The 72,089-nt window shown below is 37.6% G+C and overlaps 2 pseudogenes; one reads left to right on the top strand and one right to left on the bottom strand.

Moving 5' to 3' along the window:
• The first annotated feature begins 36,732 nt into the window (after positions 1 to 36,732).
• Positions 36,733 to 38,824, top strand: LOC149139028 (THO complex subunit 1 pseudogene; annotated as a pseudogene).
• A 4,860-nt stretch (positions 38,825 to 43,684) lies between these two features.
• LOC149139027 (THO complex subunit 1 pseudogene) lies at positions 43,685 to 45,552 on the bottom strand (annotated as a pseudogene).
• Positions 45,553 to 72,089: the final 26,537 nt, after the last annotated feature.

The following is a 72,089-nucleotide window of genomic DNA, read 5'->3' as shown; positions in this document are numbered from 1 at the left end:
ATGACTCTTCTATGATTGAGTTACAAGATCCACCTTCTACATCGCTTATTGAATTGGTTTTGGAGCTTTCATTATCTGATACATTGCTAGCTTCAAAGTAATATTTGTTAGTAAGTGATTTTTTGACATGAACTTTAGAGTCTTCACTATCTACATAATGATTTCCTCAACATCATATTGGAGGCAACATTACCCTCTTTTCTGATATCCGTAAACATTTTCTAGTTCCTCTTTATTCATCATGAAGAGGCCTATATGAAAGCATCTTGGCAACGCACTTATTTTGAAGTTTTTTTGTGGTTGGTTTGATGAATGGTTTCAGTAGCATTTGAATAGTTGTTTGATAAATTCTTGTCAATGTGTTTCTTTCATGATACATACAAACCATTCTCAGTGCTCACCTTGATTGATTTGACATCAATAGTGGTCTCATAAACTATTGTTTCATGATGATTATGGTATTTTCTTCTATGTTTTTGAAACTCTCACTATCCCAACCATTTTGGTGTAGGTTGGAACCTTAGTTGCTTGTAAATGATTGTTGTGAACATAAGTTATATTATTCATCTTCAACATACTCACTGGAGCACTTTATTGATATACCATCATTATATTACACTTGATTCTGTTGTGAGGAAAACCCCTCTTGCAAAAAAGTGAGCTCCCCGATAGATTTGTTCATGATAGGTGACAAAACAATGGATATATCATCCACTATGCTCCCCTAGATCTAATATCTCAAACTACTTGACATTTAAGAAATGATGTGATGGAGGAATGAGTGTATATCTTTTTCCCTTAAGGTTGTGTGTGAGATTGATTGGTATGATTGTGGAAGACCCTACTTCAGCACCTAAAGATATTGGTTACACTTCTAAGACATGTATCCTACACACAATAGACACATCACAACCCAAATCTACCTAGATGCTAACAATGATTATGTTAAATATATCACAAATCTATATGAAATTATTCAAGTAAAACTAGATCCAAACATAAAATGTGCAAAACAACATAAATTGGAGGGGAAATAGTGAAACCTATAATAAGAGATGATATGTTACAATGGTTTATACGTTGAATACAATTGCAATCCATAATAGCTCCTTAGCTCCACACTCTGCCTCTGTATCCACAAGCAAGACAACCTCTTAATGTAGTTCTAAACTCAAGAAGGTATTTCTCTCTAAGATTTTGGCAGCATGTAGTTACATGTATTTTCTCTCTTTTGTACTCTCCCATAGGAATGGTTTCCTTAAGAGACTTGGTGAGGATGTGAGAGGATGAATCCGAACCCCTAGGTTCCGGTGAATTTCTAGTCCAATACTAATTCCCAAGTTCATTAGATGAGGTAATCCAACTCTCTCAAATCGGTCTCCTTAGAAAGATCAAATCTAGAAGCCTAGGATGGTCATCACTCTTTGCTAAGGTGTAGTAAGCAATCATTGCTTCTTACAAGATTGGAACAAGCAATGATTCACTCCTAGTGAGTGGACAGGGAATGATGACCTACTCAATGTCATATTTCTAGGGATAAACAACAATGTTTCAATATGGTGTCATTAAGATGTCTCTCAACAATCTCTTAAGGTGATAAATAAGTTTAGGAAAAATGGCCTAAGTATCATTAGTATTGGATATTAGACACTATTAACCAACCACATTGTGGACTTCAAGTGGTTTCCAACTAGGTTTTCCCTTTCTTTGTTTTGAGTGGAATGTTTGTACGAGTACCTAATATGCCTATACATTTGTCAAGACCCATTTCTATCACTAGATACTCACCTAGGTTGTGATTATGAAGAGGGTATTGGTTATGCATGTATTTTTCTTATGTCTCCCCACTTGCATGTGTTGCTTTACTTAAGCACCCTTGTTGGTTGCTTTTAGCTTTAGTGCCTACATGCACATGGAAGTTAAGCCTAGGTGGTTATATTTTTTGTTGTTTCTTCTTCCTTGCTTTGAGGAGAGATTTGTGGCATGACATTACATGGCTTTCTTTTCTCAAATCTCCCTCTAGCAAGTCATTGTTTTTATATTTCTTAATTGATCATTAATCATGGAGCAAGTTAATAATAAGTTATTGCACATAGCACATCATTACAACAAATTGGTTTAACTTCTTAATTTGTGTTCTCTCATTCAAACATTACATCTTGAGTGGCTCCATTGCCAAGATATAGATCTTGGACCAAGAGTCAAATCTTACAATTTTCTATAAACCAAATTGGAAAATCGATCCCCTTATTCTACCCCACCATAATTAAATCTTCCCTATTCACATCATAATCAAACTTTCCCAAGTCATATAAACATTTTACATTTTGTCTCTCTACAATAGTAAATCCATTGAAGAGTTGAACAATGTGGTGGGGATACGGAGAATTGTGTGCTATTAAACCACCCATAAATTTCAAGCCCATCTATTTCTTCAATCAACTTTATTTTGTATCACCTTAGTTTCTCGATCCTAGAGTCCTCAAAGAGGACTCATGTGTAAATTAGTAAACCTAAACAAAATAATAAAAATAAATATTTACTTTTACACAGTGGGAAAATCTATTAGAACTCAGATGTCCAACTAGTAGTGAGGACAATGATCACTAGCTGCTATCAACAAATGCAAGCTGACTCATCACCATTATTCAAGGAACAGTAGTGAGGATAGTGATCACTAGCGGCTATCAGCAAATGGTGGCTGACTCGTCACCATTATTCAAGGATTGGTAGTGAGGAAAGTGATCACTAGCTGTGATCATCTAATGTAGGCTGACTCATCACCATTATTTAAGGAAAACCACTCCACTTGGAATTACCACATGGTGATCCATAAAAGGCTTTCACTCCTACCAAATGCCTTGTTTCCTTAGATCCGAAAAAACCCAGCTCTTAGCCAAGGAGAAGCAATTTTAGGGCATACTCTAGGACCAAAAAATAAATAATTACTATTTTGTAAAATACTAAAGAGAATAAAAATATTTTTTTTACTTCAATCCACCCAAACATTGGAAAACCAAACCATGGAAAGAAATTCCAAAAACACCCACCCGAATTTCCAAACCATTGAAAGAAACTCCAAGAACACCCACCGGAACTTTAATCATCATTGGTAAACTAAACCATCGAAAGAAATTCCAAGAACAAAATCTAGAGTGCCAGGACTATCTAGGAATGCCAATGTATAATCGGTCTTCCTGCATAAGAACTTGCGATCGCAGAGATGTTTCTTTTGAATGCTCTATCTTCCACATTCACAGTTTCTCCAAACAAGCTGCAAGGATTCAACCATCTCCATAAGTCGAAATGGATAGAAGGTTATGAATTCTAAGTTGATCCATTTTCACGCAGAAGGTAATGAAGCCAATCCAATGAAGAATATATTTGTCAACTTTGCTTCCCACAACTTCATGTTTCCTATTGTTTCAAGGTTTTCAATTGTTTTTGTTTCAAGGTTTTCAATTGTTTTTAGGTCAGTGAGGGTAGCCTTTAGTGCTTCAACAAACATCAAACTTAATAAAAATGGGGTTTGTACCTTTTTGAACTCTGATTTCCCAGAGACGTTTTGACCCACAAGATGACAGCCTTTGCATGTCAGGATTTTAAAGTGGCTAGCGGACCAGTAAAATGGGAAGAATATTTCTTAGGGGGCGAAATAGATCCTTGTGCAAGTAGCTAAATATTTGAGAGCTAAGAATTACTTAAGAGAGTTTAAGTTGGAGTCCTTGGGATTTTGTCCCTGACCTTGACTTCCCTAATGTATAGGGCTAACAGGACAACCTTAAACCCGGTGGCGGATCTTTCACTTCAGAGGCCTCCGTATTGCTTCCCTAGACCTTGACTTCACTAATATACAGAGGGCCAACCGGAGAAGCTTCAATCCTGTGAGCAGATCATTGAGGATGTCGGTGTTGGTGACGATTTATAAAAGTTCAAAATTACCAGGAAGATAGGGATGTACTGTGGGAAGACCAATTGCAGTGAAAATTATGGTAAAGCAGAGCCATTGATATAAGATGCTTCCAATCCAATCATAACCAGAAAGCTAATTCATAAATTAGTTAAAAACTGCATTGGATCTTTAAATTCCTCAAATCAAACCTCTGGTAGCTGAGGGTTCTGGATTGCAGTGACACTCCTCAAGTTTGGATCATGAAACCCTCATTTCATCACTATGAGTCGAATTAGCACCAAATATAGCGCCAATTGCGAGGAAAGACGACGGCCAAAGCACAGGAATACCGTGTCGATCCTCTTGACAGTGAACTGGATGATCTCTGGTGGAAAACCAGCGATCGATGGGCGGATTTACATTGTAATAATAGCTTACGAAGGACCGTACACGTACATAATCCGTGGATCCCAGCTTTGAATCCTCGCTGCCGGAATCGCCTTCAGCAAATGCAAAATCTAGCCAGCCGAGAGCACGGACAAACCCTTCACCAACACTGAACCCGCGAGAATCATCAAGCTATAAGCAGGGTAGGTGGCTACTCCGTGGAAGCTCTCATCTGTACAAGAAACTCAATAAGCAGACGAAAATTCTTGAGGCTACGCCCATCACCATAAAACGAGTTGATACGAAAATTCTTGAGGATACGAAAATTCATGAAGTTACATTCCCCATGAAAAAACGTCTTCACATAAACACTTAAATTCTAAGAATTTCAAAAGTATTGCTTCAAGATTTGAGATGCTGTGCTTTTATTGATAATATATGCATTTAACAAGTTTCGTCAATGTTTTTTAGGGCTGGGGTCTGAGACATGCACTGTCATTTTACTTTCACAGGTGAAGGATAGGCCATTTAGTTTCCTGTTACAGAAAAATCGTACTTTAAAGACTTTTATAAGAAAGAAATTCGAGTTTCTTTTTTCGGCATTCCGATTTCTAGCGCCACACGTACACAAAGCTCTCAGAACTGTAATTCTTTACTTCAAAAAATTGAAGAACCGCCGAGGTTTTCTTCATCGTCGGAAGAGGAAGAAGCAGAATCCAAGAAGATACCGCTACACATCTCTGCATAAAACTGGCTCAGCAAATCCCTGTAAACGGGACACGTGATACTTTCGTAACAATATTCTGGGAAGATCGTTCACATTCTTGTCCTCCGCAACCATCTCGATGACATAGTTTCGAAACTGCTTGCACGCATCCTCGACCGCCGCAACGGACTTCGATCTCGCGACCTTAAGCGGCCCCTCACCTTCGATTTCTGGCCTCTCGAATTCCATGCCGGAGATCGCTTGCTTCAGAGACGATGCGGACCTAAGCGAAGTATTATTGTCAATTGCGCCATGTTGCTCATGAATTTTACCGCCATGAACAAGAGCTTCCATATCCGAGCAGTAGGATTTCTTGATTTGAAACTGAGAATTCGGCACTACAACATTGGACTGGCATCAAAGATATGTGCAATCTTAAGGTCTAAACCTTCTCGACTGTTCTTATAATCTTGAGCCTTAAACCTTCTCGACTGCTCTTATAGCCACTTCAACTTGCCTCTGATTAATTCCATGAGATAAGAGGTTTAGGCTGAAGTCGTTTTACTTGTAGTAATCGCCCTAATTCTTTGGTTGCATTGTAGGACTTTCTTGACACGAGAATGATATTTCTAAAATATATAATAACGTCTAATTTTTATTATTTAAAAGAGAAAATCTGATTGAGATTTTTTCAGTGAGAGGGAAATTATTGAGCATTATCTGTAAATGTTGATTAATTTTTTTATTATTAACAATATTATTTTAATTTATTATTATTAATTAAAAATATAAATATTTTTAAATTTAAATTATTTGGGAAAAATAATTTAATATTAAATTTTATCAAAGAGTTTTCTTATTATTATATATTTTGAAAATTTTATATTTACTTAAATAATTTTTATCGTCATGATTTTACAATCATTTTTTTACTTAAAATGTATTTTTAATTATGCATTTTATTAAACTCTCTTTAATGAAGTTTACCCAACAATGTGCCATGTCAAAGAATACAGCGACGTTCTCTTGTCGCGCGGGCCGGACCTCGAATTTGACGGAAAATCTTTTTAATTTTTAGACGTATGTGAAAGGTCGTCAAAAGTCAAGGTATAAATTTAAAAATATTTCAATTATAATCAAATTCAAGCTTCTGATTCATATTTTGATTTGAAAATAATTTTGGAAGAAATCTTATTGGTAGATGATGCGTTTCGAACCAGTGAGTGTGGTTCATCATGAGGGCCAGATGAAAAATCAGATCAAAGCAGAAAGTTAAATATAGCAAAAAGATTTTATTTTAGCCAAGTCGTCTTAATTTTTAAGAGTTATTATTAATAAACTATATAATTTGATTGGGAATTTTGTTTGTTGTTTTTTTTTAAATCACTTTTAAGTATTAATATTATTTTAATACTTCCTTTGATTGGGATGTGGGTTTATGTCAGAAAGACCACGCTGGGAGACGATATGTGTAATACAAGGGTCATAATAACCGCCACCTCCCACATGCTCAAGGCAAGGGGTGCGGTGTCCTTCAGAATGAATGCATGGATGGTAAGTGGGCAAGGTGACAGGGAAGGGAATAAGGTATGGTGGCGGAGAAGGCAAGGCCATTCGACATGCAGGGCAGGTGAGAATAGCTGTGGAGAAGGGTGGCGATACAGAGTCAGGGAAGGTTGATGACAAGAGGGGAACCTTGGTCACATAATCCGAGTACGTAATTTGGTCATGTCTTTGTGTTGATTCTATGATCTGGTTGGGATTCTGCTAGGGGGAAGGGAGGGGAAAACGCCCAACGCAATGGGATTATAATTTTATGGGCGGCAATGGCAGTGGCAAGGACTTGCCATGGCCTGGTTTTGCATTTTTTATTCTCTCCCAAATGAGTCAAAACCATGGATACAGAGTCGGCAAAAGTGCATTGCAAAGCTATGCGTGTCAATGCTTAGTTTTTAAGGCCAGGGGGACAAGGGATAGCGCCATTACAATTCCAGGGAGGCTGGGAGCTGAAGAGAGAGGCTAGAAAGAGCTGAGAGTAGGGGGATGGCGCTACAACCATGGTAATAAGATGCAAAGAAACCATTGGGAGAGCTGGAACTTGTATGGCACTAAAGGCAAAGCTAGGAACCCTGTGTGGAAAACTTGACAGAGGGGCAAGCGAAGCAAAGACATTCATCTGCTGGCTGAGGGTGTAAGAAGATGAAATCAGTGCAGATGTCCTGCCAGGCTCTGGAAGGGCCTGCAGGCTCGGCTTCAGATGTAACGGGACAACCGACATATAATCCATAGCAAGGGTGAGGGGCACTATGATGGACCTTGGGAGAAGAGTATGAAACACACCCCCCTCTGGCACCTGCAGGCTCTGGGAAATATGGAGGAGAGGAAATTCATGAATGGCAAAGGTGGGGTGTTGAGAAAGTTTGACGAATCTAACATCATTTGGATGTCAGTTGGGCGCGGCTGAACAGGTCATGACCCGAGCAGCGAGAGGACGTGGGCATGGCAGGAGAGGCCTGGCCCCCCAGACAGACAAGGGATCAAGCACATTGGAAACCTGCAAGGGTCATAAACCTTTAGAGCACCTCATTGCAGAGGCAGTCGCGGCATACCGAGACGAGACAGATATTAGGCCCCTATACTACTAGGGTAAACCATTATTGTTATTAATACAATCCCCTTATTATATTGATGTACCCATGTAGTGCCCATATTGTTACTATTGTGCCCCATAGAAGCCCACTATTGTTATTATTGTGCCCTTACATTATTATTGTTATGTCGGCTCTGATTATATTATGACCCCTTAGACTCCTATATATAGAAAGGAGGTCTTTTCATCTGTATCATCAAAGAATCATTCATTTTTGTAATGTAAAGAAAGTTTCCCCCTCGAAGAGGCTGAATTCTAAGGCATTGATCTATCTTTTCTATCTTTTTGTGAGCTGGTTCCATAACATTTGGTATCAGAGCTTTGGATTCTAGGGTTTCACTGCTCCAAATAGGTCATCGTGGAATTTTAGCTATAACTTTTTTCTGCGATGTTTCAGAAGTGAAAAAAAGAACCCATTTGAGACGAAAACGCACTGAACCTTGGGTCCAAATTTCAGAGATTTTCGTGCTATATTTGCAAAGATATGATCTAAGGAAGTTGGTCTTTTTGCAGACTCCTGAATTACATTCCAAATAGGTGACTTGGGGAAAATCGTCATAACTTTCTTCTGAGCATCAGATTGAAATTTCGTAAGAAGGTACAGAAAGAAGATGGACTATAGTTTCTTGTATATATTTTTTAGAGCCAAAGGTCCAAACAGTGACACATGGCACGTCATACAAGTTCACTCTACTAAACTAGTCTATAATCAGGTCACTGTGGGAGATTTGGCATAACTCTTCCTTGGAGAATCCAATTTGGATCAGACTAGTGGCATTGGAAAGGGGACACATAGGGCTACTGCAGGTCACAATTTTAAAACTAGAAGAACCAAAATTACAGAGTTATAGTCATTTCAAGATCGAGCTCCTAAAATCAAGAAAAGGCGATATGAGGAAGTTTAATGGCAAGGATCCGGTAAATTGGATACTTCAGATGGAGAAATATTTTGATCTACATGGTGTACCACTGTTACAAAAGGTATGTATTGCATCTTCATATTTAGAAACAGATCAATTTTTATGGTATAAACGACTTTGTTCTCGTAAACAACTTGTTACGTGGTCAATTTTCACGAAGGAAATGATAGCACACTATGAGGATACAAAGAGCAACACCTTCTTTATAGCAACACCACAACAATTGGAAAGAGTAAAAGGGCTTTGTTACATAGTGGAAAGTAAAATCATGAAAACAAGGAAGTCTACCCCTCACAACTATAAAGATGGAAGTGTTGTTTCTCCTAGCCTTCCACAACCTACAAGGGTTACACCACAACAATTGGAAGAAAAAAGAGAAAAGGAGCTTTGTTACAATTGTGATAGCAAATGCACTAAAGGTCATAAGTGTGCTGAGAAAAAATTATTTTACATAGAGTATGAAGAGGAGGAAGAAAAGGATCAAGAAACATCAAAAGAAGAGGATATACGCCAGGACCCAACCCCTGAGAAAGAAGAAATGAATCAGACCATATCTTGTAAAGCATTGGCAAGAATTACCACTTCTCAAACTCTCAAGATAGAAGGACATATCAAGAAGAAAAAGGTGCAAGAAGTGAAAGATCACATCGAGAAAGAATAAATGAATCCAACCATATCTTGTAATTCATTGGTCGGAATTACCACTCCTCAAACGATCAAGATAGAAGGACATATCAAGAAGAAAAAGGTTCAAGCAGTGAAAGATCACATCGAGCATCAACAACAAGTTCTCCAACTTTTAAAGGATAATGCCACTTTGGTTCAAAATCCAATGAAACAACAAGTAGATCAAAATCGTAGTGAAAAATGTTTTGATGTAGGTGATTGGGTATTTTCACTACTACATCTCAAGCAAGCTATTTATGAGAAGGAAATGTTGGCAATACTACATGCACTTAAGAAATGGCGACCTTACCGAATGTGAAGACACTTCAAGGTAAAAATGGATCATGATAGTCTTAAATACTTTTCAGAAAAACTATTATCTTTAGAAGAACAGAAAAAATGTGTCACAAATATGATGGGTTATGACTTTGACATCATCTATAGAAAATGGAAGCAAAATTTTGTTTCAGATGCACTCTCAAGAAAGGATGAGGATGTGGAAGCATTGCTTTGTGCTATTTCTATTATCCAACCAGATTGGATAAATGAAGCATGAATGGAAGAAGGATGAAGAAGTATGGCCACTTATTCAAAAGTTGCAAAAGATCCCAATTCAAACAATATTGCTAGAAATTGAAGAGGAAGGAAAAATCATATTGGAACCTGGAGCAGTCACAGAAACAAGAACCCGAAAGCTACGAAATCAATCAATTTCAGAGTATCTCATCAAGTGGAAGAACTTACCCACTGAAGATTCCACATGGAAGGACAAGAATTTTATACAGAAGCATCAAGAAGTACTCCAACGTTGAGGACAACACTTTTTGAAGGAGAGGGGCATGTTAGGCCCCTATACCATTATTGTTATTAGTACAACCCCCTTATTATATTGATGTACCCATGTAGTGCCCATATTGTTACTATTGTGCCCCATAGAAGCCCACTATTGTTATTATTGTGCCCTTACATTATTATTGTTATGTCAGCTATGATTATATTATGACCCCTTAGACTCCTATATATAGAAAGGAGGTCTTTTCATTTGTATCATCAAAGAATCATTCATTTGTATAATGTAAAGGAGGTTTCCCCCTCGAAGTGGCTGAATTCTAAGGCGTTGATCTATCTTTTCTATCTTTTTGTGAGCTGGTTTCGTAACAATAGATGTTGGAATTTGGAAGATGATGGAAGACTGCAAAGAGGAGATTAAGCAAGAAAGCGAGACTGAGGATGAGTTGTACAATTGGAGGACATTGGTCCCAGATCTAGGGAATACTCGAGGGAGAATTACACAGTTTAAGCAAACGCTCTACCTGTATTACTTAATGAAGAGCCTACTTGGTAATGCGATGGAACAAATCTTTGTGGGGATGGCAGTTACAGTGCAAGGACTGTCGGATTACAAAAAATATATGGAGAAAATTCTTTTCCAGCTGCGCAAACATGACATCAGGATGGAAAGGATTGACTGCCACATCCGTTGCCGTTGAGTTATAGAGATCAATTTCATGAAATGGCAACCTTCAGTAATCAAAAATGATTTGAGTAGCCCCTAGAGCCCACTCTTGTGACCCCCTAAAGAAGAGATTTCTCTAAATGGAAAATCCAAATGAGAAGTTTTTGTGTCTGTTCCGATGAAACTTGGTGTCTGCGCCGAACCCGAGGCAATAAAGAAATCAATTGTTCTTCCCTTCTCTTCAGCCTAACTGAAAGATGTAGATTTCTCAATTTGTCTTTCCCGAAGACGACCTCCCGCATTCATCTGGCCGCTCAGTACCGTCCCCATTCAGCTAAATGGTGGAACGATGGGTTCTTCGCTATTGAGAGTCACTGTGGTGGGTTTAATGGGTGCTTGAGATGAAAGGTGAACTTCTTTTTCAATACGACTTGGTCGTCTTTCCAGACTAACTATGCGATGTTGGCCACAGCGGGTATGACGGCTTTAGGTTCAAAGCGGGCTGTCATTTGCCTGACTAAAAATACGTATATCATTAGGCTAGCTTATGAGCTTGCTATCGAGTCTTGTAAGCCCGAAGCAAGGATGCATAAGCAGGCTCGACTATTAAGTGCATTCTGGAGCTGTATGGAATGTCAGGGGCTATTGCTGAAGATCTTGCTCTTGTCTCATCTACCTCTGAGCAGAAATACTAGATTCCCCCATGCATAATTTTGGTTTATGTGGCTATCTTTTAATTTCCCTGTTGCATTTGTTAGTTTTTACAGTTATGTAGTATCTGGACATGAGATCGAGACTTATCTAGCCTAGCTAGAAAGACTAAAACAATTTTATTTTTGGATGGCTTATAACGTTGATTGGTGGCCAACAGACTTGGTTTTCCCTCAGGGCAAGTTGAGGCCACCCAGTTAATCTGTGTGGTGTAAATTTGCCTATTATATAATAGAAAATGGAATGGACCTACCGAGCTTGACAATATATATATATATATTAATTTAATACTTATTGTTAATAGTTAGTTGTGAGGGTTAGTTTAATGGAAGTCTAAGTTGTTAAAGCATTTTTCTTATTAAAGGTTACTGGTTTAATTTTCTAGACATTTTGCGGCAAGGCTCTATTGTTATGGGTCACTAATTTCTTATCCATAAACTACATAGGAAAAAAATATTATTAAATTATATAGTTTGATCGATATTTGGTATCTTTTGAGTTTTTCAATTAAATTTAGTCCAAACTAACTAGAAAATATTTGTTAAAATCACAACTTTGAAGTGTAAATTGTACACATTTGCTTCAAAGTTTTTTGAGAGTGATAAATCCAATTATGCATTCAAAAATGTATTTTAAATAACAATAAACATTACGATTTATCCATATATATATATATATATATATATATAACTAATCAAAAATAGTTTCACACAATTCTCATAAATTTTTTTTTAAAATAATTAAACACCTTATTAATTTGTAAATAAAAACTATAATAAAAATAATACTCCAATCATATTAATAATTAAATAAATTTAAACAATTATAATAAAAATATACTCCATTCAAATTAATAATTAAATAATTTAAAATTAAAATTTTCCTTAATAATGCTCATTTTTTTAAATTCAAAAAAATATTGTTTTTAAAAATTTAAATAAAATGAAAAAAAAAAAAACAAAAACAAAAACAAATTCATCACATTGTCGTTAAAGTTTCATTCAAGTCGCAAAGAGGACTCAAATTCCAACCCTAGAAAACTGATTATTTTGATCAGAAGCCATGCTTTAACTATGGCCATAAATTGCAACTAATTTGACTTTATTCTCTTTCCTATAATCTGACCTTTAATGGCCACCGATCCTTGACATTTCTGTTCGGAGCAAGTGGCTTTACAATTGTAGATGCCTAAGTGTTTGTTGTGCCTAGCAGGACTTCTTCCATGAAAATAAATACGAAACATGTGTCGTGCGTAGACCCCAGCAAAATGGTAGGCAGTGGGCACCATGAAACTGGAGCATTGTGCACGCTACTCCAATCCTAAATGTTGAAACTCCCGTCAAATGATACCTAAATGATAAATCGTATTCACAAGGGTCTGGAATTTGTTTCTATTAAAAATAAGCACTACTTTAGATCTTGGAGTGTCTACTTTAGATCTTGGAGGAATGAGTGTATACCTTTTTCCCTTAAGGTTGTGTGTGTGATTGATTGGTGTGAGGGGAAGACCCTACTTCACCTCCTAAAGATATTGGTTCCACTTCTAAGACCTGTATCCTACACACAATAGACACATCACAACCCAAATCTACCTATGTTAATAATGATTACGTTAAATATATCACAAATCTATCTGAAATTATTTAAGTAAAACTAGATATCCAAACATAATGTGTGCAAAACAACATAAATTGGAGGGGAAATAATGACACCTATAATAAGAAATGATAAATTACAATGGTTTATATGTTGAATACAATTGCAATCCATCATAGCTCCTTAGATCCACACTCTACCTCTATATCCACAAGCAAGACAACCTCTTAATGTAGTTCTAAACTCAAGAAGGTATTTCCCTCTAAGATTTTGGCAGCATGTAGTTACATGTGTTTTCTCTCTTTTGTATTCTCCCAGAGGAATGGTTTCCTTAATAGACTTGGTGAGGATGTGAGAGGATGAATCCAAACCTCTATGTTCCGGTGAATTCGTAGTCAAATATTAATTCCCAAGTTCATTAGATGAGGTAATCCAACTCTCTCAAATCGATCTCCTTAGAAAAGACCAACTCTAGAAGCCCCGGAGGGTCATCACTCTTTGCTAAGGTGTAGTAAGTGATCATTGTTTCTTACAATATTGGAACAAGCAATGATACACTCCTTGTGAATGGACAGGGAATGATGGCCTACTCAATGTCATATTTCTAGGGATAAACAACAATGATGTCTCTCAAACAAATTTTGAGGTGATAAATAATTTTAAGCAAAATGGCCTAAGTATCATTAGTGTTGGATATTGGAGACTATTAACCAACCACATTGTCGACTTTAAGGGCTTTCCAGCTAGGCTTTCCATTTCTTTGTTTTGAGGAGAATTTTTGTACGAGTACCTAATACGGCTATAATATGGCTATACATTTGTTGAGACCCATTTCTATCACTAGATACTCACCTAAGTTGTGATTATGAAGAGGGTATTGGTTATGCATGCACTTTTTTATGTCTTCCACTTGCATGTGTTGCTTTACTCAAGCACCCTAGTTGGTTGCTTATCACTAGATACTCACCTAAGTTGTGATTATGAAGAGGGTATTGGTTATGCATGCACTTTTCTTATGTCTCCCCACTTGCATGTGTTGCTTTACTTAAGCACCCTTGTTGGTTGCTTTGAGCTTTAGCGCTTTCATGCACATGGAAGTTAAGCCTAGGTGGTTATCTTTTTTGTTGTTTTTTCTTCCTTACTTTGAGGAGAGATTTGTAGCATGACATTACATGGCTTTATTTTCTCAAATCTCCATCTAGCAGGTCATTATTTTTATATTTCTTAATTGGTCGGTAATCATAGATCAAGTTAATAGGTTAATGCACATAGCACACCATTACAATAAATTGATTTAAATTCTTAATCAGTGTTATCTCATTCAAACGTTACATCTTGAGTGGCTCCATAGCCAAGATACAGATCTTTCTCCAACATTCAAATCTTACAATTTTCTATAAACCAAATTGGAAAATCGATCCCCTTATGCTACCCCACCATAATTAAATCCTCCATGTTCACATCATAATCAACTCTTCCCAAATCATATAAACATTTTAAATTTTTCCTTTCTACAATGGTAAATCCATTGAAGAGTTAAACAGTATGTTAGGGGATATAGAGAATTGTGTGCTATTAAATTATACTATAAAAAATACTTCTAAAAAAAACTTCCATAAACAAAAATCTTTAAAAAAAAATTATTATGTATTTTATCATTTTAACTACAATGGTAAATCCATTGAAGAGTTGAACAATATGCTAGGGGATATGGAAAAGTGTATGCTATTAAACCACATTATAAAAAATATTTTTCTACAAAAGAACTTCCAAAAGCGAAAATCTTTTAAAAAAATTATTATGTTTTTTTTATCATTTTGACTTTAAATTTATTTTTATTGATAAAAATATAATATATTTTTATCGATAAAAAATATAATATATTAATATAATATAAAGAATAATAAAAAACTTAACTAATTGTTCACCTTTATTTATTATTATATAATAATATATAGAGAAAAACAACACGAGAGTGGATTTAATATTTTCTTGTGAGCCTAAAGGAATTGTACCTGTTGTTTGTATACCATATTTGGCAACTGGTCATCGCCAAACTTGGGAACTCCGGTATCCCTTTATTTGTGCGTACGGTGTATTATTTTGGGGATTGTTTTATATGTTGATAGAAATGGTGTAGTTTAATATTTTGAATTTTTTAATAATTTTATATTATTTTTTTAAAGTATAATTTATATTATTTAAAATGAATATTAAATATTTTGGAAATAATACTGATAGATTTTTTGGAGAAATTACATAGAAAATATAAGGTTATTAATTTTTATGTGATTCATGAATCATATTTTGAAAATGTTAAAACTAGCAATTGCACCACATGTTGCAAGAAAATGCTATAAGGCATAGCATAGGAAAGAGTAATATAGAAGAAAGAAGTAAAAATTTTATGCAATTTTGTTTTATTTACTGTATTTCTTACAAAAACTTTGAAATTTAAACTTTGCATAATTGAGCTAAAAGAGTTAGGAAGGATGGTAGTTTGAGAAATCTCATCAATATCTTCTTTTTTCATAAATGTGTTCACTGATAATGTTTGATTCTTCATAATGTCTCTAGTATATATCTACCAATTGCAGAAACCAATACAAGTGTGTGTTCTCTTGTGGTATAGGGGCACATTGCTTCCATGGTGCCACCAATAGCTAAATTGAAGGAAAAATGGAACTGAAAGCTTCACATTAAAAGCATTAGAAACACTATAGTTAGAAGCTCAATTGAAAGCATCTTGTATTCACCAAAGTCTTCAACACATAATCCTTATGACACTTTACAAACACATTTTCAACAAAGTGAAATGTCAAGATTAATGTTAAAAACAACATCCAAGTAGATAGATTTTCACAGTTTCAGGGATGTATGTGTAGGTGTAGTAAATGGGATATTTAAATCTATAGAAAAGTCGTAAGTAGTAGCATATGGAAGAATAACATAGATTAAAAAAATGTGATATGTTATGTGATGCCATGCATAAATTGTTAATTTTCATTTACTGACAACAACCTGCAATGATATACCTTTAATATTAATACCTTCAATCAAATCCTGTTAAGTGAGCTTTCATTATTCTCCTCAAAAAAACATGGAGCTTTTATTGTTCACCTCCAAGCACATTATAATGAAATATCTCAAGCCTATTTAAAGGCTTTATTACATTTAGTCCATGAACTCAATAACAGGTATCACTAATACCATGTGCTTGAAACCAACACTATAAACTTAATAATTTTAATTCCTTTACCAAATAAAATTTAATCTAATTTAATAGAAATAATAAAACACTGAAAATGCTAACTAAGAATATAAATTAAATATTGAATATTACTTCATGAAAGACATACAAAGGATAACTTGCCTACCCAAAAAAAGTTTAGTGAGGAGAATGAAATTCAAATCGACTAATGAAAAAATTAAAAATTACACTTTATCATAAACACATACACAACATAATGAATCGGAACAAAGATAAGAGTCCAAGTGTTGCAGAGGGTTGGAATAGCGAAATAAAAAGAAAATAATGCTAAACTAAAGGAAACTCTAGAAACAAAATCTGAAGTCATTTATCCAAACGAGAAAATCATGTCCCAATTTAGAACAATTATAATAAAAGCAACAAAAAGAGCTCTGGAGATCTAAGGTGTCACAACAATATTAACCATACTTGATTCTAATGTAATTTTAAAGAGGAATGAGTAGGTCTTATGAACCAATAACATATTTCCAATCCTCATATCCTACAATGTGAGCAGAAACCATGGGAAAGGCAAAAGATTCCTTATTAGATAACATCATCCAACACCTAAGATCTGATGTCTTTTTTCTTCAAGAACTGAGGTTACTAACTTCTAGCTCTGTTCACTTATGGGTGGGATTTAGCAATCTGGTTATCACCCCACCTGCCTTCTAGCTCTGTTCACTTATGGGTGGGATTTAGCAATCTGGTTATCACTCCACCTGCTTTGTGGAATGAACAGGTTCAACATTTGGTCTGGTTCACCATGGCTTACTACTCTAAACATAATCATTTTTGGAGTTCATTCTTAACTCTCACATCAAAGGTTTCAAATATCAAAGAAGGTGCATCTAACTTTGTGTCCGTGAATCAGAACAAAGATAAAACTCCAAGTGTTGGAGAGGGTTGGAATACCGAAGCATGGAAAATAAAGAGCAAATAATGCTAAACTAAAGGAAACTCTAGAAACAAAATCTGAAGTCATTTATCCAAACAAGAAAATCGTGTCCCAATTTAGAACAATTATAATAAAAGCAACAAAAAGAGCTTTGTAGATCTAAGGTGTCACAACAATATTGACCATAGTTGATTTTAATATAATTTTAAAGAGGAATGAGTTTCTAATATAATTTTAAAGAGGAATGAGTAGGGCTTATGAACCAATAACATATTTTCAATCCTCATATCCTACAATGTGAGCAGAAAAGAAGATTCCTTATTAGATAACATCATACAACACTCCTTATTATATAACATCATCTAACACCTAAGATCTGATGTCTTTTTTCTTCAAGAATTGAGATTACTAACTTCTAGCTCTCTTCACTTATGAGTGGGATTTAGCAATCTAGTTATCACCCCACCTGCTTTGAGGTCAACATTTGGTCTAGTTCACCATGACTTACTACTCTAAACATAACAAGGGCCTTACAAGACGTAATAGTTTTTTACTTGTTATCTAATTTAAACATAAATAAAAAGTAAGTCCCATCCTACAAATTTTTAAACATAAAAATAAATGTAAATAAAATTTTGGCCCTGAAATGCCAAAAGGCCCACAAGAAGATCTGAAAGAGGGATTTTCTAGAGGGCTTCACAGATATCAGTGGAGTGAGTCAGTAATATCATTCTAAATCAAAACTTGAGGCTCCGGTAAGCAAAACAAGAGATAAAAAAATAAAATGGATAAATAATTAATAATTAGAAATTTCTGATAGTGAAGCATTTGATGTTTGAGATACTAGTTAACATTAACAATCCTCAGAAAACATACGAAACGTGAGAAAGGATAAAATACATTGTAAAGGCTTTCACGTGTTTGGGAGCCATTCCTTTAGGTCACTCGTGTAAAAATATTTTATGTAAGTGAAGATCCTTAATCCATGTGTATTCTGTAATGAAATAAGTAAATATGAGGACATCAACGAGAGGGAGGTGGCATTAAAGATGACTATTACCCTTTTTCCTTTTTATGATGTACACTCTTGATGTCTTTTAAATCATCTGCAAAAAGTATTTAACCCGATATTATAAAAATTCAGTACAAAATCTCTCTGTTGAGATTTTCGGTTTTAATAAAATAGGCAAAAATCTCAGTAGGTGACAAAAATCAAATTGTGTTGCTATATTAGCTCTATTTTGTTGGGAGAGAGTTAATGCATCCTATATTTGTTGTAAGAGGATTTATGAGGCAGTTAGATCCTCTTAGCTATAAAACAGGTTTCCATACGGATTGGGAGGAGGAGGTGAGAGTTTGTGAGGAAATTGTTAATCTTGTAATCTCCTGTTTGATAATAAAGATTTCTGATGCCTATGTTTGGTGGATGTAGCCCAGATTGGTTGGGTGAACCACGTTAACTCAGTGTGTCATTTGTGTATGGTTTTATTTGTTGTTGTTGCCTTTTGTTTAGCTGCGCACCGTTGGCTCTAACAAGTGGTATCAGAGCGTGTTGGAGGAGTGGCGCAGCGGAGGAGTGGCCTGTTGGACCAGGCGGCATTGAAACAGGCGTGGCACGTTGCTGGAGGAGCTGCGCGTATGATCATAGCACTGTGGCTGTGTATGAAAAATGGCGTGGTTGTGCTGGTGTTAGAGTGCCAGCAATGCTGGCATGATCCACCGTTGTGACTCTGATCCACCGCCTTGGCATCATTCCTTTTTTTTTGGTAAATCAACACGTGGCATATCATATATACAATATAATATATTGTATGGTAAATAAACCCGCGTCATCTAAGATCTGATTTAACTTTGGATGATAGTCGTATCATATAGTTAAATAATTTGAGGGTTTGGCATGCCGCGACGTGAATATTTTCTGTTCGTATAGCTACCATCAGTGCGTATGCCATGGAGCCAGCCAATGATGTTCACGTTGTTCAACTAAGTGCGTATGCCATGGAGCTTTTTTTTTTAGTTTTCTGCAATCGGCGCGGGTTATGTTAAAAAAGTCGCGCCAAAATACTGAAAAGGCGCGGATAAGGCTGTATTAAGTGCGTCAGCGCGCCAATTTTCAGATCAGCGCGGATTCGATAGGTTTAGTCGCGCCATTTTTGTCACTCTAAGCGTTTTTGCTACCGGCGCTGTCTTTCTGGAGTTACGAGAGCGCCAACGCGCCAACGATTGCATTGGTAAAAAATTGCAATTGTTTTTTGGGTTTTTTATTGTAATTCGCACAGAATTTTTTTCTTTTTTTTTTTAAGCAAAGGCAGTGTAATATAAGGCATAGGCGGTTTGTATATATTAAATTCTTTTATTTAAAAGTTGGATTTGGAGATTGTTTGTTTTAAACGAGATGGCGAAAACTCAGAGTGCTCGGTTTGAAATCGAGAATTTTAACGGCAAAAATAACTTCGAGATCTGAAAGGTAAAGGTGCATGATCTCCTGGTAAAACAAGGCGTGGCAAAGGTGCTGTCGGGAAGATCCAAACTGCCTTACCCCGTGACAGATGATGAATGGAATGAATTGGATGGAAGAGCCTTGAGCGGTATTCGACTATGTTTGGCTGATGATGTTTTGTTTAACATCGTATCAGATAAAACTGCTGCTAGTTTGTGGACGAAGTTGGAGAAGCTGTATATGACAAAATCCTTGACAAATCATATTCTCCTGAAGCGGCAGCTATACAGTTTGCGAATGAAGGAAGGTACTTCGATTACTGATCATTTGAATGTTTTTAATACTCTACTGGTGCAATTAAAAAGCATAGAAGTAAAATTTGAATCTGAGGATAAAGCCATAACTTTATTGTGCTCATTGCCCAAGTCGTGGGATCATTTTTTTACTTCTATAAGTCTTAGTTCATCCGAAACCATTGATTTTGATGATGTCGTCGGAGCTTTGTTGTCTGAGGAGACCAGGAAGCAGTCGAATGCTGACACCTCTACATCAGAGGCAATGATGGCTAGAGGTCGTTCTAGAGAAAGACGCTCTGGTAAGCACAATGATTCGCGTTCAAAGTCGAAAGGAAAGAAGAGTAAAGTAAAGTGTTGGTTTTGTGGCAAATCGGGGCACTTGAAGAAGGATTGCTAGAAGCGACAACAAACTTCTAAAGAAGCTTCATCGACAGAGAAGAAGGAAGCAAACACGACCGATACAGGTTCGGCATCTGGTTCAGGTATGAGCGACGAAGTCTTATCAGTTAATTTGTCAAATCATGATCAACATTGGTTGTTAGATTCTGGTGCATCAAACCACATGTGTATTCATAGAGAATGGTTTAAGACGTATAGATCAGTTAATGATGGAGTCGTGTACATGGGTAATGATGTCACGTCTAATATTGTGGGAATAGGGAGTATACAGCTACAAATGTTTGATGGGACAACCAAAATGTTAACTGATGTAAGACATGTACCAGATTTAAGGAAAAATCTAATTTCACTAGGAGCACTTGACACAAATGGATATAAAATTGTCATTCAAGGTGGAGTAATGAAAATTTACAAAGGTATTTTACTAGTAATGAAAGCTAAGAAAGTAGGAAATTTGTTTGAGTTAGAAGGAAGAACAGGGTCAGTTCATGTGTCTACGGTGTTTGAACATGACAGTAGTTCCATTCGTCTATGGCATCAAAGGTTGGGCCATATGAGCGAAAGAGGGTTAAAGATTTTGGCTGATCGCAAGTTATTTCCTAATCTAAGGTCTGGAAAGTTAGATTTCTGTAAACATTGTCTGTTTGGCAAACATTGTAAGCAAAAGTTTAAAACATGCAAACATACTAGTAAAGGAATACTTGATTATATCCATTCAGATGTTTGGGGTCCAACACCTACAACCTTGTATGGTGGCTCGTCATATTTTGTATCATTTATTGATGACTTTTCTAGGAAAGTGTGGGTCTACATGTTGAAAAGGAAGTCTGATGTTTTCACAGTTTTCAAGCAGTTTAGAGCATTGGTAGAAAACATCACTAGTAGAACTATAAAATGTTTAAGAACTGACAATGGTGGTGAGTTTACCTCCAAGGAGATTGAAAACTATTGCAAGGATGCAGGGATCGAGAGACATAAGACTACTGTTTATACTCCTCAGCAAAATGGAGTTGATGAATGCATGAATATGACTCTTTTGGAGAGAGCAAGGAGTATGTTGAGTAATGCTAGTTTGCAGAAGGAGTTGTGGACAGAAGCGGTGGCTACAGCTTGTTATGTGATAAATCGGTCACCATCAACAGTGATACGTTGCAAGATTCCTCAAGAGGTATGGAAAGTTCACCCTTGTGATTATTCTAAACTCAGAGTGTTTGGTTGTGATGCATATGCTCTAGTACCTAAACATCAGCGAACTAAATTAGATCCAAAATCAAAAAGGTATATCTTTGTTGGGTATGGTGATGGAACAAAGGGATTTAGATTGTGGGATCCTACTACCCGAAAAATCATCATCAACAGAGATGTAAAGTTTGATGAATCCTCTCTTGTATAGTTAGATGTAGATAATAAATTGAAACAGGATGATGTATCTGATTTTCAGCACATTCAGTTTGACAACACTTCTAATGATAGTCATGATGACAATAGTTCAGATTCTAGTCATCAACAGGTTTCAGAATCAGATTATGAACAGGTTCAGATGTAGGTCATGAACAGGTCTCAGATGGTGATCATGAAGAAGTTCCTACAGATGGTAGTCAGCCAATTGCGGAAGCACCAGAAACATCCTTAAGGAGGTCTACAAGAATCAAACGCCCTCCGAAAAGGTATGATGATTATGTTACTTCAGTTGCATTTACCGCTAATCAGGGAAAATTTTAAGAACCCCCCTTAAATTTGCATGTATAATAAATGGGCGAATCTCCATGGTATATAGGAAAAATGGAAGGCGATTTTATCAATAATATGATATGTATATATAATTTTTTGGCGAATCTCTCACCAGGCATGGCAAATATTTTACTCAATTATAAAATATTGTGTTTATTGAATACACAAATGAAATAATTGCATTTCTTTAAAATATCTTTTGAAATCAAAATTACCGAAATTACATATCGATAACCTAGTAGGTGTAGGATAAAATTCACCCGTGCCATTCATAGAAAGCATGAGAAAAAACCTAATACTATATATAAAACCAAGAAAAAATCAAATTCATCACTTCTAGGGACCTCATAACCACCCTGCCAATACACAAGTATGTTCCTGTTTGCAATTAGAAAAATTACCCAAATTACAATCTATTTACTCCAGCATATGTTGGAAAGTTATAGAAGGAAGACTAGTGTAATCAATCCATTTACCCAAATTACAATCTGTTTACTCCAACATAACATATATGTTCCTGTTTGCAATTAGAAAAATTACCCAAATTACAATCTGTTTACTCCAGCATATGTTGGAAAGTTATAGAAGGAAGACTAGTGCAATCAATCCATTTACCCAAATTACAATCTGTTTACTCCAGCATATGTTGGAAAGTTATAGAAGGAAGACTAGTGCAATCAATCCATTCCTTTTAGCCCTGGATTTGTTTTAGTTTAAAACAGAAGTATACAAATATACTTGTCCAATGTTTATGCTTTAACCCTTCACCTTAAGATGTTTTTACAATATAATTTCCTAAGTCTATTTAATATCTTCATTATCATAAAAACCAACCTAGGTCCATCTTAACTCCACATCTACCACTCTTAGGGGCATGAAATCTGTTTATCCCTCTGAGCACTTGTTAGACCCAAAATTAAGATGGATCTAAGATGATAGAATTTCTCCTTTAAATAGTCTATGCTCACATGAATACCATGGTATTACCATGGGTCAATACCATGAGTTATCATAAACCTGGAGCTTAAAAATTACTATTAGTAATTTATAAAAATTAATCAAATTAATAGTTGATTTTTATTTTATTTTTTATTTTAACCAATCTAAAATGTTTAACATACATTAAATTACAACATCCATTTTTATTCTTGATCGGATCAAATATTTTTTCACTCTATGCTAGTTTGCATATCACGATATTTGATACCTCTCGGGGGTTAGTAGATCCAGAGTAAAGATGGATCTATGCTCGTTTAATTCCCCCATTTAAATAGGCTACATTCCAGGTGAATACCATGGGTCAATACCATGTGCCATTTTGGCGAATACCATGGGTCAATACTATGTGCCAATTTTAATTTTTATTAATACTAATATTAGGGTTAATAATGTCTTTTTGCATGGTATTAATAACAATCTAGTCCATGGTATTTGTCCCATAGTATTTTTCCCATAGGTTTCACCTAAATATAATGCATTTTTTGAGTGTTCATAAATATAAGGTGACTTATGGAGTAAATATAAAAAAATGTTTTATTTGTTTACCATACCTCTTGTTTATTTATATTTTTATTAATTTACCATACCTCTTTTACAAATATGGTATTTGGCCCATAAGATTCACTTAAATAAAACCTATAAAAAATGTTTTATTTATCTACCATACCTCTCGTTTATTTATATTTTTATTAATTTACCATACCTCTTTTATAAATATGGTATTTGGGCCTTTGGCCCATAGGATTCACTTAAATAAAACCTATTCTTGAAAATGGGCGAATGGATTCACTTAAATAAAACCTATTCTTGAAAATGGACGAATGGAAGGTTGTAACTCCTAATTTCAAGGGCTAAATTTACCTTTCTTACCCTCTCCCTTAAAATAAGGAGGGCTATTTGAGGTGATTTGTAAAAATGTACTATGATACAAAATATTCGCCCACTAAAAATTTAAAACCCCTTAATTTCGCCAAAGGGCGAACATTCGCCCCTAAAATTTTCTATGCCGCTAATGACGATGAACCTCTGTGCTATCAGGAAGCTATAGAAGGTTTGAAAAGTGACAAATGGAAAGTAGCTATGAAGGACGAAATGATGGCCTTAGGTAAGAATGGCACATGGGATCTGGTTGAACTTCCAAAAGGCAGGAAAACTGTGGGATGTAAATGGGTTTTCAAGGTAAAACGGGGTGTGAATGATACGGAGGACAGATACAAATCAAGGCTGGTTGCAAAAGGGTTTTCTTAGAAAGCAGGCATTCACTTTCATGAGATATTTTCACCAGTTGTTAAAATAGTTTCAATTCGCATTGTGTTAGCATTAGTCGCTTTGCTTGATTTAGAATTGCAGCAACTAGATGTTAAGACTGTTTTTTTACATGGAGATTTAGATGAGGAAATTTATATGGAACAACTTGAAGGGTTTGTTCAGCATTGCAATAAGAAATTTGTTTGCAGGCTCAAGAAATCATTGTATGGTCTGAAGCAGTCGCCTCGACAGTGGTACAAGAAATTTGATTCTTTCATGTTGAGTCAAAAATATATAAGAAGTGAATATGATCACTGTGTTTACTTTAAGCAATTAAGTAATGGCATGTTCATTACCTTAGTGTTGTATGTTGACGATATACTTTTATCAAGCAAAAGCGTTGAAGAAATCAACAAGTTAAAGACTCAGATGGCAAGGACATTTGATATGAAAGATCTAGGAGCAGCAAGACAGATTTTGGGCATGGAGATTTTCAGAGACAGGAGCAATGGTAAGTTGTGGCTATCACAACAGAAGTATATTGAGAAAATACTTTTGAGGTTTGGTATGAGCAATGTGAATCATGTGTCAGTCCCTTTAGCTTCTCATTTTAAGCTTTCTTCCAGTTTATGTCCTAATACAGATGAGGAAAAGGAATATATGTCTCGAATTCCATATGCCAATGTAGTAGGATGCTTGATGTATGCGATGGTTTGTACTCGACCAGATATTTCACATGCAGTTGGGGTTGTCAGTAGGTATATGGAAAATCTGGGTAAAGAACACTGGTCAACAGTGAAATGGGTGCTTCGGTATTTGAGAGGCACAAGTAGTTATTGTATCACTTACAATAAGAGTAGTGAATTTGCTTGCGGGTATGTTGATTCTGATTTTGCAGGTGATTTGGATAAGAGAAGGTCAACTTCAGGGTATGTCTTTGCTCTTGCAGGTGGAGCTATTAGCTGGATGTCAAAGCTACAAAACATTGTTGCTTTATCCACTACTGAAGCAGAATACATTGCTGCTTCTCATGCTTGCAAAGAAGCGGTTTGGTTGAAAGGTTTGCTTGGTGAATTTGATAGGTTACAGGACAACATCAATTTACTTTGTGATAGTCAAAGTGCAATACATTTGGCAAAGAATCAGGCCTATCATAGTAAATCAAAACATATTCCAATAAAGTGCCATTTTGTAAGACAGGTTATCACTGAAAGGGGAGTCTCTCTTGAAAAGGTGCATACAAAGGAAAACTGTGCAGACATGTTCACGAAACCAGTTGTGTTAGAGAAGCTGCGTTGGTGTTTGGCTTCTCTTGGCTTGCAGAAAAAATAAATAATAAAGAAACAGGGCATCAGGCTAATTGTTGTCGAGGTGGAGATTGTTGAGATTTTCGATTTTAATAAAATACGCAAAAATCTCAGTAGGTGACAACAATCAGATTGTGTTGCTATATTAGCTCTATTTTGTTGGGAGAGAGTTAATGCATCATATATTTGCTGTAAGAGGATTTATGAGGCAGTTAGATCCTCTTAGCTATAAAACAGGTGTCCATATGGATTGGGAGGAGGAGGTGAGAGTTTGTGAGGAAATTGTTAATCTTGTAATCTCCTGTTTGATAATAAAGATTGCCAATGCCTATGTTTGGTGGACGTAGCCCAGATTGGTTAGGTGAACCATGTTAACTCACTGTGTCATTTGTGTATGGTTTTATTTGCTGTTGTTGCCTTTTGTTTAGCTGCGCACCGTTGGCTCTAACACTCTCCTCTGAATTGATATCTTGAATGAAAATTCGAGCTTCTAAATTCGAATTTAGAAGCTTTCAAATCTATGCATTCAATACTTTGCCTTTTCAATTCTCCACAATGGAGTCAGGCTTTAAAATTGACGCCAGTTTGTCGGTTTTAGCCGTAAAATACAGTTGATTTCCAAATCAACATGTCACTGTTGATTGCTTAATTATATAAATTTTTTAATTAAAAAATAACTAAAATGAAGAAAAGTCCAGATAATATTCCAAAAAAATATACTAAAAAAAACTAAAATACAGAGAAGTTATCGTCCCAGGGATTGGCTTTATGGTTTCACGGGATGACTTTATTGCCATAAAATCACGGTGGTGGTATATTTTGGACAGATACTTGAATCTCTTACTTTAACGGTGAACGACGAGAATTCTTCAAGGTCCATTACAGTATTTAAAATTGTACCAACTAACTGTACCTCGGATGATAGGTTTTTCAAGGGTTGATGTACAAACCTTGCGTTAATGGTTTCGGTTTTTGTTTTTTATTTTTGTTTTTGTTTTTTATTTATTTTATGTTTTATGTTTACTTTTCCTTTCACTAAATTTTGTTAGGATTCCAAGATCCACTGATCCCTTTTCCCATTGTTCACACATGGTCTTTTTCACATCGTTCCAAACTTGAACTGAAGTGGAACAGTTGGAAAACCTTGAAACGCTTGCATTTGGCGAAGAAAAAGACCAGTTTCCCGTGCTATGCAATTAATCTATTTCTTATTCGATGAATTTACACTAATTGGTTGGAAATGCTTCCAAAAAATTTTATGATGTGGTTTTTCCCGAAAATATTTCTAAACTCTATCCATTTCTTGATTTAAAGTGTGACAAAAAATAATTTAAAGTGCAGAGGAAATTTGACAAGAGGATTCTGGGTTGTGAATGCTTTCAATGGATTGAACTTCCATTTCTATGGACACATCAATTGACTGAATAACCATTGCCCATCACAAATTCAATGGGCAAATCCATCCAAACCAAATATGAATGAGTTGAATTGAATGGGCAAATCCATGCCAACCAAATACGAAAAAGTTGAAAGAGAAAAACCAAATACGGCCTAAAATGTTAGACGCCTCAACTCAGGAGCAGAAAGTTCAGATTCAAACCATGAGAAAAACAATCTTTGGCCTGTAGAATGAGAACAAAGCACGGTAAGATCATTTGCTGGTATTCAAAAAGTAAAACGGCCAAAAAGTAAAACGACTTGTTTGAAATAGGTTCAGCGAACTTGAAGAAGAGAATAGTTGGTTGCAAAATAGAATGAAAATAAGTAGAGCAGTTTTGCCAAAGTGGGAACAAGCTGAAGCACGTGTTCTCATGACTTAAGAGGTTGCGCTTGAAAACGATATGGTTTCAGCTAAGGATCATTCCGTGTTCTGAAGTCAAAATGTCACTTTTATAGTGTCAAGGTAGGGCAACTTGACACCGTACAGTACCGGACGCTAAACCAACGCAACATAAGACTTTTAGTGAGAATGTTCGTGAACTTGAGCAGCTTCCTCTCCATACAAAGGAGGAGCCATGGTCATCCAAAAACCGGATTGATGAAAAAGTTAAAATAATTATAGCCTCTGCATGCATTCAGTGCTCTTTGGGTGACTTCATCTGGATTCTTTTGTCCCTTTTTCAGTACAAATCTACATCTTTGCAAACTCAATTCCTAGATCTTCTTATCTTTGTTTTGCTTCTTGAAATCTCTTTTGAATTCCTCTCACGACTTATTAAGATAAGATCACTTGTGATATCAACCAAATATATACTTTAATCAAACGTTTTTATGTGTCCTCACCTGCCACCTAGGTAGGAGTCTTAGATCATTTTGACTATCCTCGTAGAAGTTGTTCCTTGTGATGCTTGCAAATCTGAGACTAGTTTTGAATTCTCATATGATGGGTTAGGTACTTCGGCTAAAGCTTTCATCTCTACTGGGTTAAGCTGAGATCAGTTCCTTAGAATAAGCTTCCTTTTCTGCCGTGAACTTCAAGCCCATCTTTTTCTTCAATCGACCTCATCTCATCTTGTACCACCTTAGTTTCTTGATCTCATCTCATCTTGTACCACCTTAGTTTCTTGATATCAGAGTCCTAAAACACAATACATTAGTAAAAATAAAAAAACAAGATAATAAAAATAAATATTTACTTTCACACTCTGAGAAAATCTTTCGGATTTCAGTTGTCAAACCAGTTGTGAGAACAATAATCACTAGTGTCTATCAGCAGATGCTATCAGCAAATGCAGGCTGACTCATCACCATTATTAAAAGAAAACCAGTCCACCTGAAATTACTTGGTGGTGGACCATAAAAAACTTTCACTCCTACCAAATGCCTTGTTTCCTTAAGTCCAAAAACTAACTCTTAACCAAGGGAAAATACGAAGTCCAAAACAAACTAACTCTTAGCCAAGAAAAAGACTAAACATTTACTATTTTGTAGAAAACTAACCACCAGTAAAAATATTTTCTTTTATTTCAACTCACCCAAACTTCAATCATCATTGGAAAACTAAACTATTGAAAGAAATTCAAGAACACAATCTAAAGTGTCAGGACTCCCTAGGAATGCTAATATATCATCGGTCTTCCTGCATAAGAACTTGCAATTGCAGAGATGTTTCCTCTAAACACTCTCTCTTACACATTCACAGAACTTAGACGCTCTCTCTTACACATTCACAAAACATAGATGTTTCCTCTAAATGCTCTCTCTTCCACATTCACAGTTTCTCCAGACAAGCTACATGGAGTTATGAATTCTCAGTTGATCCATTTTCATGCAGAAGGTAATGAAGCCAATCCAATGAAGAATATATTGGTCTACTTTGCATCCCAAAAATTCATGTTTCCTATTGTTTCAAGGTTTTCCATTGTTTTTAGGTTTGTGACGGTAACCTTTAGTGCTTCAACAAATATCAAATTTAATAAAAATGGGGTTTGTACCTTTTTGAACTATGATTTCCCAGAGACGTATTGACCCACGAGATGAAAGCCTTTGCATATCAGGATTTTAAAGTGCGTATTGGCGACGAATCATAAAAGATAAAAATCACCAGCCTTTGCCTATCAGGATTTTTGTTGGTGTACATGCACTTAGACTAGCTGTGTTGGTGTACATGCACCTAGATTAGCTCCAGTTAACTTATTGCTTGCATGTAGCACATGTACACATTAACATAAGATAAAGCACACTTAGCTTTAGTTAGCTTTAGTTATTGCATGTACAACTAAGCTTAACTTAGTTGCTTTTATGTATTTATTCTAAAACTAATATTGTAGAATCAATTTTTTATTCTTTTCTCAATTCTTGCTCGCTTCCTTCCTTCTCTTGCAAGCTTGTTTATTGTTTTGCAGATCTAGATCTGTGTATCTCAAAAATCTTACATGGTATCAGAGCACAGGGATTTGTAATCAGTGCACAAGCAATTTTATTTGCAGGTTCAGAAGATTGAAGCAACAACAAAGAATGGAGTCTAAATTGGAGTTTCCACAATCGGCAATTCTCACTCCATATAATTATTTCGAATGGAAGCCAAAAATTCAACTTCATCTCAGAAGTAAAGGCTTATTTCGAATAACCATGGAAACGGAAGTTGAACCAACATCGGCAATGGAGAAAACAAGATATTTCAATCGCATGGACGAGGCCTTCGGCATCCTATGTTTATCTATTTCTCCGAAACTGCTATTTCATGTTGAATCATGTTCAACTCCAAATGAAGTATGGAAAATTTTGGAAGGATTGTTTGGAAAACAGGATGAAATGCAAGGTCACATTCTCGAAAATGAGTTAAACTCATTAGATCCGAGAAACTTTGAGAACATTCAAGATTTTTTCACAAGGTATAAAGCCTTGTTGGTTCAGCTGAAATGATGCGGGATCGACAAATCCAAGCAAGAAAATCAGTTGATTCTTTCCATTTTATCAAAAATTGGTCCAGAGTATGCAGTATTCGTCTCTACATTCCACACAGTCATATTTTCAACTGGTGCAGCTTGGAAGATGCCCTCACTGGATTCTTTTATTCAGTCTTTGATGCATGAGCAAGATAAGCTCATCAAAATGGGCACACTTAAAAATTCCAAAGCGCATGCACTTACTGTGCATGCAAAAGGAAAGGCAAATTCCAAAGATCATCAGAAAGGAAAAGGGAAGAAGGATCCTGATCCAAGAAAGGGAGGACATCCCAAACCCCCTGATGGATCATCTGGCTCAAAGGAAAGGAAAGGAACGAAAGGGCAATCAATGTGAAATTATTGCCACCATGGTTTTCATCCTGAATCTGCATGCATGAAGAAGACTATAGATCTTATGGCGCAGACACTCCAGCAATACAATCTTGGAGACCACATTCCTGAGAATGCTAAGAAGAAGTCTGGAGAAAAAGCACCAGATCCAAGAGGTAACGGGCATCCTTTGATTGCTCTTCATTCTGCACCACAAGAATGGATCATCGATTCAGGAGCTTCACATCATATGGCTTCTTCAAAGGAATCCTTTTCTTCTCTACATGCATACTTAGGTCCTCCCATTCTCATGGGGGATAATTCTGCAGTTGCAGCAACTAGACAAGGAAGAGTGCAATTCGAAGATGGAAGTTTTGAAAATGTCTTGCATATTCCAAGGCTTTCTGTGAATCTTCTCTCAGTGTATCAGATGACACACACAGGCAGCGGAAGGAAAGTGGAATTTACCCCAGATTCCGTAAGCATTTATGACATGCAAACCAATTTGAAGATTGCATCTGGCAAGGTAAATGATCAATCTCGTCTGTATACATTTTCTGATTTTGTTCCTCAATCAGATTCTATTTTTCTACTTACGCATGCAAATGAAGAAAGTAGGATTTGGCACGAGAGATTTGGGCACTTGAATTTCAGATATATGCAACAGCTTAGTAAGCAAGGGATGGTCAAAGGATTGCCAACCATTGAATTTTTAGATGGTGTTTGTAATGGATGTGCTCTTGGAAAGCATCCACAAGAAAAATTCGAGAAGGGGCATGCATGGAGAGCCTCTTCACCTTTGGAACTTGTACACAGTGATCTCATGGGTCCATTTTCGGTACTTTCAATGAGAAAAGCAAGATATGTGTTGTCATTTATAGATGATTACACGAGATTCACTTGGGTTTACTTCTTGAAACTCAAGTCTGAAGTTTTTCAACATCTAAAGATTTTCAAAGCGCATGCGGAAAATTAGTCTGGAAAACGCATCAAAATACTCCGCACAGATAATGGGACGGAATATGTCAACAAAGATATCAAGAATCTTTGTGATGAAGCAGGCATACAGTTGCAGCATATAGTTCCTTACACTCCACAGCAAAATGGTGTGGCTGAAAGGAAAAATCGATCTTTGAAAGAGATGGCTAATTGCATGTTGCATGCAAGATCTCTTCCGTCGAAATTGTGGGCCGAAGCTATTAATTGTGCCTCATACATCCAAAACAGATCTCCTCATAAATCTGTTTCTGGAAAAACATCTTTTGAGGCTTGGACTGGCATGCAACCTGAAGTTAGTCATTTCCGCATTTTTGGATCTCGAGCATGGGCCCGCATTCCTCCAGAGAAGAGAAAGGCTTTGGAGCCTCAAAGCAAAGCATGCATGTTTGTTGGATATTCTGATGAAGTCAAAGGGTACAGATTGCTTGATATCCACACTGAAGAGCTCTTTATTGAAAGGAGTGTAAAGTTTGACGAAGATATTTCGCATGCACCAGTAGATGAACTTGTTACCAAATTTTCATCACCACTCATTGATGAGTATGCAGATGAAACTTCAGACCAGCATTCTGATGAAGATGAGTCTTTTCCTGTGACCCCTGTTAGACCACCAGTTGTTGAACATCGAGATCATACTTCTGCATGTAGTTCGGAAGATTCTTGACCACCTTCAACACAAAAATGGCGCAGCATGAGTGATATCCTTGATGATCCAGCCTCTATCCCTCTGTTTGAGGAAGATCCGCAAGCACTCTTAGCTATGGAGCCATCCATGCCCATGCATGCTTATATGATGCATGGATCTGATCCACAAACTTATGCAGAAGCAAATGGGCATCCTGAATGGGAAGCCGCCATGGATGAGGAATATAACTCTCTCATTGAGAACCAGACTTGGGATTTGGTTCCGCTACCTTCAAATCACAAACTTGTGAGATGCAAGTGGGTTTATCGGACCAAGAAAGCATCAAATGGCCAAGTTAGTCGATATAAGGCACGATTGGTAGCAAAAGGTTTTCAGCAAGTACATGGTGTTGACTATGATGATACTTTTGCTCCAGTGGCAAAAATGGATTCCATTCGGCTAGCTCTCTCCATTGCAGCAGCAAGAGGATGGGAGGTGCATCATATGGATGTGAAGAATTCCTTTCTTCATGGTGATCTCGAGGAGGAAATCTACATGGAGCAGCCACCGGGATACATGCAGAATTCATCTCTGGTATGCAAACTAAAGAATTCTCTCTATGGCATCAAGCAGGCACCTAGAGCATGGTATGCAAAGATGGATTCTTATTTGTTATCTTAAAATTTTGTACGCTGCAAATCTGATTCCAATGTTTATTTTCTGAAGAAAATTGACTCCTTGTTGATCATAGTACTCTACGTAGATGATCTTTTGATAACGGGTAGTTCCGCTTCTGTCATTACTAACATCAAAACTGCATTGCATAAGCAGTTTTCTATGACAGACATGGGCTTGCTAAATTTCTTCCTTGGACTAGAGATCCATCAGCGTGATTCTGGCATTACCATTTCTCAACCAAAATATGCCAGAGATCTTTTGGCACGATTTCACATGAGTGACTGCAAGCCAGTAGCCACACCTTTCTTATCAGGAATAAAGCTTGAGAATGGCAAAGACACACCATTGGTTGATTGCACATTGTATCGCCAGCTTGTGGGAAGTCTTCTTTATCTCACTCACTCCCGTCCTGATCTCTCCTATGTTGTCGGAGCAGTTTCTAGATACATGCAGGAGCCACATGAGTTACACTGGAATGTTGCAAAGCACATCCTTAGATATGTCCAGGGGACAATCACCTATGGGATTCATTATGCAGCCAATTGTTCTTTGAATCTCATCGGGTTCACAGATTCAGACTGGGCTGGCAACACCATTGATCACAAGTCTACTTCCGGTTATGTACTTAGTTTGGGATCCAGCCCAATTTGTTGGTCAAGTAAGAAGTAGGCTGCCATTGCTTTATCATCAGCAGAGGTCGAGTATAGAGGAGCAGTCAATGCCACTATTCAGGCAATTTGGCTACAACATTTCCTATCTGAGCTTGGGATTAGTGTCCATCATCCAACTGTCATTTGGTGCGATAATCAAAGTACGCTAAAGTTTTGCAGAGATCCAGTGCAGCGGCAGCGTACCAAACACATCGAGATCCACATGCACTTCATTAGAGAACTCATTCATGATGGGATCATTGATCTTTAGTACTGTCCTAGTTCCGAGCATATTGCTGACATCTTCACCAAGACTTTCACTGAGCAGAAGTTTCGATTCATGCGAGATCGTCTCGGGTGAAGGACACGACTGCCTAGCAGTCGTCTTTTCTCTACTTTTGCATTATATTTTGAGGGGGGGTTTTCTTCCCACTGGGTTTTCCCTCTTTCCTCCTTTTTATGCATTGTATATGGGTACCTAAAATGGCCGTGTTTCCGGGACTCATTCATTTTGCATCACACTCACCTAAGTTATGCTTAAGGGGGGGTGTTGGTGTACATGCACTTAGACTAGCTGTGTTGGTGTACATGCACCTAGATTAGCTCCAGTTAACTTATTGCTTGCATGTGGCACATGTACACATTAACATAAGATAAAGCACACTTAGCTTTAGTTAGCTTTAGTTATTGCATGTACAACTAAGCTTAACTTAGTTGCTTTTATGTATTTATTCTAAAACTAATATTGTAGAATCAATTTTTTATTCTTTTCTCAATTCTTGCTCGCTTCCTTCCTTCTCTTGCAAGCTTGTTTATTGTTTTGCAGATCTAGATCTGTGTATCTCAAAAATCTTACAATTTTAAAGTGTGTATTGGCGACGAATCATAAAAGATAAAAATCACCAGGGACAGAGGGACGTACTTTAGGAAGACCAATTGCAAACTAGTGTCAGTGGAGTGAAAATTATGGTATAGCAGAGCAATTGATATAGGATGCTTCCAATCCAGCCATAGCCAGAAAACTGAACACTAAAAATTGATACATTAAAGTTAAAAATTGCAGTGGATCTTTAAATTCTTCAAATCAAACCTCAGGTAGCTGAGGGTCCTGGTTTGCAGTGACACTCCTCAAGTTTGGATCATGAAACCCTCCGTCCTTCTTTAGGAGTCGAATGACCATATATAGCGCGAATTGCGAGGAAAGACGACGGCGAAAGCATAGGAATACCGTATTGATCCTCTTGACAGTGAACTGGATGATCTCTGGTGGAAAACCAGCAGACCTAGGGGCGGATTTACATTGTAATAAAAGCTTACGAATGACCGTACAAGTACATAATCCGTGGATCCCAGCTTTGAATCCTTGCTGCGGGAATTGCCTTCAGCAAACGCAAAATCTAGCCATCCGAGAGCACGGACAAACCCTTCACCAACAGTGAATCTGGGAGAAGCATCAAGCTCTAAGCAGGGGAGGTGGCTACTCTGTGCAAGCTCTCATCTGTACAAGAAACTCACTGGGCAGAGGAACAAACAACTGCGTTCACCCTTGCAACGTGGTGTAGACGGTTTATGCAAACCGATTCGGAGACGAAAATTCTGAAGGCTACGCCCATCACCATAAAAGAAGTTGATTTATGCAGACTGGTTTCGAAGAAACGCCTTCACATTATTACTTAAATCCTAAGCATTTCAAAAGTATTGCTTCAAGATTTGAGATGTTGTGCTTTTATCGATAATTTATGTCTTTAACAAGTTTTATTTGCAGGAAGACTGCACAGAAGAATGGAAAAGCCATACAGTTTTTGATAAAATAACCATATTATGTAGTAAAGATATAACAAAATCATCATCCGCATGATTTGTATAGATTTTTAGGGCTGGGGTCTGAGACTCGCACATGTCAGTTTACTTTCACAGGTAAAGGATAGGCGGTTTAGTTTACTCTTACAGAAAATTCGTACTTTAAAGATTTTTATCAAAAAGAAATTCGAGTTCCTTTTTTCGGCATTTCGATTTCTAGCTCTCAAAACTGTAATTCATTACATCGAAAAATTGAAGGACCGCTGAGGCTTTCTTCATCGTTGGAAGAGGAAGAAGCAGAATCCAAGAAGATATCACTACAAATCTCCGCATAAAAATGGCTCAGCAAACCCCTGTAAACGGGACACGTGATATTTTGCTAACAATACAGCAATTCTTCCACATCCATAAGATCGTTCACATTCCTGTCCTCCGCAACCATCTCTATGACATAGTTTCGAAACTGCTTGCACGCATCCTCGACGGCCGCAACGGACCTCGATCTCGCGACCTTAAGCGGCGTCACACCTTCGATTTCCGGCCTCTCGAATTCCATGGCAGAGATCGCTTGCTTCAGAGATTATGCGGACCTAAGCGAAGTAATATTGTCAATTGCGCCATGTTGCTCATGACTTTTACCGCCATGAACAAGAGCTTCCAAACCCGAGCAGTAGGGTTTATTGATTTGAAACTAAACCAGAGAATTCGGCACTAGACCAGTTGGCTGGCATCAAAGATATGTGCAATCTCGAGGCTTAAACCTTCTCGACTGTTCTTATAGCAACTTCAACTTCCCTCTGATTAATTCTATGAGATTAGAGGATTAGGCTGAAGGCGTTTTACGTGTAGTGATCTCCCTAATTCTTAGGTTGTGTTGCAGTTCTTTCTTGACACTAACGATATTCTAAAAATATATAATAACATCTAATTTTTATTATTTAAATGAAAATAATCAGTTGAGCGTTTTTTCAGTGAGATGGCAATTATTGAGCATTATTGGTAATAGTGGATTAAATTTTTTTATGATTAAAAGTATCATTTTTAAATTTATTATTATTAATTAAAAATAATTTATAAATTTTAAATTATTCATGAAAAAAAATTATATTAAATTTTATCAAAGAGTTTTCTCATTATTATATATTTTGAAAATTTGATTAAATAATTTTTATCACATCATGATTTTATGTTTTTTACTTTAAATGTATTTTTAAGTATGCACTTGATTAAACTCTATTTATTGAATTTAACCCAACAATGTGTCGTGTCAAAGAAGTACAATGACATTCTCTGGTTGTGCAGGACCTCGATTTGACCGAAAATATTTTTAATGGAGTAGTCTACCTAGGCGGTAGAATGGCCTTTTTTTTGTCACCGGCCGGAAAATCGGCCGGCTCCGGCGACCGACAATCCCTCCGCCCTCCGCCACCCTCCCCTAGCTCCGCCACCCTCCTTCTGCGCCACCTTCCCCTGGCAATCCTGACATTCCCTGCCATTCCCTGACAAAAAATCCGATCGCAGCTGGAGGGCCTGACATCCCTTGACAGATCGGGGACACGCTGGAATTGCAGCCGAACTACTCCCTAACTAACTAAATAACAATTTGTGCATATTCGTTCTGTAAAATTTTGAATTTTCAAATTAAAAAACAGGCTGAAATTGAACAGTTGATAAGGATAAAGGCAACAGTTAATCGGTAGGGTTTAGAAGATGGCAGAAGACAACGCCCCTCTTGTTCCTTCCCTGAGAGTTCAACTCTATCAGCATCAGTCTTCTCAGGAAAGAACCCCTGTCCCCATTTCTAGCACCCCTGTCCCCATTTCTAGCCATGACCAGAGAGACCAAGTATGGGAAATATTCAGAGATGCGTTGATGAAGCCAGGCCATCCATCAACATTTTCACTTTAGGCATTATAGGAGGCTGTGGGTCCTAAGAACCAGACCGTGCTCACCCAAGATGAAAATCAGTTGTTAGAATATGGCTTGAGGGCTTTGTTGCAGGAGCTAGTGACCTCTGCAGTTGAGGCTGGAGAACCCACAATGCACCATGGGGAATCAATTGCAGAACAGGACGTAGAAAACAATTGTAGGCTTATCCCCAAGCTTCTTGATATTGTGCTTTATCTTTGCCAAATGGGTCATGTAGAAGGAGGCCTCATATTCCAGTTACTTGAAGATTTGACTAAGATGTCAACAATCAGAGACTGTAAAGAGGTGTTTGGGTACATTGAAAGCAAGCAGGAATCTCTTGGAAAGGCAGAGCTCCTTGGGAGAGGGAAGCTTGTCATGCTCAGGACATGCAATCATCTCCTTCGTCGTCTATCCAAGGCAAGTGATGTGGTCTTTTTTGGTCGAATTCTTATGTTTATGGCACATTTTTTCTCACTCTCAGAGCGTTCAGCAGTTAACATCAAGGGAATTTTCAACACATCCAATGACACAAAATATGAAAACCCTGATGGGATTTCTTCTATTGAGTCCAATTTTTATCAGACATTCTGGAGTTTACAGGAATACTTTTGCAACCCTGCTCCAATGATTCACAGTCTTCCTAAGTGGCAAAGCTTCACTGCAAGTTTAGCAATTGTGCTGGATGTTTTTGAAAACCAACCACTTGGTGATCATGTTACAAGTGGAAATGCAGATGATATTGGTGAAGAAGTTCAAGATCATCAAACAGCTTCTGGGTCTATGAAGAGTGTGTGAAGAAGCTTATCCAAATCACCCCACCAGAAGGAAAAGTGTTTGTCAGGAGAATTGAACACATACTGGAATGTGAGCAGAATTGGGTTCAGTGGAAGCGTGATGGGTGTTTGCCATTTGAAAGGCAGCCTCAACAACAAGTATCAGAGCCAAAATCAAGAAAAGATGAGGTAAAAAAACGAAGGCCAAGGTGGAGAATGGGAAACAAGGAACTCTCACAATTATGGAAATGGACAGAGCAGAATCCCAATGTGCTGACCGATGAAAAGAGGGTAAAGATGCCTTCTGTTACAGATTTCTGGAAAGAACTGGCTGATGATATGGATCCTTCTGCTGGCATTGAGGCAGAGTATCACCACAAGAACGACCGTGTTTACTGTTGGAAAGGCCTGCACTTTTCAACAAGGCAGGATCTGGAGGGGTTTTGCAGATTCTCACAGCATGGCATTGAGGGTGTTGTTCCACCTGATCTACTTCCTCCTTAAATTCAAACTAAGATACATGGGAAGCCTGCAACTGACAAATCCAAACGTGCTGCTAAAAAGGGAGCTGCCCCTACTTCTACTCAGGCATCTGAAGAATAAAATCAGGCTCTAAATGCAACGGTTCCAGAGCTTGATCAGGGTGGTACTATGGATGTAGATGTCATAGGCACAGCAACAACTTTAAGTGGTGCCCCTGAGCCTGATGAGAGGCAGAAACAGAGCCTTGACATTGAAGTTGCTCAAGAAGGACTGCAGTCACCTGTTCCTGAAAGTGCAGATATGGAAGAGGGTCTTAATAGGGATTCAAGTCTTCAGGATAAGGTTGTCTTGTCAAAATGAATTATTGATCCCCAAGGCTGCTGAGAATAAGCCAAATACCAGGAAGCATTCCAGAGCAGAGTCTTGATCATGAAGCAAAGAGGATTATGAGTCTTCATCATGAAGCAGAGATGATTATTACATTTCATAATGAGGCTCAAATGTAGTTTATAGTTGCAATAATTATATTGACTTTTGTTGTGAATCATCTAGTTAGCATTTTTGATATCCTGTTTCACACCAGGGATTAAAATTGAACTCATCACTTTCTGTCAAGACCCTTTACAGCATCATAGATCCGCATAAAAGTATTTTTCAAACAAATGAAAATTAATATAAAAAGTCACTTGTCAATAGGGAAATGCAAACCCTTTCAAGTTTTTTCATTCAAAAGGTGTGGATATTTTTTTGTTTTTATTAATTTATTATATGTTATTGCTTTTATGGGTTTTTGTCATTTTATAGTTTTTTTCCCAGTTAATCTTACCATTAAATTAAAAAAGAAAATCTGTCATGTTAGTGCATATTTTTATACTGAATGAATGCATGTATTATTTTATTTATTGAAGCTATAACTAATAGTATTGGATCAAATATTCTAATTGTGGTGAGTTATTTTCTTCTTCTTTGGAAGCAAAATTCCAGTTTGAATCTGTTTTTATGGTCCATCTTCTTGCTTCTTGGATTTGGATTGAGTAATAATATCTATATCTGTCTACTTCATTTGTTTGAATTTAAAACTATAACTAATAATTTATTACTGGTTATTACCCATCTTGTGTGGTTTGGTTCATTTTCTAAAGTTGTTTATTGTCTCATACATAGTAAAAACTAACTTTCTATGTAACTTGATTTAATTGATTTCACCAGTAGCAGAATTTAATCATGCGTCTGGTGGTGATGTTTTGTTGTAAAACATGTTAGGTGTAGGTTGTGTGTAATGCAAAGTTCTCACAAAGTTGAGACTAAGTTGTCTTTCAAGTTTAGAAGGTATTTAAATTGTAATTATTGTAACTTCATTGATGTTTTAAGTTAATAGTCATGTGATTTATAATTTTTTTTAACTTTGGAATAACATTTATGTGAGAATTTTCATCTGTGAAATAAAGTTTTTGTTTTACAAAATTTTAGTTGAAATTTCCAATATGACTCTTCAATTAGCATAGTCATTTTTTATTTTATTTAACAAATACTACATTCTATTATTTCCATTGTGATTAGTAAATTACAATAACATTTTTTTATAATTAAAATTCTATATTTTTATTGTGATATTTTATATTTATATTGAAATGTTGAGTTGCCATCATGATTCTTCTCTTCATACACTGTTTAATTTTTCATTATAAATTACTATTATGTAAATTTTATAAAAAAATTACTACAGTAGTGGATAATAACATGTATATTCATAATGCACTTATTAAGCTTTTTATTTTACTATTAAAAGTTGAGCTATTAGTTTTTCAATATTTTTATTCAAGCATGTAATTATTAATTGTTATTTTGTCAGTTTATTAAGCTTTTTATTTTACTATTAAAAGAGTTATTAGTTTTTTAATATTTTAATTCAAGCATGTAATTATTAATTGTTATTTTGTCAATATAGGAGAATAGATATGCAAAAGACAAAGAGAGCCTTGAAAAAGACTAAGTAGGATTTACTATCCATGATTGATTGAAACATGCATATATTCCAAAAGTTGCTTAAATAGTTTGTCAATAGATATGCAAAATTCAAAGAGAGCCTTGAAAAAGACTAAGTAGTCATCTTGTCTAAACTACTATAGGATTTACTATCCAGGATTGATTGAAACATGCCTGTATTCCAAAAATTGTTTAAATAGTTTGTCATAATAGTGGACAAAATTTCTAAATAATCAAAATTTAACAACAACATTGAACAAGAAAACTTTAAACGGAGCCTCTATGAGCTCATAATCATCGTGGTTGTCTAGAGTTGCTAGACTTTTGCCACACCATAAACCAACGACTTGTCCTTTGCCTTGAATCCAACTTTAGTTCATCCAACTTTGATAAAATTTCATTTTTTGCATCATCTCTATCTAGTAGCACTTAGTAACGCTTTGCTAAGCAGATTTTTGAGATGCCAATACAAGTCAATGGTGTGCAGGTACTGATTTTGGTGTTATTGAGTGTGGCCTAAATCTAGCACCTAGACTTGAACAATGGCCATGATAATCAAAATGACACCCTTGTTCATTGGCCTTGTCCGCCTCAATATCCTTGAGCTTTTGCTATTTTTTTTTTAATTTATGGTAGTGACGGGGGGTTTTTGCGCCCTATAAAGTCTAGTTGTTGATTTCGCATGATTGTAGGCACTGGCACTACCCATCATGTCCTTGTTGCTAGCTCCATGCTAATGAGCATGCTATCACACCATGTTGATGGACATAGATAAAACATTGCCACCTTGCTTACATCACTATGTCTCTTGCCAATACACTCACTCAAAGAGAGGGCATGACATGAAAAGCATAGCCACAAAGTTTAGTTAAAGTGCCAAGTGTGCTAATGAAGACCAAATCAACATTTCTGCTCACTTACCCTACAAATTAAATTGTTGTACCACTTGGAAATCAGTTCTCCTAAAGAGAAGGCATTGCATGTAAAATATAGCCACAAAACTTAGCCAGAGAACTAGGTGTGCCAATAAAAACCAAACTAAGAAGTCCGCCTGTAGACCCTACAAATTATACCACTCTACCCCCTGCAAACCCTGGGGGAGCGAATTCTATGTGTTGAGTGAGACTGCAAAACAAAGCTAAATAAATGGCCCAACCAAGGATAATGCAATGATAAAAAACAAACCAGAGAGAGAAATGACAATTGGAAAGGCCAAGCTTTTCAAAATGAAAGAATCGACCTCCCTAGAGAGAAACCATAGCGACAAAAATGGGAAAGAAAGAGTGCAATTCGAAAAATTGGGTCACATCACTGACATAAAGAAACCTTACAAAAGTGAGATACCCAAAAGAGTAGAGAGGAAAACCAATAGAAGAGATAGAGGTCGTGAAGGAGGAAGAGTAATTGGAGGGCCTAGGCCATCTGAGATTTTAGTTTCAAACTAGCAAACCCTCCTTCCTGAAAATAACAAGGACAAACAAAGAGATACCTCAAGCACCAAAACCAAATAATGAATGATACCCAATCCATAATCCATTACCAACCTAAAGGATGCTGACTGAACATTGATAAACATCCCACCTCCTCGAATAACTTAACCATCAATCCATGATATGCCTAATATGATTGGGATCCATTACACACCATAATCAATCATGAATTGAGGTACACACTTATATTAACACTCATGGGAGGAGGGCATGTATGCCCCTCCCACTGCTTGAGGTCTTGATATTTCCACCCACCATTTCCATTATAACATCTTTGTCCATCCCATCCAAGAGAAAACTCGTTATACTTTATTAAAGAAAAAATAACTAAATTATGTATTTAAAGGAATTTCTTTTTATAAATTAAATTTATAGATTTTATAAATCCATTTTTTTATGTGTGGTTCACAAACACTAGATATTGGTGGTCATTATGTCCACAAAAACTATCCAGACAAATCCATTTGAAGGGATCACATTTTGGCGACTCATTAGCAAAGCCTAACCCCAAAAGTGTCGAGGAGAATTGTGCTTTTGACCTCCATTTGCAAAGTGCTTTTAACGACGAGAACTCAACCACTTGAACTAACCCTTGGGGTTTAATTTATAAATCCATAATTAAATTAAAATATATATATATATATATATATATATATATATATATATATATATATATATATTTTAAAAAATCAATACAAAGATTATGTTAACTCTCCCTCTTGCTATTAGAGCCAATTAATAATATGTGAGAAATATAATAAAAAGGACAATAGTTATTTTAATGGGATCATTGCTTGGAGCATTACATGTTTTCAAGTAAGTTTCGTTCAACACTAGATAGGAATAAAAAGATTAATGTGTGAAAAAACAAGTATTTTAACATCACTATAAGGGTGGGTTGGATTTTGAAGCTTGCAAATGAATGATGAGAAGTTTATCCAGTTCAATTTAATTGAAAAAATGAAGCTTTAATTAGATTTATTGGCTTTAATCCATTTTTTTAACTTGGTTTAAAATTAGTTCATGTTAGAAACCATGATTTTTGGGCTCTAAACTCACTAGTTTAGAGAAGAGCTTGTTCCTTGTGAGAACTTTGCATTGCACACAACCTACACCTAACATGTTTTACAACAAAACATCACCACCAGATGCATGATTAAATTTTGCTACTGGTGAAATCAATTAAATCAAGTTAGATAGAAAGTTAGTTTTTACTATGTAGGAGACAATAAACAACTTTAGAAAATGAACCAAACCACACAAGATGGGTAGTAACCAGTAATAAATTATTAGTTATAGTTTTAAATTCAAACAAATGAAGTAGACAGATATAGATATTATTACTCAATCCAAATCCAAGAAACAAGAAGATGGACCATAAAAACATATTCAAACTGGAATTTTGCTTCCAAAGAAGAAGAAAATAACTCACCACAATTAGAATATTTTATCCCAATACCATTAGTTATAGCTTCAATAAATAAAATAATACATGCATGCGTTCAGTATAAAAATATGCACTAACATGACATATTTTCTTTTTTAATTTAATGGTAAGATTAACTGGGAAAAAAACTATAAAATGACAAAAACCCATAAAAGCAATAACATATAATAAATTAATAAAAACCAAAAAATATCCACACCTTTTGAATGAAAAAACTTGAAAGGGTTTGCATTTCCCTATTGACAAGGGACTTTTTATATTAATTTTCATTTGTTTGAAAAATACTTTAATGCGGATCTATGATGCTGTAAAGGGTCTTGACAGACAGTGATGAGTTCAATTTTAATCCTTGGTGTGAAACAATATATCAAAAATGCTAACTAGATGATTCACAACAAAAGTCAATATAATTATTGCAACTATAAACTACATTTGAGCCTCATTATGAAATGTAATAATCATCTCTGCTTCATGATGAAGACTCATAATCCTCTCTGCTTCATGATCAAGACTCTGCTCTGGAACGCTTCCTATTATTTGGCTTATTCTCAGCAGCCTTGGGGATCAATAATTCATTTTGACAAGACAACCTTATCCTGAAGAATTGAATCCCTATTAAGACCCTCTTCCATATCTGCACTTTCAGGATCAGGTGACTGCAGTCCTTCTTGAGCAACTTCAATGTCAGGGCTCTGTTTCTGCCTCTCATCAGGCTCAGGGGCACCACTTAAAGTTGCTGTTGTGCCTATGGCATCTACATCCATAGTACCACCCTGATCAAGCTCTGGAACCGTTGCATTTAGAGCCTGATTTTCTTCTTCAGATGCCTGAGTAGAAGTAGGGCAGCTCCCTTTATAGCAGCACGTTTCGATTTGTCAGTTGTAGGCTTCCATGTATCTTAGTTTGAATTTCAGGAGGAAGTGGATCAGGTAGAACAACACCCTCAATGCCATGCTGTGAGAATCTGCAAAACCCCTCCAGATCCTGCCTTACTGAAAAGCGCAGGCCTTTCCAACAGTAAACACGGTCGTTCTTGTGGTGATACTCTGCCTCAATGCCAGCAGAAGGATCCATATCATCAGCCAGTTCTTTCCAGTAATCTGTAACATAAGGCATCTTTACCCTCTTTTCATCGGTCAGCACATTGGGATTCTGCTCTGTCCATTTCCATAATTGTGAGAGTTCCTTGTTTCCCATTCTCCACCTTGGCCTTCGTTTTTTTACCTCATCTTTTCTTGATTTTGGCTCTCTTACTTGTCGCTGAGGCTGCCTTTCAAATGGCAAACACCCATCACGCTTCCACTGAACCCAATTCTGCTCACGTTCCAGTATGTGTTCAATTCCCCTGACAAACACTTTTCCTTCTGGTGGGGTGATTTGGATAAGATTCTTCACACGCTCTTCATAGACCCAGAAGCTGTTTGATGATCTTGAACTTCTTCACCAATATCATCTGCATTTCCACTTGTACCATGATCACCAAGTGGTTGGTTTTCAAAAACATCCAGCATAATTGCTAAACTTGCAGTGAAGCTTTGCCACTTAGGAAGACTGTGAATCATTGGAGCAGGGTTGCAAAAGTATTCCTGTAAACTCCAGAATGTCTGATAAAAATTGGACTCAATAGAAGAAATCCCATCAGGGCTTTCATATTTTGTGTCATTGGATGTGTTGAAAATTCCCTTAAAGTTAACTATTGAACGCTCTGAGAGTGAGAAAAATTGTGCCAGAAACATAAGAATTCGACCACAAAAGACCACATCACTTGCCTTGGATAGACGACGAAGGAGCTGATTGCATGTCCTGAGCATGACAAGCTTCCCTCTCCCAAGGAGCTCTGCCTTTCCAAGAACTTCCTGCTTGCTTTCAATGTACCCAAAAACCTCTTTGCAGTCTCTGATTGTTGACATCTCAGTCAAATCTTCAAGTAACTGGAATATGAGGCCTCCTTCTACATGACCCATTTGGCAAAGATAAAGCACAATATCAAGAAGCTTGGGGATAAGCCCACAATTGTTTTCTGCATCCTGTTCTGCAATTGATTCCCCATGGTGCATTGTGGGTTCTCCAGCCTCAACTGCAGAGGTCACTAGCTCCTGCAACAAAGCCCTCAAGCCATTTTCTAACAACTGATTTTCATCTTGGGTGAGCACGGTCTGGTTCTTAGGACCCACAGCCTCCTGCAATGCCTGAAGTGAAAATGTTGATGGATGGCCTGGCTTCATCAATGCATCTCTGAATATTTCCCATACTCGGTCTCTCTGGTCATGGCTAGAAATGGGGCCTGATGCTGATTCATCAATGCATCTCTAAATATTTCCGATACTCGGTCTCTCTGGTCATGGCTAGAAATGGGGATAGGGGTTCTTTCCTGAGAAGACTGATGCTGATAGAGTTGAACTCTCAGGGAAGGAACAAGAGGGGCGTTGTCTTCTGCCATCTTCTAAACCCTACCGATTAACTGTTTCCTTTCTCCTCATCAACTGTTCAATTTCGGCCTGTTTTTGAATTTGAAAATTCAAAATTTTACAGAACGAATATGCGCGAATTGTTATTTAGTTAGCTATGGAGTAGTTCGGCTGCAATTCCAGCTCGTCTCCGATCTGTCAGGGGATGTCAAGCCCTCCAGCTGCAATCGTCAGGCCCTCCAGCTGTGATCGGATTTTTTGTCAGGAAATGGCAGGATTGCCAGGGGAGGGTGGCCGGGTGGAGGGATTGCCGATGGCTGAAGCCGGACGATTTTTCGTCCGATGATGGAAAACGGGTCATTCTACCGCCTAGGTAGACTACTCCTTTAAAAATGAACTTGGAAACGACGAAAAACCCAGTCTGCATTTCAGGTACGGTTCGGCTTTCAGAGGAACATGTTTTAGTGAGAGAAACGAACGACGGGTCCCACTTAAACAATTAATATAATGTATAGTTTAAACCATCAATATGTGACGAAAAAGGGTTGTTTTTAGATTTTTTAGATTTTCTACTGAAATTTTGATTTGTGTTATTTAAACTGGTTTTTTTTATTGTATATGGATTCAGCACCCTGAAAAATCCCTAGGCACTTCGAATGTGCAGAGGTTACCCATCAAGCTTCTAATTTTAATAAATTCCTGCCAGATTTTAAAAAAATTAAACCGTAAAAATACACAGGAAAAGCTTCCAAAAAATCGCACTAAATGCAACTCCGAACGAAAATGTTAATTGTTCTAATAAATTTTTGATTAAATTTAATAAAAAATTTTAAACCCAGAATTGTTGAGTTGCGAAATTTAGAGTACTCTAAAAAAATTTTGATAATCCTAAATCTATTGGTATTAAAATCTTTATTAAAATACAAAATTTAAAATTTCACAAAAATTACCCAACAAAAATATATTCTAAATGAAAATAAATAACACCTATTAATATTACTATTAAAATTTTGATGATAACTCTAAACAACTAAACTTACTCTAAACATTTTATATTTGTTATTATTTTTGGAAATTTTATATTTTGCAAAGCTTTTATCATCCATTCACAAGTTATTTGTGGAAAGTGTTTTATCATCCCATCACAAGATATGTGTGAAAAGTACTTTTTTTTTTGTTTTTTTAAATGTAATAACCTTTCGTGGTCACCTTTTAATTGATTTGTAAATGACGTTGATATTATATGTGAATCATGTATCACAACAAATTATTAGTTTTTTTTTGCAACCATCAAGTTTTTTTCTACAAAATTATTATTAATAATTTATACCGCAAAAATTGTTGCATAGTTACAAAAATTGTTATTAATAATTTAGATTAAAATTGTGGATAGTTAATTAAATTAGTTATAGTTTTTTATAATTAAAATAATAATAATAATAATAATTTAATTTTAAGGTTACGATCAAACCAAATATTTGTTGGTGTATAAGATTGTTTGTGGGGTAAAGGACTCACCTCCACATATAGGTTTGACTACTAAAATTTATGAAGGTATACATATTTTATTTTATTTGGATTTGAGCCCGTGACCCAGCGTACACTCTTCATCACTAAACCTACTCAAGCAATACTTAGTACTCGAAATTAAAATGAAAACAACAAATCTCATACTATTCACAAAGTGAATACAAGATGTACCTAGAAAACCTAACATGAGAACACTCAACCAAATAGTGAATGCTATGCTTTGCTTTTATCTTCTAAGATCTAAATTCCAAATACAAAAAAATTATTGAGTTGTAGTAGACACTATGCCTTGAACCACTACTAGAGGATCTGTCACTTCCTTTTTAGTACTCACACTATCCAACTCATTTGCTTTGCTTATTTATATGAAATAGAGAATTGATACAACAAAAATGGGGCCCGTATCTTTCTTAAGAATGCATTTTCTAACATGCCAATGGTTGTCTATCATTAGGGTTAGAGTTTCACATGTAAGTAATGGGCAATGACATGGCATCTACTTGATAGCATGGAGGTTGAAGCATAGGCAAACTTGCAAGAGGTGTAACTTCTTCATATAGAGACTAATTGGAGTGATCTTTGCAATGTTGAAAAGTTCTCAATGTCTAAAATGACATCAATGGACTAAGAACTTCATTCATAAAGTTTTGACCCAAAAACAACTATTTGATAACCCGAACAAGATCTAGAGGTTTCAAAACCCCTTAACATCATCATCATCATAAATTTAATAAATAAATAAATAAGCTACTCCTAAAATGAGCTAGGAGCTCTACCAATCTATGATGCCATTTAAAAAAAAAAACCAAATGAATGACATTATATAAAAATCCTTTTTAAATCCATCATCATCTACATCTTTAACAATTTTGCATAAAGAATTTTGATATTGTTATTTGATATAAATGTTGCCCAAAGAATTGTGATATTGTTATCTGATGACACATTAACCCCAATTATGTAACTGGTTAGGAGCCTACGGGCATCTTTCACATTCATTTGTACAAAATTTCTCCTATATTTAGCTTAAAAACGACACACATCCTCAGGTGATTTTATGATCGCAAGGGGTACACCATCACCACTCGAATATCCAAGCATGCAATAAATTTGTGGGGTCATTAAAATAGCCTTGAATTGTACTGTCATGCTAGCGCAACTATTGTGACTTGAATGAATGAAATTTTAACGTCCACGAGACTAGCTATAGTCTGTGGGACCAATAGCTTCCCTTTTTTTTCCTTTTACAATTCAATCATCTTATTATTCAAATTCATGATGAGCTGACCCAACCTTCTAACAGTCCCCTCACTGAAAAGACAATGCCAAGGAACAAATGTTAACATATTGTTGTAACTGTCTTTGATGTCTCTGTAAGCATCACATTCTAAAATGAAATATTTCTCCAATTCCACTGCCTCAGACATGCAAAAAGTACACACCCGCTCTTCCCAAGCTTCTTTAGGTCTTTTCCATCGACCTATTACGCACCGTAATTGATGTGAGTTAGTTCTTAATTGAGCAATAAAAATCTTTGCTCTCCATGGAATGTTAGCTCCAATGTACTCTTTTTGTTGGAGATCACATGTGGGGTTGAATTCTTGAAAATAGTACTTCTTTCTACCCAACTCTTTTCCCCATATATTCTTACGAAACTTCTCCATAACATAACTCTTCAAATCCTCACTATTTGTGGGACATGCATGGATGTAAATATTGCATTTTTGCATCCATTTGTTGTTTTGTCTCATCCATGATTTTTTTTCTTTCACTCATTCTTTCATTGAAGATAACTTTAGGCCATCTACCTTCTTCCCTTTGCTCAATTCTCTGAAGATACCTTATGAGACGCACCATAGAAACTGCTTCGATGGAAGTTGCTCCTATTTCACTCAACATTATCTCATAACAAATCGAAATTTTTATTTTAAAATTGCTCATGATCAAGCCTTTTTGGATTTTCTCAATTTTCTTCCATTTTGAGACAGGAGTGCTGGTAGCCCACAATTCACACTCATATAATATCACTGGAAAAATTAGGAGCCCAAAAAGCACTTTAATTGTTTTCCAATCCCATAATTGTACCTCTCTACATCTGTTTTGAAGAGCGTATTATGCTTTCCACCCTCCTAAAATTCTCTTCTTTCTGTTGTGCTCCCAATTAAGCTTGTTGTTGAAATCAATCCTGAGGTACTTGTATTCATTTACTTCTTCAAGAATGTTGCCTTCAAAGTAGAACATGTGTTGGCTCTGCTTCTTTTTATTTGAGAAAATCATTATTTTGGTCTTGTTGGTATTGACTTGCATCCCCACTGCTTTACAAAAGTGCTCAAAGGCATATAGGTGCATCTGCAATCCTTGGGTCAATTTAGCAATCAATACAATGTCATCAGCATATAAAAGAAGCTTTATCACAAACTCCTTATGGGCACCAGTATTGCAGGAAAGATGTTGCAACTCCTGGGGCTACCGACTTTACTTCATCAACCCGGGGTTCGTACAAAATTGGAGGTGAGAGTGTTGTATACACAAATAAATGTAATTGGTCTACTCTTGTCACTACTTAGTTGGGGCGATAGACCACTAGGGTTTCTCAAACCAACCTTCTATTGACTAGAAGAAGTTTGATTACCAACTGGAGAAGGGAAATTTACCCTAAATGAGAGAAAATAAATTATGCCTAATTGCAAGAATGAAAGACTAAAAAAATGCTTTCAAAATAACATGAAATCCTCTATCTACTTGTTAACATGCCTTGCTTTCAAAAGAACCCTACTTTCACACATGTGAGGTTTTAACTAATCTAAGCATGAAATCTGATCTAGAGAATGCTAACTACTGTGTGCATGAATAATATAAAAGAACTCATTTTTTTCATCTTTTTCTTTATAAATGTAAATGATAATATTTCCTTGTTCTTTGGCATGGGAGACAAGTGTGGAGGAAGAGGGGTACAATGGTTTTGATGGCTTGGAGGTGAATTATTGGCCTAATCCTGGCTTTAGTGATGATTTTTCTCAATTCAGGCTCAAAACTGGCTGCTACGTGTTTTCCTACAAGATGTCTATAGGATGTACTAGTTCTCCTACAGGATCCCCTGTTTTACTACAAGAACGGGCTGAAATATTAGGAAGTGGTCTAGAAGGTGGAATGGAGCTTGGGAAAGGTGAATAAGGAGGGAATAAGGCATGGAAGTGGTAGACACTACTCATAACTCAAGCAAAAGCTTTAATATTATTAGATTTTCTCAATGGAAATGGCAATTTTTCCTTATAAAACAAGAATTCAAATTGAGACCTTAGTGACTTTTGGAAATCATGGTGGATATGGCTTGGATGACGCTAATGAATGAGGTCTCCCTGCAATGTAGAATCTCCTGTAACAACACATATCATTGGTTGCATTTATACATAAATTCATCTATAAAACAATAGAAGAAAACAGAGTTGCCACTATTTATTTGCTAAGTTCATGAATGGAAGTACTTGAAATCAATACAAAAGCATTGTGAAATCAGTAGAAAACCTAAGATATCGTAAATTCCAATTGCAACTTATCCTACAAAACTGAAAGATGATGACCTAATTATCAAGAAACCCTATATTATGCATAAAAGCAAGAATTTTATTTTTTTGGGTTGTATGGGAAGTGTTCCTCAAATCATGATCCCTGAAAGGGAGAAATGAGGTGGAAACCACTTACTGACAACCTTTCTGGAATATCTTCATGTCACTACAATGCTATTGTTATAACTATTCACAAATGGAAGAAAACTAATTAACCCTACCAATACTTGCAAATTAACAACACCAAAATCAGTTCAGGAACTAACTATGAGTAAAATCTAAGCACACATCTACAAAAGAGGAACCTCTACTGCTAGGGTTGGGCCCCAACCCAAGAGCTCCATCCATCTGAGTCAACTCAGTGCTGGATTAAGGAAATGCTTCTCATTTTCATTAAAATATCAAAAATACACAAGAATGCTCAGTTATAATGCTTCAACTCGAAAATGTTGCTCAACTTCTTGAACCAAAAAAAAAAATGAATCCTAATGAGGCTTTAGACCTCTTTATTTATACAACTGAAATTACAAACAACTTCCTTAAATTTAGGGAGGCTTGGCTCCCATCTTGAGATCAACTAGTCTTCAACTGTCACTAGCTTGGCTGCCAATGATCCTCATAACTCGATTGCTTGTAACTCCAAGATGATGATATTTGATTGAGGAATCTTCGAGTGAGTGAGGAGTTAAGGAGGGAGATCCTATCTCCTAGAATCGCTCTTGCTTGTCTCATTCAATTTCCTACACTTTAATTAGCCAAAATTTTCTCCAAAACCTGCAATCAATGCACATTAGACCACTAGACATAACATCTCATCTTTACTCTTCTCATTAAGAAAAATATAATTAAAACATCTAAAGAATTATGAGAAAAGTTGATTTTAGTAAGTTGGAGGTGCATTAAGGTCCATATAATTTACCCATCGATGAGCTTCATCATCACCCCCCTACTGAAAATATTTCTCATCCTCTGAGCAACTCAATCTATGTCCATGTCTTTCATTTCTTTGGTGGCCTCCCTGACATTACGGGCTTCTACTCTAGTCTCCTCCTCTTGTGGATAACACCTTGCATTCTTCTCTATCTCCTCCCACTTCTTTCTTTCTTCTTCTTCCTTTCTCCCTTCTAACATACCTAAAAGCAATGGTGGACTGAGTTTCAATCCAATCCAGTTGACTTTGAGTCTCTATAATGCTTGCTAATACATTGGGGTTCTTGGTAGTGCATCCCTCATTCTATGAGGAGAATGATATTCTCTGATCTTTATGTTGTAGGGTAAGGTGTTCCATCTCCTTTGGCAGGCTTGTTGGCTCTCATCCCCTAGCAATCTCAGCATGTCTTCAAAATGAGTGACTTCTTGTTCTTGTACAGCAAGGTATCTTGGAGCAATCTTGGTATCATTGGCAATGAGGTTGTGGTTGTTGATGATATCCATTGAGTTAGGTTGTTCTGCTATGATTAAAATAGGTTCTGCTTCTTCTCTTGCCAATACCCTTTTTTATTTTTGTAGCTCTAGCTTCCTCATGACTCATTCAGGATGCGAAGGCCATTAGTTGTAAGTCCCCTAGCTTTGGATTGGGGTCCCACACATTTAAATCTATCAGAGCCAAATTGTGTAGGTAGAATTTAGATATCTTTGCTCTATCCTCTAGGGTGCTTTGGTCACAGAGGTCAATGAACTGCCTGTAGTCTTAGAAAGGCATAGTTCCTCTTTTTTCTAGGGTTTTTATTTGAAATTGCAGCTATTGTTCTTTGAGGTATAAGGCATATGATTTTGTTGGCATCCTGCATTGAATTTCCTCCATGGATAAACTTGCCATAGTTTCCAATTGGCCTTCCCTTTCTTGTAGTTGCTTTCTTAGCCATGTGTTCTCAGCCTCTAATTGAGATTTTACCATTTTTTCCCTGTCTCTTATGCTACTTTGTTGGCATTATCATACAATTTTTGTCCTTGATGAAAACTCACTCACAGGTCAGCTCAGATTTGATAAAAGGAAACTCATAATGTAATAGGTCAATTCAGAGGTAACAGGGCAATGATATAGAAGAACAGGAAGTTGGAATAAAGGACTACAAATCAGAATCAAGAAGTTGAAGAAAAAGGATGTTTTAAGTCAGTTTAAGCTGTATACGCAGGTTCACCTTATCCAAGCAGTGTATACATGTTGCTTCGCAGAACAAAAATGGCATATACGTATGCACGCACTTTCATAAGAGGAAAAGTGTGTATAGGTTGGAAAATCAAGGAAATTCAAGACTAAAGACTACCAAGGGTCAATACCATGGTATTAGCCCACAATATTGAGTGGAGTAACGACTATTAGATCCCTCCCAAGAATACCACAGGTTCTAAGTGTTGTTTTGGTCCGAGATATTGAGAAAAGCCAAAAACTATATAAGGAGGAGAAGATCAAAGGACCAAGTGTGCAAGTGAAAGGGTTTCTCAGGAATACTTCTATCTGAAGTATATTTTATGTTGCAGGAGCTATGATTATGATATGATCTGAAATATTTTGTACACCATGCATTCAATGTTGGATCAGGATCATGAGACCTGAAATGACTTATCATTGAATGATCTGATATTGGTTGGGCTAGATCTGATTGCTTACACATGTTTATTCTTTAAATGTCCTGATCTAGGTATGTCTGAAGTCTGGAGTAGCAACAAAGTTGTAAGTTTGTATTTATAGATCTATATGTTGGTTCGACTTGGTGAAGGCGTGTATACACGCTGGTTCGAAGTTTCCAAGTAGCGTATATAAAAGAAAAGCCTATTATTCAGAAATGACTAATCTATCTAGTCAGTGCTACTAGTTTACTGATGTATGTCAATGATGTCTTCTTAGATCTAACAGTAGAACTAAATGCATAAGGAGATTGAGTCTAATTGATTGATTGATTAAGTGAGAAGGGTGATATTTGTTATTATTTTTTTAGATATCTGTGATTTGACAGTAGATCTTCATAATGTTATTGGTTGATACAGTTTTGATTCATAGGTTTTTATGATTTAGTATTTTTAGAGGTATACATAGGTTGGGTTAAAGGAAGTGGCGTATACACACGGGATAGCTTCATTGAAGTAGTGTATACATTCTGACACATGATTTTTGAGGTTGCAGTTGGTTCTGGTTGTTGATACAGTGTTCTGGGTTCAGATCTATGTACTGGTTACAATGATCTATTTGTTCCAGTTGATTGGTTGAATTTTGATTAAGTAACGGTTGATTGGGTTTTGAATGAATGGTTGATTCAATTGTGTCAAAGGTTTAGAAATTGTTTGATTCGGTGTACTAGAGGTTTCAGTGATTGATTCATTTAGTTATGGTTGATTCAGAGATTGATGATTGGGTTTCAGTGATTATTTGATGCAGATGTATTTGATGTTTGTATTGTAGTGGTGATTGATTTTGAGCTTCAATGTTATAGATGGGTCCAGTATGAAAATTTGATGAAACGTGGCCTTCATCGTGTGTTGTTGTGTACCAAGAGTATCTAGCATGAAAATTTATGAAACGTGGTCCCTGGAGGATACTGAGGTTTGGAGCCTTCAGTGAGGACGTCGAAGCTTCCTGTCAGTAGTGGCTGGTGATTTGATCAGGGGGTTGGAGCTCCCTTCCAGAAGCAGCTAGAGAACGAGTGAAGTTTGTAGCCTTCTATAGGTCGTCGCCTACGTACTAGTAAACATATTAGCTAGTACAAGAGCTAGGGGGTTGTAGCTCCCTTCTAGTACAAGTTAGAGAACAAGAGAAGGTTTTAGCCTTCTGCAGGTGGGTGCCTGCGTATTGGTATGAGTCTGCACCAGTACAAGATTGTAAACAGATTATTCTTTATATTAAAAGAAGACAGAGACAACAGCAGCAGGTAGTTTTTCTCTCGCATTGGGTTTCCACCTTAAATATTGGTGTTCATGTGTGTTGCTTATGTGTGATTTTTTATTCTGTTATTACTGCATAGGGTTACTATTTAATGTTTAATAAAGTACTGATGCACTAATTAAAGATCAACATATGATGAATTAACTGAATCAAAATTTCATTAGATATACATTGGTTGCCTTAAGCACAGTTACGTGCACATGTGAATTCCCTTCACTGAAGTAGCGTATATAAATCTGATTATGAAATGGAAAAAGTTATCGATTTGTAAATATTGATTCACCCCCCCCGCCTCTCATTATTATTCCCAACATACTTAATTCTCTTCCCATTCTTGTAGCTTCTCTTCCATGTGGCCTACATCCTCCACCCCTTCTGATTTGGAAATTTGCATCCACTAATGTGTCCTTTCTCTCTATTTTTCAAGTTCAAAGAATAGAGGAATGGAAAAATTTTGTGGGATCACCCTACCCCCTTCAATCAATATGTAGTAGGAGCTGAGGTTTGGCTGTGGGCTAGGCTCCTTCAGCTCCTGTGACTCTCCCTCTATTGTTTCTTGAGTAATTTCTACCTCTTTTCCTTCCCTTTTCCCTTGCAGCCTTTCCTAATCTTTTTTCTGTGTTTCCTGCAGTTTTGACAGGGTTTCTTGTAGGACTATTTTTTCTTCCTGTAGTTTTGTTTGTGTTTCCTGTAGGAGACCTTTCTCTTTTTGTGAAGGGGTCAAAGGTTGTTTAGCTTGTTTTCGTGATGCTAACTTGGTGACAGGTCTCCTAACATAGGTGATTAGTGACCTAGGAGAAGCTTGTTTTGATGTTTCTTCTTCTTCCTTCTTCTCTAGAGGGACTACTTCCTCTTGTTATTTTAGTGAGTCCTCTATGATAATCAGAATCTTGACAGGGGTTTGAGGTCTCCCTTGTTTTATCTAGATGCTCTTCCTTGTTTTGAAGTAAAGGGGAGTTTGCCTTTGTCTCTTTCCCTTTGATTTGATAGGTGTACTTAGGGCAGTGAAAACAATTGTTGCCTCCTTGGTAGGCTTCGAAGACACCCTTGGTGATTCCTCTTCTTCCCTGCTCTGTTTTTCAAAATCTTGTTCATCCTTTTGTACTTCATCCTTTGTCTCATCTATTCTTGCCTCCTCTTTTTCATGCTTTTCTTCTTCTTCCTCACTAGAAGTAGGGCTTCTATCATACTAAATGACTTGAATTTCATCTTCTTCCTTCATGTTTGCAAATGTTGACCATGTAATATGGATTCTCAAATTGTTTAGAGCATCTTCCAGGATGAGTTTGTTCAACCCATGATGTGCTAGTTACCGATGTTTCCCTTCTTAACATATTTATCGATCAAATGACAAAATGACCTAGTACCTCTTTTTTTGAGGTAGCAAAAAATCACCCGATTTTGAAAAGTAGTGATGCAGAATCCACATTTTTTTAGCATATTTTTGGAGCTTTAAATTTTCTTATGTATCGAGTATGAATTTTTTTTTTTAGATGTTAGTGATTTTCATGCTGATTTTGAAAAGTGTTGATGTAGCATCAACCCCTTTTGTTTAGAGGGTTGATTTTTGACACTTTAAATTTTCTAATTCCTTCTTCTTCCCATAAGATTTTTTTGTAACTGTATTTTTGTATTTGTGTGTTTTCATTTTTCTTTTCAATTTTGTTTGTAATGAAATCTTAATTTTTTCGCGTAGTCAAACAAATAAAAATAAAAATAAAATGGTCAAATATTTTAAAGTTAGTATTTTCTATATTGTTATGTAATGTTAATTAATATTTCAATGGACATCAAATAATTGTCACTAAAACACAATAATTTTAAACATTTGACAAAAAAAACACATTTTCTATATAAATATAATGAAAAAAATACACATTTTCAGAATTTTTGTCAAAAATGACATGTCAAATAAACGATTTTTATGGGAAAATCCTAACAAAAAAACAATAAAAAAAGCATTTTTTATGAATTTTATGTTAAAAAATAATAGTAATCACAGGTTTTTTACAAAAAAGAAAAAAGTGATTCACATAAAAATTAAAGTGAAAATCAGATAATACAAATATTGAACATATAACAACAATAATCAAATGTTCATTCTTCTCATAAAATCTCAAAGTCAAAACATTACAAGTAAAACTAATGAAGATCTCTCAAAATTGAGTTTGATTTGCAATCATAACTTAAATGTCATCAAGAATATCATATAATCCATGTTCATCGTCTTCTTCAGCTTCATTATTTTCTTCTTCCACAATATTTCCTGCTTGAGTTTCCTCATTTTCCTCTTCTAATGGATCTTTCATGTCTGCAAATCTCCCAAAGTGTCATTTTCCAATCATTCCATATAATGGTGTGATCCAGGTGGATGTTGGTGGCTACCCACCTATCCCATTTGGAACCCCACAATTGTCTCTTTCAGTTTTTCAGTTTCCTAAAATGTAGCACAGTTTACTATTTTTAGCAGTTTTTTGGGTCCTTAATTTTCGGAGCCATTTTGAGGCCCTAAACAAAGTTTTTTGGGAAATTTGGGGGTTACATTGGTCCTCCCAAAGTTGTAGTGCTTGGATAGATCTTTCTAACGAGCTATTGTACGTGTCAAACTCAGATCGTATGCCAAAGTTACGACCCCGGGAAATTGATGTACCAATTTACCCAAACAGGGCCCACAATTTGGCGTTTCATCTTCTAGGGTTAGGTTTTGGGATGTGAAGGGTTTTACATTGTTTCTCAACAATAAATAGGCCTTCGAGCCTCATTGTAACACAGTTTAGAGGCATGTAGCCGCCACATCTCTTCTTAGAGATAAGCTACCATCGCCCTAGCTGGTTTATTCCCATTTCTGTTTGTAAGCATATTTCAGTATTTTACATTAATGAAATGAAGTATTTTTTCTGCTGCATCTTTGTGTATATGGTTATCTCTGTATTTTGTTGTGTTCCTATTTAAATCTGGATCAGTGGTATCAGATTGGTCTGCTTTTCTCTATTTTTCTTTGCATGTCCCCAACGAGGACGGGATATAAGGAGTTAGGGCTTGAACTGGTCGAACCTTTGCAAGACCAGCCTCGCAAATCTCGACGACCACCCATGGCAAATGAAAAGAAAGACGAGGGGGCAGAAGATCCTATCAAGAGCTTGCTCGAAGAAGCCTTCGAGCGACAATGAACGCGATGATGGAAAGCTTTGCCCAGATTCTTCGGCGGCTACCCAAAGGTGATGCATCGGCTTCCAATAGCTACTCTGGAAACGCCACACCTTTTAAGGTACAAATTAATTTTGAAATCCCCATCTTCGAGGGTCAAATAGACACAGATGCCATAGATAAATGGTTAAATCTGCTAGATGGGTATTTTTCTATTCATGAATTTTCGAGTCGGGAAAAGATTTTTTTCGCTCTTCTCAAAGCAGCCCCCCATGTCAAGGACTGGTGGGAAACCTACTGTGAGCAGAAGAATGAAAGTACAGGCTCACTATTTTCATCCGCACCCAGTTGGGATTCATTCCGAGATGCCATCAAGGAGTAGTACTACCCTGTCAAAAGCTATGAGGAAAAATACATCAAATGGACCACACTGCGGTAGGGACGAGACCAAGATGTGCCAGAGTTCACAAACGTTTTTCATACCCTTCGCACATAGTTGGGTATCAAAGATTCTGAGCTGCATCTGGTACTCAAATACTGCAGTTGTCTACACAGATACATCCAGGAAGAGATGGAGTTCCTGAACATCTCCTCGCTCAGCACGGCATACCGATACGCTGTCAAAATTGGGCAAAAGTTCAAACAAAAGAAGCGAGACTTTGGATCTGTGAATCCGAAGACCAAAGAACAAAGCCAAGGCGGGGTGACCCAAGACAACCCGTTGAAGCCACAAGAAAAGAACAACACCACGAAGTCGAAAAAGGACACAGGAAAGTGGTATGAGTTCCACAAGAGCCCCACTCACAACACAAGTGAGTGTCAGACCAAGCAGTCACTAGTGGTCGAGTTGAAGGCTTCAGAATCAAATGCATGTTCCGACCCTAAGCCAAAACCCGACAAGGGTAATGGCAAAGGGAAGCAGATCATTGATGCAGATCCTAGTGCCACTGTTGCCACCCCCAAAATCCAGAAGAATGAACCCAAAGACCCAGAGGAGGGGGAACGTCTTTTCCACTCACAGATATGGGTGTATGGTTCGCCACTCCAATTCATTATCGACAGTGGCAGCTAAAAAAACTTTATTTCAGCAGAGGTCATGAAGCGATCGGGTCTACCAACTACACCACACCCGGAGTCGTACAATATCAAGTGGCTTCATGAAGGATGAGATCTCAAAGTTTGCCAACAGTGCCGCCTTCCCTACAGCATCAAGCCCTTCACAGATGAGGTATTGTGTGATGTTACACCTCTAGATGTTTGTGATGTGCTATTAAGCCAGCCATACTTGTGGAGGCGACATGCTGTGTATGAGTCAAGGCCTCGCGCTGTCATTATTTCTTTGGATAATTCATTATACAGGATACCGAAGGTAACCCCACCCACACCACCTCTTTGATCACTGCCAAGAAAGGCAACAAGCTCATCTCACAAACTAGGAAATTTATTTTCTGTTTGGTTCGCTCCCAAAGTAAGGGGAAGATCGTCACCACATCCATGGCCCCCGCGAAGGGTTCCTCCACGCAGCAGTAGCAGCAAAGGGATATGGTCATGACAGAATACAGGAACAACTCCTCGACCACATGGATACCACACAAGTTTCAGGTGGGCAACAAAGTCCGGTTGCATCTGTAGAAAGAACGCCTTACAAGAGCCCATCAGAAGTTCCGACCACTCCAACATGTTCCTTATAGCATTATCAAGGCTATGGGAAACAATGCTTTGGAGCACAGCATTCATCCATTCCTTCGCTTTCACCGAGTGTTCAATGTGGACCGTCGTCGATTGTGCTTCCCACCATTACTAGACACATCAGAGATTGCAGAACAACTCACCTAGGAACAAGTTCAGTAGATGGAGGAACTCAACGCAATGGGGACCATTGCTTCCTAAGGGGGGAGGAATGATCTAGGTGGATGTTGGTGGCCACCCACCTATCCTATTTGGACCCCCACAACTACCTCTTTCAATTTTTCAACTTCCTAAAATGTAGCACAGTTTACTATTTTTAGCAAGTTTTCGGGTCCTAAACTTCCAAAGGCATTTTGAGGCCATAAACCACGTTTTTTGGGAAATTTGGGGGAAACATGGGTCCAGGGACCATGTTTCCCTTTCCATAGTTGTAGTGCTCAAATAGATCTTTCTAACGAGCTATTGTACGCATCAAATAGAGATCGTATGCCAAAGTTAAGACCCCGAGAAATTGATGTACCAATTTACCCAACAAGGGCCCACAATTTGGCATTTCATCTTCTAGGGTTAGGTTTTGGGATGTGAAGGGTTTTACATTGTTTCTAAACAATAAATAGGCCTTCAAGCCTCATTGTAACACAGTTCAGAGGCATGTAGCTGCCACATCTCTTCTCAGAGATAAGCTACCATCGCCCTAGCTGGTTTATTCCCATTTCTGTTTGTAAGCATATTTCAGTATTTTACATTAATGAAATGAAGTATTATTTCCGCTGCATATTTGTGTATATGGTTATCTCTGTATTTTTTTGAGTTTCTGTTTAAATCTGAATCAGTGGTATCATAGTGGTCTGTTTTTTCTTTGTTTTTCTTTGCATGTCCCCAACAAGGTCGGGATATAAGGAGTTAGGGCTTGACCTGGTCAAACCTTTGCAAGACCAGCCTCGCAAATCTCGATGGCCTCCCATGGCGAATAAAAAGAAATACGAGGGGGAATGAGATCCTATCAAGATCTTGCTCGAAGAAGCCCTCGAGCGACAACGAACGCGATGATGGACAACTTTGCCCAGATTCTTCAGCGGCTACCCAGAGGCAATGCATCGGCTTCCAACAGCTACTCTGGAAATGCCACATCTTTTAAGGTACAAGTTAATTTTGAAATCCCCATCTTCAAGGGTCAAATAGACACAGACGCCGTAGATAAATGGTTAAATCTGCTATATGGGTATTTTTCTGTTCATGAATTTTCGAGTCGGGAAAAGATTGTTTTCGCTCTTCTCAAAGCACCCCGCCACGTCAAGGACTGGTGGGAAACCTACTGCGAGTAGAAGAATGAAAGTACAGGATCACTATTTTCAGCCACACCCACATGGGATTCATTCCGGGATGCCATCAAGGATCAATACTACACTGTCAAAAGCTATGATGACAAATACATCAAATGGACCACACTGCGACAGGGACGAGACCAAGATGTGCTGGAGTTCACAAACATTTTTCATACCCTTCACACAGTTGGTTATCAAATATTTTTAGCTACATCTGGTACTCAAATACAGCGGCTGCCTACACAGATACATCTAGGAAGAGATGGAGTTCTTGAACATCTCCTCGCTTGGCACGGAGTACCGATACACTATCAAAATTGAGCAAAGTACAAAGAGAAGAAGCGAGACTTTGGATCTGTGAATCCGAAGACCAAAGGACAAAGCCAAGGTGGGGTGACCCAAGACAACCCGTCGAAGCTGCAAGAAAAGAACAACACCAGGAAATCAAAAAAGGACACGGGAAAGTGGTGTGAGTTCCACAATATCCCCACTCAGAACACAAGTGAGTGTTGGACCAAGCAGTCGCTGGTGGCCGAGTTAAAGGCTTCAGAATTAGATCCATGTTCTGACCCTGAGCCAGAACCCGACAAGGGGAATGGCAAAGGGAAGTAAATCATTGATGCGGATCCTAACGCCACTGTTGCCACCGCCAAGATCCAGAAGAATGAACCCGAAGACCCCGAGGAGGGGGAACATCTTTTCCACTCATAGATGTGGCTGAAGGGTTCGCCGCTGCAATTCATTTTCGACAGTGGCAACCAAAAGAACCTTATTTCAGCAGAGGTTGTGAAGCGGTTGGGTCTACCGACTACACCACACCCGCAGCCGTACAGCATCGGGTGGCTTCATGAAGGACGAGATCTCAAAGTTTTCCAACAGTGCTGCCTTCCCCACAACATCAAGCCCTTCACAAATCAGGTATTGTGTGATGTTACACCTCTGGATGTTTATGATGTGCTATTAGGCTAGCCATACTTGTGGAGGCAACATGCTATGTTGAGTCAAGGCCTCGTGCTGTCATTATTTCTTTGGATAATTCAATATACAGGATACCGGAGGTAGCCCCACCTACCACCACCTCTTTGATCACTGCCAAGAAAGGCAAAAATCTCATCTCACAGACTAGGAAATTTATTTTTTGTCTGGTTCGCTCCCAAAGTAAGGGGAAGATTGTCACCACATCCATGACCCCCACGAAGGGTTCCTCCACGTAGTAGTAGCAGTAAAGGGATACGGTCATGACAGAACATAGGAACAACTTCTCCTCACCCACAGTGGTACCACACAAGTTTCAGGTGGGAAACAAAGTCTGGTTGCATCTGCAGAAAGAACGCCTTACAAGAGCCCATCAGAAGTTCTGACCACTCCAACATGTTCCTTACAGCATTATCAAGGCTATGGGAAACAATGCTTTGGAGCACATCATTCCTATATTCCTTCACTTGCACCAAGTGTTCAATGTGGATCGTCGTCGACCATGCTTCCCACCATTACTGGACACATCAGAGATTGCTGAATAGCTCACCTGGGAACAAGTTCAGCAGATGGAGGAACTCAATGCAATGGGGATCATTGCTTCCTAAGGGCGGAGGAATGATCCAGGTGGATGTTGATGGCCACCCACATATCCCATTTGGACACCCACAACTGTCTCTTTCATTTTTTCAGTTTCCTAAAATGTAGCACAGTTTACTATTTTTAGCAGTTTTTCAGATCCTGAACTTCTGGAGCCACTTTGAGGCCCTAAACGATGTTTTTTGGGAAATTTGGCGGCAACAAGGGTCGATGGACCGATGTTTCCCTTCCCAAAGTTGTAGTGCTCAGATAGATCTTCTAACGAGCTATTGTACACGTCAAATGAAGATCGTATGCCAAAGTTACGACCACGAGAAATTGATGTACCAATTTACCCAAACAGTGCCCATAATTTGGCGTTTCATCTTCTAGGGTTAGGTTTTTGGATGTGAAGCCTTTTACATTGTTTCTCAACAATAAATAGGCCTTCGAGCCTCATTGTAACACAGTTTAGAGGCATGTAGCCGCCACATCTCTTCTCAGAGATAAGATACCATCGCCCTAGCTGGATTATTCCCATTTCTATTTGTAAGCATATTTCTTTATTTTACATTAATGAAATGAAATATTATTTCCACTGCATCTTTGTGTATATGGTTATCTCTGTATTTTGTTGCGTTCCTATCTAAATCCAGATCACTGGTATCAGAGCGGTCTACTTTTTCTCTGTTTTTATTTGCATATCCACAACGGGGTCGGGATATAAGGAGTTAGGGCTTGAACTGGTCGAACCTTTGCAAGACTAGCCTCGCAAATCTCAACAGCCTTCCATGGCGGATGAAAAGAAAGACAAGGGGGTAGGAGATCCTATTAAGATCTTGCTCTAAGAAGCCCTCGAGCAACAATGAACGCAATGATGGACAACTTTGCCTAGATTCTTCAGCGGCTACCCAGAGGCGATGCATCGCTTCTAACAGCTACTCTGGAAATGCCACACCTTTTAAGGTACAAGTTAATTTTGAAATCCCCATCTTCAAGGGTCAAACAGACACAGATGCCATAGATAAATGGTTAAATCTGCTAGATGGGTATTTTTTTGTTCATGAAGTTTCGAGTCGAGAAAAGATTGTTTTCGCTCTTCTCAAAGTAGCCCCCCACGTCAAGGACTGGTGGGAAACCTACTGCGAGTAGAAGAATGAAAGTACGGGCTCACTATTTTCAGCCGCACCCACTTGGGATTCATTCCGGGATGCCATCAAGGAGCAGTACTACCCTGTCAAAACCTATGAGGACAAATACATCAAATGGACCACACTACAACAGGGACGAGACCAAGATGTGCCGGAGTTCACAAACATTTTTCATACCCTTCGCACACAGTTGGGTATCAAAGATTCTAAGCTGCATCTGGTACTCAAATACTGCAGCTGCCTACACAGATACATCCAGGAAGAGATGGAGTTCCTGAACATCTCCTTACTCGACACGGCATATCGATACGTTGTCAAAATCGAGCAAAAGTTCAAAGAGAAGAAGCGAGACTTTGGATCTGTGAATCCGAAGACCAAAGGACAAAGCTAAGGCGGGGTGACCCAAGACAACCTGTCGAAGCCGCAAGAAAAGAACAACACCATGAAGTCGAAAAAGGACACAGGAAAGTGGTGTGAGTTCCACAAGAGCCCCACTCACAACACAAGTGAGTGTCGGACCAAGCAGTCGCTGGTGGCCGAGTTGAAGGCTTCAGAATCAGATCCATGTTCCGACCCTGAGCCAGAACTTGACAAGGGGATGGAAAATGGAAGCAGATCATTGATGCGGATCCTAGCACCACCGTTACCACCGCCAAGATCCAAAAGAATGAACCCAAAAACCCAGAGGAGGGGGAACGTCTTTTCCACACACATATGTGGGTGAAGGGTTCGCCGCTCCAATTCATTATCGACAGTGGCAACCAAAAGAACCTTATTTCAGCAGAGGTCGTGAAGTGGTTGCATCTACTGCCTACACCACACTCGCAGCCATATAGTATCGAGTGGCTTCATGAAGGATGAGATCTCAAAGTTCGCCAGCAATGCCGCCTTCCCTACAGAATCAAGCCCTTCATAGACGAGGTATTGTGTGGTGTTACACCTCTGGATGTTTGCGATGTGCTATTAGGCCAGCCATACATGTGGAGGCGACATGTTGTGTATGAGTCAAGGCCTCACGCTGTCATTATTTCTTTGTATAATTCATTATACAGGATACTGGAGGTAGCCCCACCTACCACCACCTCTTTGATCACTGCTAAGAAAGGCAGCAAGCTCATTTTACAGACTAGGAATTTTTTTTTTGTCTAGTTCGCTCCCAAAGTAAGGGGAAGATCGTCACCACATCCATGACCCCCGCGAAGGGTTCCTCCACGAAGCAACAGTAGCAAAGGGATACGGTCATGACCCAACACAGGAACAAATTTTCCTCACCCACAGGGGTACCACACAAGTTCAGGTGGGCAACAAAGTCTGGTTGCATTTGTAGAAAGAATGCCTTACAAGAGCCCATCAGAAGTTCCAACCACTCCATCATGTTCCTTACAGAATTACCAAGGCTATGGGAAACAATGCTTTGGAGCACAACATTCCTCCATTCCTTCGCTTGCACTGAGTGTTCAATGTGGACCATTGTCGACCATGCTTCCCACCATTACTAGACACATCAGAGATTGCAGAACAACTCACCTAGGAACAAGTTCAGCAGATGGAGGAACTCAACGCAATGGGGACCATTGCTTCCTAAGGGGGGAGGAATGATCCAGGTGGATTTTGGTGGCCACCCACCTATCCCATTTGGACCCCACAACTGTCTCTTTCAGTTTTTCAGTTTCCTAAAATGTAGCACAGTTTTCTATTTTTAGCAGTTTTTCGGGTCCTGAACTTCTAGAGCCATTTTGAGGCCCTAAACGACATTTTTTGGGAAATCTGGGGGCAAAACGGGTCCATTAATTAATTTTTCCCTTCCCAAATTTGTAGTCCTCAGATAGATCTTTCTAACGAGCTATTGTATGCGTCAAACAGTGATTGTATGCCAAAGTTAGACCCCAGGAAATTGATGTACCAATTTACCCAAATAGGGCCCACAATTTGGCGTTTCATCTTCTAGGGTTAGGTTTTGGGATGTGAATGGTTTTACATTGTTTTTCAACAATAAAGAGGCCTTCGAGCCTCATTGTAACACAGTTTAGAGGCATGTAGCCACCACATCTCTTCTCAGAGATAAGCTACCATTGCCCTAGCTAATTTATTCCTATTTCTATTTGTAAGCATTTTTCAGTATTTTACATTAATGAAATGAAGTATTATTTCTGCTGCATCTTTGTGTATATGATTATCTCTGTATTTTTTTGCGTTCCTGTTTAAATCCGGATCAGTGGTATCAGAGCGGTCTGCTTTTTCTATGTTTTTCTTTGCATGTCCCCAACAGGGTCGGGATATAAGGAGTTAAGACTTGAACTGGTTGAACCTTTGCAAGACTAGCCTTGCAAATTTCAATGGCCTCCCTTGGCGGATGAAAAGAAATATGAGGGGGCAAGAGATCCTATCAAGATCTTGCTCGAAGAAGCCCTTGCGCAACAATGAACACGATGATGGACAGCTTTGCCCAGATTCTTCAGAGGCTACCCAGAGGCGATGCATCAGCTTCCAACAGCTACTATGGAATCGCCACACCTTTTAAGGTACAAGTTAAATTTGAAATCCCCATCTTCGAGGGTCAAATAGACGTAGATGTCGTAGATAAATGGTTAAATCTACTAGATGGGTATTTTTCTGTTCATGAATTTTTGAATCGAGAAAAGATTGTTTTCGCTCTTCTCAAAGCAGCCCCCCACGTCAAGGACTGGTGGGAAACCTACTGTGAGCAGAAGAATGAAAGTACGGGCTAACTATTTTCAGCTGCACCCACTTGGGATTCATTCCGGGATTCCATCAAGGAGCAGTATGACCCTGTCAAAAGCTATGAGGACAAATACATCAAATGGACCATACTGCGGTAGGGACGAGACCAAGATGTGCTGGAGTTCACAAAAAATTTTCATACCCTTCGCACACAGTTGGGTATCAAATATTCCGAGCTGCATCTGGTACTCAAATACCGTGGCTGCCTGCACAGATACATCTAGGAAGTGATGGAGTTCCTGAACATCTCCTCGCTCGGAACAACGTACCGATATGCCATCAAAATCGAGCAAAAGTTCAAAGAGAAGAAGCGAGACTTTGGATCTGTGAATCGAAGACCAAAGGACAAAGCCAAGGCGGGGTGACCCAAGACAACCCGTCGAAGCCACAAGAAAAGAACAACACCACAAAGTCAAAAAAGGACACAGGGAAGTGGTGTGAGTTCCACAAGAGCCCCACTCACAACACAAGTGAGTGTCAGACCATGCAGTCGTTGGTGGCCGAGTTGAAGGCTTCAGAATTAGATGCATGTTCCGACCCTGAGCCAGAACCCGACAAGGGGAATGGCAAAGGGAAGCAGATCATTGATGTGGATCCTAGCGCCACTGTTGCCACTGCCAAGATCTAGAAGAATGAACCCGAAGACCCAGAGGAGGGGGAATGTCTTTTCCACTCACAGATGTGGTTCAAGGGTTTGCCACTGCAATTCATTGTCGACAGTGGCAGCCAAAAGAACCTTATTTCAACAGAGGTCGTGAATCGGTTGGGTCTAACGACTACAGCACACCCACAACCATATGGTATCAGGTGGCTTCATGAAGGACGAGATCTCAAAATTCACCAGCAGTGTCGCCTTCCCTACAGCATCAAGCCCTTCACAGACGAGGTATTGTGTGATGTTACACCTCTGGATGTTTGTGATGTCCTATTAGGCCAGCCATACTTGTGGAGGCGACATGCTGTGTATGAGTCAAGGCCTCGCGCTATCATTATTTCTTTGGATAATTCATTATACATGATACTGGAGGTAGCCCCACCTACCACCACCTCTTTGATCACTACCAAGAAAGGCATCAAGCTCATCTCATAGACTAGGAAATTTATTTTCTGTCTGGTTCGCTCCCAAAGTAAGGGGAAGATTGTCACCACATCCATGACCCCCGCGAAGGGTTCCTCCACGCAGTAGGAGCAGCAAAGGGATACAGTCATGACAGAACATAGGAACAACTTCTCCTCACCCACAGGGGTACAACACAAGTTTCAGGTGGGCAACAAAGTCTGGTTGCATCTTCAGAAAGAACGCCTTACAAGAGTCCATCAAAAGTTCCGACCACTCCAACATGTTCCTTACAGCATTACTAAGGCTATGGGAAACAATGCTTTGGAGCACAATGTTCCTCCACTCCTTCGCTTTCATCGAGGGTTCAATGTGGACAGGCTTCGACCATGCTTCCCACCATTACTGGACACAATAGAGATTGCATAATAGCTCACCCGGGAACAAGTTCAGCAGATGGAGGAACTAAACGCAATGGGGAACATTGCTTCCTAAGGGGGGAGGAATGATCTAGGTGGATGTTGGTGGCCACCCACCTATCCCATTTGGACCCCCACAACTTTCTCTTGTAGTTTTTCAGTTTCCTAAAATGTAGCACAATTTACTATTTTTAGCAGTTTTTCGGGTCCTGAACTTCCGTAGCCGTTTTGAGGCCCTAAACAACATTTTTTGGGAAATTTGGGGGCAACACAGGTCAATGGACTGATGTTTCCCTTCCCAAAGTTGTAGTGCTTGGATAGATCTTTCTAACGAGCTATTGTACACATCAAACAGAGATCGTATGCCAAAGTTACAACCCCGGGAAATTGATGTACCAATTTACCCAAACAGGGCCCACAATTTGGCGTTTCATCTTCTAGGGTTAGGTTTTGGGATGTGAAGGGTTTTACATTGTTTCTCAACAATAAATAGGCCTTTCAGCCTCATTGTGACACAGTTCATAGGCATGTAGCTGCCACATCTCTTCTCAGAGATAAGCTACCATCGCCCTAGCTAGTTTATTCCCATTTCTGTTTGTAAGCATATTTCAGTATTTTACATTAATGAAATGAAGTAGTATTTCCACTGCATCTTTGTGTATATGGTTATCTCTGTATTTTTTTGCATTCCTCTTTAAATCCGGATCATGGTGGTTGAGGTTCCTTTGCCTTTTTTGCCACATGTGATTCATTAAAATCTCATTTCCTCAAACCAACTTCTTGCATTGCATCTGGAAGAAATTGAAGAGCATTAATTCTTTGTTGAATACAATTGCATTGTAGTGGGGCTCTTTCAATCGCAATACAATTTCTTCCTTTTTGTAGGAAACATGCTAGTGTTGTACCTAATCATCAAACACAAAATAATAAGTAAATTAGTATAAACACATAAAAACAAAAAACAAAAAACATTAAAATTCAATTTTATATAATAAAACTTACTTGAACCTGAAAATAAATCCAAAACCCAATCTCCTTCATTTTAACATAAATATATAATATAGTTAATCATTTTTTTGGTTTTTGATCATTTTGCATCTTTATCCTCATATGTTAACTTTTTTACGACAACATCATGAACCAGTACTTGGCTATGACTCTTTCCATTTACTTGGTTCAGAATAATGGACTTATAGCTATCATCTTTTGCCCAACATTCAACATGGATGAACTCACAATCACTTGTAATTGGCTAATCTCTGGAAGAAATAAGATTTGACTTTTGCCTGTAACACGGCATAGTAAAACTTCAATCCACTTGTACATTAAAAAAAAAATTACATTAATCAAACATAAAATTTCAATGTCTTAACATGTAAGCTTCATTCTTGAGTTTGATTTTCCCTCGAAGCTTGTTAATAACATTGCAAATTGTGTGTCTGAATGAAATGTCATAAATCTCCAAAGTGGTGATGTTGTGACTTCTTGAAAGCTCGTAACCACTTTATTAAAATCTTGATAAGTGTAAGGCTCACTATCATATCCAATGCTAGCTATGCTGCTATCCTTGCTCTTGCCTTTACCTTTTTTTTGCTTTGAAACAAGGTGCCGTAAGGCCTAAAGACCATAAGGGAGAGGCCCTGGGAAATTGAAACTATGAGGAATATCGCAATAACGAGGGATACTCCCTTTTAAGCATTAATTTTGCAATGTCTTCACAGTCACCTTGTATTATTTGATATTGGATAGTGTCTAGCCCATTCCAAATGAAATGAGTAAGAGTAGGATCAAGTTCAACATTCCTAAGACGCTACTTTGTCAGCATTTCCAAGTTAATTTTTTTAATGAAACTTTTTAAAATATTTGGTACTCTATTCGTATCTTTCTTCGACATATTTAATGAAATTAATAATATAAGTATAAGTAATATAATAAAATAAAAAATTATATGAATAAAATGAATGTAAAAATCAACATACCTTTTTGAATGCAAGATAAAAATCTTTAAGTGTTGTTATAGAACTTGATTCTGGGTAGTTGAGTACAACATCATTCCAACTCTCTTCATTCAACATTTTAACCATATGTTCTTATATTTTCATATAAATCTTATGACTGAATAAATAAATTAAAAATTGTTAATATAGTGATATATATAACAAATAATACCAACAACAATATGTTATATTTAAAATAAAATTATATTCTAAGAAAAAGTAAAAGTAATTCAACAAATTTACTTTTGAAATTTCGAGCACATTTCCTCCAATGACAATTCACCTAACTTCACACGACATAATATTGATTTGACTAGTTTGTCATATTTCACTCCTTGCAATGTTCTCCAAGGTGTGATATTCATATCATCTGGAAGTTGTTTCATTTCAGGACCCATCTTACTATTGGTACATATTATGGGTTTAGACCTTTTAACCTTCTGATTTTTTATGGCAATATTCTCCCACATTTCGAGAATGTCATCAATCAATTACCATATCTTCCTTGTTCTAAATGCCATCTAGAAAATGTTATATATGCCTCTGAATAGTTCTGAATTTACTTTGCACCTTTTTATTTCATTCTATCCTCAATTTGATAACATATTTCCATACAACATTCCTTCCAAAAACTTAAACTGGCCTTTGTCTTATCCCCACCACATTTTTCTAAAAATTCATTATGAATAAATTTGACCCTTTGGATGAAAGTCGTAGACATTCTATACTCATTATCTGCATTATGATCCCATGCCAATAAAGTGGGGTTATGGGTACGCCTCAAACCCCCTGTGACCCCCCCTCCCCGCTACACAATCGACGCAATGAAGGGGGGATCCACTCCCCTCTAACCCCCCAGTTAACTACGTGGGCTAGTCGTGGAAAGAATATAACGCAATCCAACGTTCTCCCACTTGTTGTTTTCTTTCCACAGGGGGCCACAAGAGAGCTTAGTCATTTTTCCAGCCCTGAAACGCCCATTGTCTCTCTACACCAAGAGAACTTCTCAGAGCTCACAGATTTTGTCAATGCATCTGCAGTATTCTTCAAATTGTCCACCTTTACCAGCAACACCTTTTTGTCTTCTATCATATGCCTCACAAAGTGATACTGAACATCAATATGCTTTATCTTTGAATGATATAAAGGGTTCTTTGCCAAGAAAATTGCACTTTGGCTATCACAGTCTATCCTTATAGCTCCCTGTACTAACCCCATACTTGAACACAATCTCTGCAACCAAACTGCTTCCTTGCTTGCATGAGTGGCTGCCATGTATTCTGCCTCTGTAGTTGATAGTGCCACTACAAATTGTTTCTTACGCATCCAACTGACTGCACCTCAAAATAGGTTAAACACATACCCACTTGTAGATATTCTCTGATCCAGATCTCCAGCCCTTGTCAGCATCAACAAAGCCACGAATATCCAACACTTTGTCCAATCCTGGTCATTTTTGGTAGCACAAACCATAATCACTAGTGCCACGCAAATACCTGCAAACCTGCTTCACTTTTGTCCAGTGCTCCTTCCCTAGTTTTGACATAAACCTGCTCAATACTCCCATTGCATGTGCAATGTCTGGTCTAGTACAAACCATTGCATACATCAGGCTACTGACTGCACTTGCATCTGGAACACAGGACATGTCCTCTTCCTCTTCTTGTGTCTTGGGACATTGTTCAGCAGATAACCTCACACCTATAGGAATAGGAACCTTCACTGGTTTACTATCCTGCATATTAAACCTTTGCAGTATTGTCTCGACATACTTCCTCTGGTTTAACCAAAGTTTCCTCTTTGCTCAATCTCTTTTAATTTCCATGCCGAAAATATAGTTTGCAGCAACAAGATCTTTCATGTCAAATTTGGAGGAAAATTAAGTCTTTAAATCCTAGATAATTTCTTTGTCATTTCCAACCAGCAACATATCATCCACATACAAGACTAGATAAATAACACGATCACCAATTAATTTAAAATACACACAGTGATCTGCTTTACTTCTGGTGAAGCCAAGTCCCCGTATAAATGTATCAAATTTCTGATACCACATCCTTGGTGACTGTTTTAACCCATACAGAGACTTCTTTAACTTGCATACCAGTTCTTTCTTACCCTTCACCGCAAAGCCTTCAGGTTGCTTCATGTATATTTCCTCTTCCAAATCCCTGTGAAGAAATGTTGTCTTCACATCCATCTGTTCTACCTCAAAATCAAAAGCAACAACAATAGATAAAAGTAATCTAATAGAAGTTACCTTGGCAACAGGAGAAAAAATATCACCAAAATCAATTCCCGACACCTGGGAATAACCTTTTGCTACCAACCGAGCTTTGTATTTCTCCACCTTCCCTTCTGCATTTGTCTTCTTCTTGAACACCCATTTGCTGCCAATGGGTTTCCTTCTAGCCGGCAACTCCACCAGATACCAAGCCTCATTTTTGTGTAAAGATGCCATTTCATCAACCATGGCCTCTTTCCAGAGTTTTCCATCCTCTGAAGCTACTGC

The sequence above is a fragment of the Pinus tabuliformis genome, chromosome X (assembly GCF_031772625.1).
Source record: "Pinus tabuliformis cultivar Carrire ecotype Pingquan chromosome X, CPIR1, whole genome shotgun sequence".
NCBI lineage: Eukaryota > Viridiplantae > Streptophyta > Pinopsida > Pinales > Pinaceae > Pinus > Pinus tabuliformis.
The sequence above is the reverse complement of the archived record's forward strand: the minus strand, read 5'-3'. Positions and strand labels throughout refer to the sequence as shown.